The 70,313-nt window shown below is 40.9% G+C and overlaps 6 protein-coding genes across 10 annotated transcripts; 3 read left to right on the forward strand and 3 right to left on the reverse strand.

Annotated features, from left to right (window-relative positions):
* Positions 1-7,757: 7,757 nt before the first annotated feature.
* Positions 7,758-8,810, forward strand: LOC104449043 (protein MIZU-KUSSEI 1). Its single transcript, XM_010063040.3, has one exon. It carries the CDS (start codon positions 7,858-7,860, stop codon positions 8,608-8,610), a length of 753 nt encoding a protein of 250 aa, XP_010061342.2. The 5' UTR covers positions 7,758-7,857; the 3' UTR covers positions 8,611-8,810.
* Positions 8,811-16,879: 8,069 nt separating this feature from the next.
* On the forward strand, positions 16,880-21,765 carry LOC104449044 (hypothetical protein). 3 transcript variants are annotated; one of them, XM_018876666.2, is made up of 13 exons: positions 16,880-16,979; positions 17,129-17,215; positions 17,813-17,917; positions 18,018-18,109; positions 18,201-18,270; positions 19,043-19,159; positions 19,334-19,645; positions 19,744-20,123; positions 20,288-20,387; positions 20,565-20,618; positions 20,700-20,786; positions 20,951-21,079; positions 21,158-21,765. In XM_018876666.2, the coding sequence occupies exons 4-13, from the start codon at positions 18,039-18,041 to the stop codon at positions 21,473-21,475; spliced, it is 1,638 nt and encodes a 545-aa protein (XP_018732211.2). In that variant the 5' UTR covers positions 16,880-16,979; positions 17,129-17,215; positions 17,813-17,917; positions 18,018-18,038; the 3' UTR covers positions 21,476-21,765. The 3 variants fall into 3 exon arrangements, with proteins under 3 accessions (XP_018732211.2, XP_010061343.2, XP_039172012.1); XM_010063041.3 differs by lacking the exons at positions 16,880-16,979; positions 17,129-17,215 and adding an exon at positions 17,406-17,684; XM_039316078.1 differs by lacking the exons at positions 16,880-16,979; positions 17,129-17,215 and having other exon boundaries at positions 17,693-17,917.
* A 3,535-nt stretch (positions 21,766-25,300) lies between these two features.
* Positions 25,301-27,506, reverse strand: LOC104449045 (pentatricopeptide repeat-containing protein At1g06270). 2 transcript variants are annotated; one of them, XM_018875265.2, is made up of 3 exons: positions 27,332-27,506; positions 27,166-27,223; positions 25,301-26,678 (listed from the first exon to the last, which is right to left on the reverse strand). In XM_018875265.2, the coding sequence occupies exon 3, from the start codon at positions 26,613-26,615 to the stop codon at positions 25,590-25,592; it is 1,026 nt and encodes a 341-aa protein (XP_018730810.1). In that variant the 5' UTR covers positions 26,616-26,678; positions 27,166-27,223; positions 27,332-27,506; the 3' UTR covers positions 25,301-25,589. The 2 variants fall into 2 exon arrangements, with proteins under 2 accessions (XP_018730810.1, XP_010061344.1); XM_010063042.3 differs by lacking the exon at positions 27,166-27,223.
* Positions 27,507-28,246: 740 nt separating this feature from the next.
* Positions 28,247-31,461, forward strand: LOC104449047 (UPF0047 protein YjbQ). The gene is made up of 7 exons (XM_010063045.3): positions 28,247-28,642; positions 29,786-29,846; positions 29,953-30,047; positions 30,135-30,168; positions 30,790-30,844; positions 30,927-30,969; positions 31,064-31,461. The coding sequence occupies exons 1-7, from the start codon at positions 28,262-28,264 to the stop codon at positions 31,133-31,135; spliced, it is 741 nt and encodes a 246-aa protein (XP_010061347.2). The 5' UTR covers positions 28,247-28,261; the 3' UTR covers positions 31,136-31,461.
* A 1,850-nt stretch (positions 31,462-33,311) lies between these two features.
* On the reverse strand, positions 33,312-37,732 carry LOC104449048 (uncharacterized protein At1g76660). Its single transcript, XM_010063046.3, has 3 exons — positions 37,339-37,732; positions 34,358-35,489; positions 33,312-33,779 (listed from the first exon to the last, which is right to left on the reverse strand). Exons 1-3 carry the CDS (start codon positions 37,384-37,386, stop codon positions 33,577-33,579), a joined length of 1,383 nt encoding a protein of 460 aa, XP_010061348.1. The 5' UTR covers positions 37,387-37,732; the 3' UTR covers positions 33,312-33,576.
* A 5,259-nt stretch (positions 37,733-42,991) lies between these two features.
* On the reverse strand, positions 42,992-56,505 carry LOC104449049 (histone-lysine N-methyltransferase ATXR7). Of its 2 annotated transcripts, XM_039315159.1 has the most exons (24): positions 56,359-56,505; positions 56,023-56,291; positions 55,649-55,781; positions 55,486-55,572; positions 55,206-55,285; positions 52,407-52,592; positions 51,725-52,319; positions 51,452-51,568; positions 50,003-50,323; positions 49,519-49,923; positions 49,146-49,436; positions 48,517-48,987; positions 47,879-48,284; positions 47,613-47,762; positions 47,112-47,530; positions 46,911-47,033; positions 46,687-46,767; positions 46,265-46,318; positions 46,038-46,189; positions 45,711-45,757; positions 45,541-45,638; positions 44,913-44,956; positions 43,808-43,930; positions 42,992-43,682 (listed from the first exon to the last, which is right to left on the reverse strand). In XM_039315159.1, the coding sequence occupies exons 1-20, from the start codon at positions 56,497-56,499 to the stop codon at positions 45,736-45,738; spliced, it is 4,503 nt and encodes a 1,500-aa protein (XP_039171093.1). In that variant the 5' UTR covers positions 56,500-56,505; the 3' UTR covers positions 42,992-43,682; positions 43,808-43,930; positions 44,913-44,956; positions 45,541-45,638; positions 45,711-45,735. The 2 variants fall into 2 exon arrangements, with proteins under 2 accessions (XP_039171093.1, XP_010061351.2); XM_010063049.3 differs by lacking the exons at positions 55,206-55,285; positions 55,486-55,572; positions 55,649-55,781; positions 56,023-56,291; positions 56,359-56,505 and adding an exon at positions 52,947-53,050 and having other exon boundaries at positions 52,407-52,621.
* Positions 56,506-70,313: the final 13,808 nt, after the last annotated feature.

Below are 70,313 nucleotides of genomic sequence, written 5' to 3' on the forward strand. Positions count from 1 at the left end.
TAACCGTGCCTAAAAAGTAGATGATGCAAGGGCCTTATGAACATCCATTCAATTGAGAGATTGCCCAAGATTGAAATTGCCAATTGGGATATTTTTCCAAGATTGAAATTGCTACGTCTAATCAATGTTGTGGCACTGTGCATGGTGCGTAAGCACCTAGTGTAGAAATGGACCCTTAGACTCGAAGGGACATGGCTGGATTCACATCGAACCCATTTAATATGAGGGTAACGCATTATTAACGGGCATGTACCTTTTGCATGCATCTTGGCAAAGGTACCCCATTACTCCGTTGATCAACCAATTGCAATGTATATATGGCCATTCATGCATCTCACTAAATCAAATTGGAGAGAGATTATTGATAAGAACACTTCAAAATTTTGTTTAATAAACAGTGTGATGATGCTTGATTCAAGTTTTTATGTGAAAACATGCATCTCAAGTGACGCGTACACTTACCGACCAAAAAAAAAAAAAGTGACGCGGACACAATTCGTACTGACTTTCTAGAGCAAGCGGACAGAATGAAATCCAACATGCGGACCAAGAAGATAATTTGGCAACGTGTGAGAAAAAGGACTTCACTTTTGATCTATTAAAAGTTACGAGGCCCGCCATACTAATTCGAAAAGCTCATCCAAGCACTATTGTTATGATCAATTTGCGAAACCTGTTTGCATGCATTTCAAACATCGACATCCATTGTTTAGGCGTGTTTTGAATCACTCCTCTTTTTAAGTCAATTTTTTCACAGTACTATAGGCTCTTGTTTATTCTTCCAAATTCTTGACCGTTTAAGGCAATACATGGGCTTTCCAATGGCACCTGGGGTTAGTAGGGTATTCATTCAATATTTCCTATTTATCATACAGTTTTCTTCGTAGTTTTACAGAAGACAAAAAAAAAAAAAAAAAAAAAAATCTTTACCGCAAGCATGCGCATCTACATTCGCGTTTGTGGATTGATGAATACATGTTCCGTTATCGCTCGTTGTGTGCCCAAGACATTAGTGCTCGTGCCAAACTTTACCCAAGTATATTCCCTTTTCCATGAGAGGCATCAATTCATCGAGACTCTACCGACTTTCGCCAGGCATATGACTACGACTTACGAAACAAAGCAAACCAACAATGTGAATCCAATCAATTTCTCAGAAACCCTGGACAAAAATCTTCCCCGACCTATCCGTATCTACACCATTATATGTCTGGATGTATATACATCGAGACGCATCGAAATGCCCACTCGCGACACGTGTTGGGCCAGACATCGCCCTGGGCCCACTAACGAAGAGGTCAAAGAACGGTAGCTGACTGCTGACTAGACCGGGGCCGATTCTTGCGTTGCATGGCGTGGCGTGGTCGCCCCAACACTTCTACCAAATACGTTCTTCCATCAAGCCGCAGACAACCGCATGTGAAAGTTGCTCAAAACGAGTCGTCGTTTCATATTTTTGGGCGTCCATGCGGTGCACATTTTGCGCATGCCATCTCTGAGATTTCCGCGTACTACTCGGTCGCCAAGAAACTAGGTTTACAATCCAAGTCATAGCGAACATGAGCTTTAAGTCGTTCCTTCGTGTTTAAAAACTGTTTATCTCAGTGATGACGATAGAAGATCGTGAAGTGTTCTACCTACGCGTGCGCTTCCGGATGAGACCAGCTGAAAAAGTTTATGTATGCACAATGACCACGCGTTGATTTACAGCGAGAAAGGAAATGTATAACCGATTAGTCAAGTTTGATCATTTTTTCCTGGAGTTGACGTTGAACGCTCTGAAATATTTCGCGGTAGATGTAGAGGTTGGCCTTAGTTTAGTGGGTGAATGGTATCTCACGTGACAGCAACATATATAGTAATCACCAGCTATCATCTTGAGGTTTTTCATTATGAGGGAGGAAGTCCGCATAAATTAGTTGACAAGATTAACGCATGTGATGGAAATAGAAAGTTGATACTTACCACTCGTTGAAGTCAATAATCAAGACTAAACTGAAATGCGATGAACAGCAGTTGAAAAAGATACATAGGTCAAATTCAACCTTTTCATAAATGCCTTGGTGATCATTGGGATCCTATTGATGTAGATGATGAATTAGATACATGCTATCCTTGCCTCATGCCATATGGCCCAAAAAGCAAATGGGTCATAGAGATGCCTGAATTTTATGTTAGAAACACACTCAGAGGGAACTTCCATGTTATAATGAACAGTAAAATAGTACATGGTTGGCACGGTTACTAAGGTTCTTTTTATTTCGCGAAAAATGAATGATTTGCAAAATAATTTTCCTAAAAACGATTGCTCATATTAATCGGAACATTATATCTAATAAAAAAAATTCATTAACAACAACTTATATCTAAATATTTTCGTGGACAACGAAAACATTTTTTGTTGAATCAAATTTTTGTAAGTGATACAAACAATCATTTTTAGGAAAATGCTTTTCATATCATTCATTTTCCCCCATTTACCCCCTAACACTAAATATAAAAGTGAGAGAACCTGTTTTCTAAAGGGTTATGTTTGTCAACCGAATCTTCGTCCAGTCAAAATTAGTTGCACTCATATTTGATTTTGTAATTCGAATAAATATGTAGTTCGGATTTATTTGGTTAAATATTTATTTGTAATCTTTTGTATCTGTATTGCATTTTACTTTTTTGACAAACTAACCATAACTTGCCTATATATACGGGTACTTCATTCATGAAGCGCAAGTGAGAGCACTTCAAGATTGGTGTTTGACTTATAACATGGTATCGGGATTTCAGCAATCATTACAATCGAAATTGACCCCTTCCTTATAGAACACATTACCTAAGGTCACCATTCAACTACACGAGGACGACTTTGTTGTTACTTCGAAGGCACGGGTCCGACCTCTACTTGTTGCCATTGGGTTATGGAGATCTGTTGAGGGATCTGCACCCATTCCAGTGCCGACAGTTTCAGAGCTTTCTGATGATGACAAGCACTACTAATATCACTTCAGACACGGTTAAACAACACTTGCATGGTTTGTCAATAGTACCTTGGATGCCATGGCGACTAATATCATCGGTCTCGCCCGTGCACGTGACGTTTGGAAGGCGCTTGAGCGTCTGTTTGCTGCCCAAAGTGAAGCTCGGTGCAGTGTTCTCACATGACTGAGTTTCATGGTGTTGGATTCTTGTTCGATCATCTTGATAATGACCAAACCACATATCGTACTACTTGCATAGTTGTTACAAGGAGATAATAAATGTAAGTGTTGCAAATGTGGGTCATAGCACCACATCATATTTACATCTTAACGGCATATGATATTGTGACTCAAAATTATTATTTCTGAGAAGTCAAAATATATGAAAGTTACATGTGGAAAAAAAGACTTGATGCTAGGGAACTTCTTGATCAAGTGCAAGAATTTTGTTTAACCCTAAAATCAAGAAAGAATTATGAAGCTGCACAGCTTGATAGCTCAGAACCGGCAACCACATAAAGAACCAGCTCAACATGGAAATTTATCTATTGGCAATCAATCATGTGAAGATCATCACTATATTTGGTCTATCCACGAAGGGGAACTCAAAGATTAGCAGCGACTAATTGAGCAAAGCCACATTTGAAAGGGATCGAGCTGATTGGTACCGAGAAGCAAAGTAAATCTATTGATTTCGAGTGATTTCTGCCAAATGAAGAACTGTTTGGGAATGTCTGAAGAAGTCATGACTAGTTGAGGGCTACTCCAAAGTTCGTGATAATTATCGAGATAAAAGCTCAAGAAGCCGAAATGAGAAGAAAAGAAACATTTGACAAGAATAGGGAAAAACCGAGAGCTTATTGCTAGAAGGTTTATGTTTCTTGTACTTAAGACTTGCCAATGTCTGAAAGAGCTTCTGGGTTGTATTGTATATAGGGAGGTTTTATACTCTTGTGAACACAAAACGGGGGTGTTTTAGGAGAGGGAGGTCGTATGCACCTGCTTGCTGCTGCTGCTGTCAAGAATTTATAAGTAGGAATCTACTTTGGCTTAGCAGTGGAAGTCAGCCTTTAGAGATTATGAGGCCACTTAGTGCTGGAAGACAGGACTAGCCATGGGCGACTCCTCGTCTCCTCCTATCTCTCAAATTTTCATGTCTCTGTAATTTACTGCGTAACATCCTTGTGCATATTTCACAGCATCATCGATTCCCTTTCATGAGATTTCACAAGGTCTTGAATTATTTACGAGAAACGAAAGATGTTGCAGATAGTCTTGCCGCATCGCAGCTCGTGATGTTTGGCATTGCGTGTACTTGGGCCACGCTATGAGCATATTGTGTCCACCTTAATGTCTACGGGCATGGCAATCTCTAGTATGCAGATTCTGGTGCATCGCTTCGTTTGACTCCGGTGAACTCTGTTGGGGGTATTCCATCAGATAATCATGGTCCTAACCAAGTCATTATTGGAGTTGGTTGAGGTTTATCACCCACATATGATTTTAGTTAAGTCTTTATATTTTTTTTGTTGGTGATGCAATAATTTGTAACCTATCAATCAAATATTATGATTGGAGGAAATCTCCTCCAAACATGTCTTTGATTGGTACATAGAGTATGTGCATAATTTTTTTTAGGCCCTTAACTAAAATAAAGGATCACGTTTTCCTCCAACCATCATTCTGATTGGTTGATTGGTGGGTTACAAGTTGTGGATATCATCTAATCTAATAACTAAAATGATGATTAGAGAAATATTTTTAATCAATGTAGCCCAAAATTAAATGTGACTGATGTACATATATATGTAGTCCGCCAATCAGAAGCGTGGTTAGAGAAAAAACCTAGAACTGGAGAAAATTCATTGTTCTTTTTCAAGAATGTTTTATGCATAATTACAGACCACCTTTACATTAAATGTTCAAGCCCTAGACATTGGGCCTAAAATGGGGAGAAAAAAAGGAGTTGGGGGCCTCTTAGCTCTCAAGTCAAAGAAAAACTCTAACTCGGAATTTCAGGCTTGATTTTGAAGCCCTCGTTACAAAGACCCTGATCCTCTGGGGGCTTCCAGTTGATCCCTTGAAAGAGCAACCCCTGCTGGAACATATGATCAAAGCACTAACAAAGAGCAGAATATCTTTAATTATCAACACTAATCTCCTTTCTTAAAGGTAGATTGAGGAATAATGACACCACTTATTTGGCAAACCTTTCTTTCCATGATGGCATCCATCATTCAAAAAAACAATGCCCCATGTCTCTAAAACCTACCAATCTATGGCCCCAATGCGATGTGACCCCCTCCACACTCCCATTACTTAAAACGACACATAAACAACAAAAGAAATTGTACTTAATCATGCGGATATCAGGAAGGAATCATTGATCCAAAATTAAAGTATTCTGTAGTGGACTGGAAAGCCATCGTATGCAGATGTAAATGGCATGACCGTTCTCATAAATCCAAGAATAATGGCTTTATGCAATTGATTCTCTCTCTCTCTCTCTCTTCCCCCCCGCCCCCAAACTTTTATTATTTAAAGAACCTTGAAACCCACAGAACGCATTACTGAACAACGTACGCATGAGAACTTTCAACCTGCACATATGCATCTTCCAAGGACTATGATATATCCATGTACAGCATGATGACTTCTTTTGCTACTCCCATCAATGTGCACATTCCCATGCGCTTGTGAGGCACAGGCATCAAAAGCGGGGCACCACATGATTGCTATTCAGAGAGAGAGAGAGAAAGAGACGACTGCTTTTTTAGTGTTTTGGATCTAATTAGCTGAGCTTTATTTTTGCATTCTGAGAAATTCATGGATGTGTAAAGAAAGATTAGTTGGACCAGAAAAGGCTCGCGGTTTGACCCAAATACAGCTTTTTTCTCAAGAATTGTGGTGGAAGTGGGTGTTAGTGTTGGCAATAATTAATTCAATCATGAGGGGGATGGAAAAGGCAGCAGAACGCGTGCATCAATCCAAGTTCTGTTCGATCAAAAGGGGGTGGCCCAACATGATTTTGAGGGATGTGGAAACCCTTGTAGCACCTAATCCTCTCAGATTATCTTTTATATATACAGCTATGTGGAACATCTGTTGGTTACTCTCTCACTTTGCTAGGACTCTCTTCCTGTGCCTTGTAGTTTATAATTTCCATATATGTAATTGTCACGGAACGCATCTAACGAGGTAGTGTATCCCATCTCTGAACAATGTTAAACTCTTTTAAATAATTGGTTACCTAATGGCCATGGATATTTCCAATATACCCTAGGTGCATGACTTCAAATCCACTATGCCCGAAAGAGAGGGGGGGTTGGGGGGGGAGTGGGGTGATGGAGATAGGGTGCAGACAATGGTTAGAGAGTGAGCAAAAGTGGAGGCATGGTGCGATAAATCGCATATTTAGATCTTATAATTTTCTGTCTCATTTCTTGATATGAATTTTTCCATCTTTTGATTGTTTGATGCTATACAAAGATGCTGAGAATTTTGTCGCATGGACACTGTTCACCCCAATTTACTACAACAACATGCCTATAAGTTATAACCCACCATGCCTCGGCCTCAAGGGTTTTGCTATGATCAAAGTGAACAAGGCTGTGATTAACTAAGCCTCAGATCATATAGCCTTTCGAAATGATTGGGATCCTTATCCTTCCTATTTCGAACGAGGTGACCTCGTAGGTTGCTGTTCTTTTCCTCTTCTCAATGTTCATCGCGTGAGCCCGTGTAGCCTTCGGCGCGTATGGAACCAAAGACCGAAGCGTAGGATTCTCTTCTGCAATGTGCCTAGGAATGTGCGAGCGTCAACATCATTGGTGAACCAAAAGTGCGAGACAGAAAGGACCGCGGGGGTCTCATCATTGCCCCTCCTCCCTCTCGTGCACTGCTGCCCTTCGGCTCTTTGCTAGCTTCCCTCGCATGGACATCCCATCCAGTTCTCACTCTGTCACCCACTGCCGCTGAAACCGAACACTCTTTTTCAAAAGGTTTCAAAAGCTCTTTTTTCCTTTTTGTTGCGCTTGTGTCTTCCTCGTTTCTGCTGCGATTTCTTCCTGGTTTTCGTGTTTGTTCTCCCATTGTTGACGAATTCGATTCGTCCGCCAAAAGATAAATTGGACTTTTTCTGCTCCCATACCGCGTGTCGATCCATGAGTCGCTATGCAATCACGTCGACCAGTAGGGATCCAACCTAACTTGGAACCCTTCGTGTAATTTTGGAATGATTCAGAAATGTTTTACCCATCCATGAAACTGATTCAAAAACTTTTTATAAGACATGGTCTCAAAGTAATCGATTTCTTTATATGTTTCTTTAAATAGATACCACTATTGAAAAGTCATTTAAATTGTTCAAGTCGATATAAACTTAAAATGAAAATTTGTGTCCACTAACTTGGACACAACAAAGTTAATGACTTCGATATATGATTCCTAAGCATCAATTTCAGGGTAGTGTCAGGTTAATCTTCTCAACCCTAAAACCAACCCACCCAAAATCGAAAAAGTTACAAGATTCTCAAGTGCCCATCGATTCAAGCCTTGCCCTCGTGTTACAACCTTGAAGCCAAGCCATCCGAAAACCGAACCGCCCTTCCCATGCTCGCCCCGGCTCCCGACCGCCGGTACCGCCCCTCCCAACCGAGCGTTTCCGAAAATTGGGCCCACACAAAGGCCCCCTCGTGGGCAGAATTATTGCCCGCGATTCCTCGGCCCACTTTAGCACTCTTTTTCCCTTATTGATAGGCTTTACACCTCTCATTCCCTCTCCCCCCCTCTCCCGCTTATTTATAATCCTAGCCCTGTCCTCCCTCGTCTTCACAACTCCAAAGCGCAGAATCAACGAGCACGAGCTCGCATTCCCGTCGACACCATGAGAATGATCGACCTGAGCCGCCAGACCGGCCCCCTCCACATGATCGACACCGCCACCGCCGTCGACTGCGGCCGCGAGGTCCGCCTCCGCCGCTCCCTCCGCTCCCTCGTGGAGTGCGTCGTCCCCTGCTGCTGCGGCTTCCAGGCCTCCCCGTCCTCCGACTCCGACTCCTTCAGCGTCTCCGCCGAGTCCTCCGCCAACTGCTCCTCCGTCGTCACCGGCACCTTCTTCGGGTACCGCCGCGGCCGCGTCAGCTTCTGCCTCCAGGACGACACCCGCGCCGCGCCCCTCCTCCTCCTCGAGTTCGCCGTCCCGACCTCCTACCTCGCCCGCGAGATGCGCCACGGGCTCCTCCGCATCGCGCTCGAGTGCGGCCGGAGGAAGGCCGGGGAGGCGGCCGCGGCGGCCGAGGACGAGGAGCGGCGGGGGCGGCGCGGCGGGGACGCGCTGTTCAGCGAGCCGGTCTGGTCCATGTACTGCAACGGGAGGAAGGTCGGGTTCGCCGTGAGGCGGCGGATGACGGCGGGCGACGCGGCGGTGCTGAGGCTGATGAGGTCGGTCTCCGTCGGCGCGGGCGTGTTGCCGGTGGCGGCGGCGAAGAGCGAGAAGGGCGACGGGGACGGGGACCTCTTGTATCTGCGGGCCAGCTTCGAGCGGGTGATCGGATCGGCGGACTCGGAGAGTTTTCACATGATCGATCCGGTGGGGAGTTATGGGCAGGAGCTCAGTATTTTCCTTCTCAGGACGTGAGGCGTGCGATGTAATTTGTAATTATCAAATTAGCTTAAATTCGAATGCTGTTCGAGCTTATGTTAATTTCTAGAATTCAATGAATTTGGGATGTACGAGGGGGAAGAAGTAGAGCAATGAGAGAAGAAACTGTCCAATTGTTTAAAATTCTTTTCCTTTTTTTGGCTTTAGATTCCAATTTAGCTTTGATTATATTTTTATACTTATGTGCTAACCAATGACCATTTTAAGTTAGTTTTAACAAATTGCGAATAAATAGTAATTGTCGGCCGTTCCCATTACATGTAAGCTGTTGAAATGTGTACAGTTAAATTATGTAAGCGTTACATAAGACATACGTCATCCAACAATGGATGTGAATTGAACTCACATTAATCGAGATTATGAAAGGCTCTCGGCCCCAAAGAAGAAATTACCTTCTCAAGCTAGACCCTATCAAGGGCTAAGAATTTCATTTTGGAGGCCACCCGCTCCAATTTTGACTTACAATTCGCCTAGGCCATGAAATTAATGAGATATTTCACAAGTTCCAAATTAATCTACAGAGGTGGTCCTCCTTATCATTGAAAGAAAGAAAATCAATTCCCATGCATATTAAAATTTTGAGATAGGTAGAGAAAATTATTAGGCTTAATCCCCCACCGAGCCTGATTGTAACTTGTTGGTTAGAGTCACCCATTGAACAAAAACATAGCATTTTTTAAAGTTGGGCAAGCCTATGTGGGGCCCAATAGATGAGCGGAAATATTACTAAATGCCCTTGTTTAAGCTAGCTCAAGTTGAATTTCGAAATCCTTTGGCTTGATCAGCTCGTGAACACTTAGCTAACATTTTGGAAACTTAGCCAGTTATCTCCGGGCGAGTTGTAGTGAAAGCCAAAGTTCATAGGACAATTGTCATTGTTTATGGACCCAAATTTAGAGGTTAGATCTAGACGGTGGAGGTTAGATCTAGACGGCCGTTCCAAAAATTAAGAGTGAGAAGGTTAAGAAGGGTGGGAATGATAGATCAGGCGGCATGAGTCGAACGCCACGAAGATGTTAAAAATCATATTTTGAGATGGTTCAAAGGTCTTCTGAAATCTATCTCGTGTCTTGATAACTTAAAAAAAAAAAAAAAAACGCAGATGAACATACTACAATGGTAATGCTGAGGGTTCGATAAATGCAACGCCATAAGGAAAAAGGAAGATGGCCCCCATCTTGGGCTCGTCCCACCAAGCGGATAGAGATGCATCGGAGCCCTTGTTGTTGAGCTCTCCTTGACTCCTATTTTTGCTGCATCTGCAGTGGAAGGCCGCGGCACGAAGATATTCCATCTCCCTCGCCATCCTCAAAAAATTAAAAACCCGTAATTCCTCAAGAATCGATCGTTTCCCATGACAAAATCGAAAGGTGACAACATATAAATGACAAAACAATCGAAAGGTCTCGTCCTGGGTTCGCTCAGCTCAGCTGTCTGGGGCAAATGCCTGTATCCCCCACCACACGAGGGGCAAAAATCTTGCGAAAGATTCAATGAAGTTAACATTTGTCGATTCTTTCTGTCCCCCCCTTCCTGCTTTGATGTGCCTAAAGAGAGAGGATTGAGTTGGGGAGGGGAGTCACTTTAAACGGGTCTTGCTTTTATTTCTAGTCTGGCCCCATCTTCGATTATTTACCTACAGTAACCAAACAAGAGATAGGAAGCAAAAGAAAAAGGGATAATTGTATTGAAAATCTTAAAACTTATTACGAATGCGCAATCAAGTCTTAAAACTAATCATGAAAGTGCAATTGAGTTTTAAAATTTTCAAAAATACAATTAAGTCTTAAAACTTGTTACAAAAGTGCAATCGAATCCTAAGAATTTTAAAAAATGCAATCAACAAAATGGCTCAATTGAATCAATTTAAAAGTTTTTGATTGCACATTTTGAAAATTGTAAGACTCAATTGCACTTTTATGATAAGTTTTAAAACTTCCAATGTACTTATCCAAAATAAATAAAAAATAAAAAAAGAGAGAAAGGAAGGAGAAAACTCTAGATTGAGTAAACAAAACAATTCTCTAGTCTTTGCAAACTGACAAATGAATTGCTAATGTTCAAGTCATGGAAATTAAGGGTGCTTTTGGTAATATTTTTATTTCCAGAAATAATTTCTGTTTGGAAATAATTTTTTCATTTATGTTCCTGAGAATAAATAAGTAGATTTCTTTCACTTCGATTCCGTTCCAAATCTGGTTACCTTTTTATTCTGGAAATAGAAAAAATAGCTGATGTTTCCAAATGGGTTTTTATTCTTTTGATGATATGATAAATGAAAGAATAGGAAAATAGAAAAATAAGATGGTTATCAAATAGTAAGCATCCAACATTCATGTGCTAATCCCTAAAAAGATCGTACCATTCAAAATGACCAGATTTTTTTGTTGAATCGTATGCACACTCCATTGGATCATTGCAAGGTAATACGCGACCACCTCTCCAATTCTTTATATTTATTTTTATTTTGTGAACTCAGGCCCATCAAAAAAGCTCAGAGGTCATGCTCATGGGGCTCAATGGTTTGACTGGTCCATGAAACAATAATGGTGCAAAAAAGATGCAGCTTGAAGTTGAACTTTGATGCACGGTGACCATGACATCCAACAACATCCAACTTGTGGTTGCCTCCTCTTTTTGGTTTTTTGTCTCGACTTCCCTACAATAGAGGGACCTATGTTTCCTTGTCATTGTCCCCTATAAAATCGCAGCGATAATTATAACTTTATTGAAAAGAATCATGAATTATTTCTTAAGTAATCAGATAAAATAATAATATGACTTTCGATGCACTGACGATCGTCATCAAATGCATTATTAATGATTTGAAAATTGAATATTTATTCGCCAAATGCGTTTAACGAGCGCTCTCGTTAACAAGACCCTAATAACAATTTAAGAATTGGCACTTGGGATGATAAGAGCATGCTCATGACAGGACATGCACACGAGCCAATTAGCCCTAATTCTTCCCACCCACATGTTTGGCTCCACCACCCACGCCCCCTTTGCTTTTCTTTCTTCCTTTTTGCATTTGTCCCGTTCTTTGATTCACCCGTGCACAACTAGACAAGGAAAAAGGAATGCTCCCTCTCTCTTTTTCTTATCGATTGGAAACCTCCCCAATTGGATCGATGTGTTCTATTCACGATCAGGACGTGAACACATGTCTCGGGTAATATCTTATTTCGTCTGATTCTTGACTACTACTGATTACCTAAATCCAATAAGAATGAGCATGCTAACCTATCTTAGATTCTTTTTTCCCCCACGAATGAGATTTTGAATATACAATCTAGCTTCACCTGTCTGAGCTACACAAGCACGTCGTGATCGAAAGGACCTTCTTTTTATTTCATTTCACTTTTCATTTTCTGACCAATACACCTTGCTTGACTTCAATCATAGCTTCGTTTAAAAAAAAAGTAGGTGTAGAGTATACAATTAAAGCATTAGAGAACGATGCGACAAGTACTTTATGTCTTGAAATTACTTGGTTACGGGCAAGTTAGCATTAGGGGCTCTTCGGACTTTGTTGAGAAGCCTGGCCCGAGGCGACGGACCGGAGAAATCCGGGGCGAGAGGCCATGCAATTCAAAAAAGGGTTTCACCAAGTTTTTGGGCTTTTAATTCAGTGGACCACTCATCGATCCATTGACTCAATTGGGCTGCTTTTCTTATTTTGAAAAGATAAGTCCTTAATCATACCGACCCAGAAAATTAGAACCCAAAAGAGAAAAAAACGAAAGAAGGAAAGAAAGAAGGAAGGAAGGAAGGAAGGAAGGAAGGAAGGAAAGACAAGTGCATTTTGGATCTAATTAGGGAATTGCATAGTCGGGGGAAGCTCATAAATATGTATATTAGCTTTTTCGACTTTGGCATTGTGTTAAGCGAGATCCTAATGGAACCAACTTATTGCTATAAGGTAAGCATCCAAGGAAAATTTTTGCACTTATAAATGGTGGTGCGAGACATATCGAGATGCATTGATAGTCCTCTTCGTGCAGAAATCGACTACATAAATGGAAGGCGAGAAGTTTGCAATAGGATGAGAGGCTATATCCGCTTCATCTTTGATTTAGGAGCGGTGAGTGTGTGCATGGCTTGAGATGTAATTTGAGATTGGAATTTTCAGTGCTCCATCATAGCTCTAGCTCATAGATGCTTGTTGGTGCCTAGACATGTACAGCCTCGGTTCAACTTTACTTATGTAGGACTCATGTAATGTGTTCTTTTTCTTTATGCGACGTGATATTTCTAAATCTAATGTACAATTTATTCTTGCTCTCTGCATCAGCTATATGCTGCAGTTTGGGAGTTTAGTGCCCATGGTCCATAGCATTAACCTATCATAAAGCTCGTTGTAGGGTTTGGATCTTCGGAGCATGGCAACTCGTGTATTATGTGCACACAAGTCTCACGGACAAAAGGTTTTCAAGGCCCAATTAACCGAGGAGATAGCCTAGACGACAGGGCAAGCTTTGGAGCACCTTAAGGTCTAGGGTTTCGTGTGTAGATATTCTCGACGGTGTTATGGGAAATGGATAACTGTATTCTAGAGGATTCTTGTATTAAATCGAGTTAGTTGGTAAATACGGAGATCGGATCTTCACAAGTAAATCAAAGAGAAATCCACGACTGTAATTAGAGGAACTTAAGTAAATATGGAGGCCTTATTTCCTCCATTTGGATTATCCCAAAATTCCAACAAAAGGAGAGCAAGAGAAGCATTCTCTCCCAGTACACTCCTCTTTCCCTCTACGATCCGAGGAAGGCCAAGTAAGCGAGCAAGTGATATAGTTCGAGAGGATGGCTAAGCTCAGCTGCTCAGCTGATTCTACGAAGGGGCGAATGAGTTCGAATGGAGCCTAACTGTTGCACGGTTGCGATATCAAGAGTTGGCCCGCGACGACAGCATCTTTCTTTTTGTTTCTTCTATCATGAGGTGAGTTGAAGCCTATACTTTATTTTTGTATATAAAACGAAACCAAACCCTTTTTTTAGAGTTTAGAATCATTACAAGAGCCCAGGCTCGGGTCATATGTACTCAATACAAGGTCCACTTTGGCCATTACAAAAAGAAAGATATAAGGTACACTTCGTTTCCAAATACAAAAAGAAAACCAGAGAGAGAGGGAAAATGTTCAATTGGTCCATGAGCTAAATGAAGTAGGTGAGGTACCACGAAATCAATTCAGCTAATTCAATTTTCCTTTTTACCATATTTATTGCCTGAACGTAAGCCGTCAACTGTCCTGGAATCCATTTCATTACTCAAGCATGTGAAAATGACATAAATTAATGAGCCGTGGAGATTGCAAAAAACCCTAGCTACTCCGCTTTGGCTTCCACATCTGACAGCTCGCAAACTTCTCTTTCATTTGCCATGCGTGCACGAAAATGGCGGGACGTAAATTTTAAGATTAAGGAGGCGATTAAAAAAGAGGGTTCCTTAAGCTTATTTTTGGGGATATAATATATATAGAGAGAGAAGAAGAGAGAGAATCATCAAAAGTTCTTTTTAGCAAAATTAACAGGGATTTTATTAACAAGTGTCCTGTCAATTAAAATTAAGTAATTTATTGATAAAACTTAACAATATTCCAGATTATTCTCATGCTGGGTGAAATCAATGCTTTAAAATTTGAATTATTACAAACTGAACATACTTAACGAGGTACTTCTTCATAGAATCAAATCAATAAATTAGGTTTTGTTCTTTAGTACCGGCACAAATGTGTATCTTGTACTAGAAGCAATTACCTCCACCAATGCAAAATCACGAGTCACGGAACTTATATTGGTCCCCATAGATGAAGTTTCCTATCACATGAAAAATGAATAATGCAAATAAAAAAATTGACTATGGTCCCAAGTTTTGAGGTCAAGGAATCCCCTATTTTGATGACAAGCGTGGGTGTCCCCTAAATAAATAAGGCCCAGTTTTGGTCCCTTGTACCAAAATCATTCATAAATGCCATTCACAATAAAATGGGTTGCTGGTGGACCTAAATTAACCACACCCATGCCCTCTCAATTTGACCTTGTCTTTTCTACCAAAATAGGAAAACAAAAATTTAACCTTGCTTTATTCGAATTTACTATAACGAGCTACCCTCAAGAACAATTAGCCCATTATCATGCGGTTAATGTGAAGATGAAGGCACCGAACAGTACGTTCTCGAAACTTTCGCAACACTCGAGTGTTGAAATATGGATTCATATGAAAAATTGCAAATAAGCATGCTCTTAACTTCTATATGTAGTTAGCTAATTATCTCTTTTCTCTACATATAGAAATGTGAATAACTTCTCTAATCATTGTAACCAACATATTTTGAGTTGAAAATTCCATGTTATCCCTTCCTTTGGAATAGCTATCTCAACCACCATAAAGCATTTGATGGTGATTTTTTAGTATAACTCCACCATGCCAAAAAAAAGAAAATCTCATACTGGGCCTAGGCCCAGATCTGGTGGGCCTCAGACCGGGCCATCGAGCGGGGCGAATCTATTCCCGCGCTAACCTTTTACCGCCCATTAAATGCCGTTATGCCCTTATGAGCGCCCGCCCCCCTACACTTTCTAGTACAATAATAGAATTAATAGTAATAATAATAATAATAATTTTATTATATAAGCAGGTGAATTGACTATATTGACCCTCTCTGTTCCTTCTCATTTACAAATGGAGTCAGAGCATCTATTGGCCCCATTATCATTACGTGCAGTCTGACCACCCCTCGCGAAAGCCAAGACACACTTATTTTTTTCACTTTTCTTCATGCGGCTTTAATATATATATATATATATATATATATAAATTCTTTATTTCCCATCAAGCGTGTTTTGTCGGCAGTTCTTACGTTATCTGTTGATTAGTCGTAAGTTCGGTTAACATGTCATTTTTCTTGTCCCGCGAATCGCACCTTTTTATTAGACCCCAAAAAAAAAAAAAAAAAAAATATATATATATATATATATATATATATATATATATATATCTCACCTTTTTGACGGAATTACGGCTGGTGACCTTTGGAAAACCTCCCTCCATCACCTCAAAGTCCAAGTGGTCAACGCTTTGACCTCCATCCCCATTTGCATAAAGCAGAATTCCCCAATGACTACTCAGCTTCTGCATTGATGGCCGTGGAGATTTCCCAAATTCTATCAAGAGAATGGAATTGAGGAGATGATTTGTTTCACGTGGAGAAAAATGAGACTCGGGATAATTATCGTCATATTTTCTCTTTTCCGTTTTACATCTAATTAGTATCTTAAAGAACTAACTCCTTCATTTAATTATAGATATTCGCGGAAACTTGTTACTCATATTAAATATATAACACTTTTATTTGTAACGCATTGATTACACATAAGTACGGGAGGTTGTCCATTGAGAATTACAAACTTCTCTTAATTGGATATTTGACGGGTCTTCCGCGGACTCGCTCACAACAACCCATCCCGATTCGACCCTATTGAGGAGGCCGCTGGCCATGCTTTAGGGTATTAATTCGGGGACCATTAATAAAGGGGGCTAGAACAAATTATTCAGGAACCGAGGACTTCAATGTTGGACATTGCCGCCTTTTTCCATTTTCCATACCTGTCGGGGTCCTTTCGCCAGTGAAAAGGATGAAAAGATTTTGAGTGCCGCGGAAGCTAGGAAGTGGACATGGAATCCCATCTTCTTTTCTGCGTCACTCGGTCAGACCCAGTCGGTGGAAGGCAAAAGTCAGAAAGTGTATTTTAGAATCCAAGTCCTAACACTTCCGGTTTGAGATAATAAGGATACACTTAGTAACTTCTCTGTATTCATGAATATTTTAATTTAGAGATAATTTCTTTTTTCATTTTTATTCCCGGGAATGAAGAACTTATTTTTATTTCAAATCTATTCTCTCATTATTTTTCAATTTTATTGATACTATTAGATAAATTTTTGTTCTTTTTTTATATTTCGAATAATAAAAGATCAAGAAAAGTAAGAGTTAAAGGTTTTGGGCTTTTTACCATGATCCGATGTGGACTCATGCTTAGCGTAGGGCAAGCTTGTGAGGATACTTCAGCCGGAGGGAATTGCGTTGAGGAATTCAAGGCCACCCTGGATCTACTCAATGAGCCCCCAAGCATTTAATGCACAAGAGACAGATGTGAAGAAAAAAACAATGTACTTGGTGCTGCAGATCTTTTTTTTTGTTATTCCCTCCCTCTCTTCCTACCTTTATACCCAACAACCACTTTTCAAGAATTGGTTGCTGGTAAGTTGATGAAAGATTAGCATCTGGTCAATTCTTCTCCCAAGTTTCAGCACCCTTTTCTTCACTCATGCATCTGCAGTAAGTTCATCGTCCATTGAATTTTGAAGTCTTTTCTCTGTTCTCATTCCAGTGGTGTAAATTTCATGGGCTTGCATTTGGATTGGGCCACCGTAGCTGATTGATGTTTGTTTGTTCGTTTGTTTGTTTGTTCTTGCTGTGGAAGAAAGAAAGGAGCAGTTCTCTCTGCACATCGTCTCTGTTCTTGTACATGAAGTGAGGAAAATTTGCATGAGGGGGTTTTGTAAGTGGAGAAGGTAGGCGGAACCAAAAAGTACTTGCCTTTTTGGCCCTCCCTCTCTCTCTCTCTCTCTCTCTGCTAGTCGTAATCATGAACTGCTTACTTTCCACCACCTAATCTAATGAGTATTTGGGGCTTTGTTTAATTATTGGTCTTTTCTCAGACAGTCACAGTTGCTCTCCTCGATGACTCATCATTATAGTTTTTCTTAATGCCCCATCCAACAGCACCTCTCTCTCTCTTTCTGTTTTCCTTGTCCCTACTTGCAGAGATTGTGCAGGATTGTGATCTTGAGACGTTTTCTTAAACAAACCCATTTTCTTCCCCTATTTTTTTTTTTCCCTTCTCTCTCTTTCCGGAGGAAACAGAGCACACCCACTTCATATCTTGAAGTGGGCCGTTCATCTGCTCGATCAAAATATTCTCTTGGGAATTCTATTTTAAGTCCTTGGAGGGTTTGTTTGTTGAATAGCATTCTGCATTTGGTGAGTGTTTGTCTGATTGCTACTTGCGGACACCCATATCTTGCTGCGAAGCAGGGCAATGTCAGCTTATTTGACTTCGCATTGTTTTCATAATCTTCTTCTTCCACCTCTTGCTTATGCTCGAGCAGGTGATATTATATATTCAGGACCTGAAGAAGTGTTTCTGTGAGGTCTCGAGTTGTTGACAATGAGTGGACTCGAGCTTCAAGTCTTCGCTTTTAGCAGCTAACGAGGTAACGACATTAATAGTTGAAGCCGTGATCCCGCTTTCCTGTCTTTGTTGGCCTTTTCAGCTCCACAACTGTGGCTCAACATTTCCTCTGATTTTGACAGGACAATCACGAGCGAAATAGAATGATGTTGGGCGTGAATTGCAGGACTTCCTCTTCTGCTTTCCTCTCTCCTTCACATCTAAGTTCTCCAAGGTTAGATTATTCAATAAGGATTTACAGGGTCAGATGCATATGTTTTCGTTTATGACCTTCGCTTGAGACGCTGACTGATGGCGCTTTGCAGTGCCGGAGAAAACGGGCTTTACAAGAATATACTGAATGCATCGCCGAGGCTCACTTCCACTTCTAATTTTGTGAGTAATCTGCACATTTTTTTAAGAACTTGCATGCAAGAACGTGTGCTCTGAGTTTTACTCTTCTTGATTTGTCCATCAGAGTATTTAGTTCGCTAGCTCCAGTCGACAGTCAGACGTGCATATTCTGGCAATAGGTCGTGCCCATAGTCGTCGGAATAGATTAATATGTCACACTTCTGAAAGAATTGTGCAGTCAACTATGCAAGTCCGAACGGTAGTTGATTTCTCATGAGGGATTGCTCAACCTTAGTGGTCTATCCTAATCAGATTTTTAAGATCAGACGATGCAAATTGAGTTCGGATTTCAAACTGGTCTTTGCCGGCCAAAACTGCTCCTGTTATCATCCCTCACATGCGGATTGAGCAATCTTGGGTTTGTTTTACCTTGAATGACCTGAGGGCGATTCCACCATGGATTTTGAAACTTAAAATTATATTGCTTTGGCTTGCTACTAAAGCTAACCCTTTGAGCTGAAGCCTTGCCACTTGAATTTTCGCACTCTCTGCTTTACCACTGAAAGGAGTCCCTAGCATAAGTACTGACTATGGATACCTACCTTTATTTAACATTATCAGCAATGTATTTTTCATATCAATTCTTTCACCTGCTAGTCGAGAACCCTGCCGTTTGCTTTGGTTGCTACACCTCACTTCTGTTTATTGATCTAGCATGCGAGACCCAATAACATCTGCGAGAGAGACTTTACATAGGGCATGACTACTACAGAACCTCTATTTGTAAATCACTTTGCTGTGTCTTTTGACCCAGATTGTGCAATTGGAGAGGACTTCACCTGAACAAACGTCCACATCTTGGGATGCTGAAAAGATAGTCAACTGTGATTCTGTACAATATATTCCTTCTAATGGCACTCCATCGCATAAGGTTCTCATTCTATCCTTCTTTAGCTATATAAATTTATTTGTCAACAGGGATACTATATAAGTTGTGAACAGCGTTGATAAACTGTCTTTAGAATGTAAAAGGAATTTACTCTGTTGATTGTCTTAGGCTGTTTACACGATTTTTTACCAACCCACATCTGGATTTGTACTGCAGTCCACTGTGGAACTACAGAAGGAGATTGCCACACTTGAGGTTGAAATTATGCACTTGGAGCGTTATCTTCTTTCACTCTATAGGACAGCTTTTCAAGAGCACACGTCCACTCTAGCAAAAGTCTCAGAAACAAAGTTGCAGAGCAAGACTAGGTCACCATCGCGGAAAATGCCTAGTGAACTCAAGCAGAGATCCGAGCCACACATTAGACAAAATGGCGTCCTGCATACTTTCCAATCTTCCCCTGCGCATTGCTGGGCTTCTTTAGATAATCAGAGCAGCACTTCAAGTGTCAAAGCAATATCTGCTCGGGTGAGCATTCAAGTTGCTCTTTTGCATTGAACTTTTACTACTACTCATATATTTTTTCCTTATCTGCAATATTTATATACGGGAGAATGATTTTGCAGGACTGTAAAAATGCCGATTTCGATCATAGGAGCCTCGCAGATCACCTCGGAGCCAGAGACATCTCTCTCAGAACTCCGGAGAGACTCTCTGAGGATATAGTGAGATGCATATCTTCAATATACTGCAAGTTTGCAGATCCCACTCACATTCAAGTTGGCTCATCTGCTTCACCAACCTCTTCCTTGTCCTCCTCGAGCATATTTTCTTCTCATAACCCCAGAGATAGCTGGAGCCCATCTCGGAATGATGAAATTTCAGTGCATCAACTTCAGGGACTGAGAGAGGAGAGTGGGAGATATGGCGATATGGTAGAAGTTTTCAAGATCTGTTTGGATGATAACAGTTTCAAGTTCGCCGCTACAATGCTGCAAAAGTTCAGGTGGTTCATGGCTAATAAAATTATAATGACATAATAGCATGGCTTTGACTTCGCACACCAAGCATGTCCTTATTCTTTTAATCCAGTTATACAGTATCTCTGCACATGATATGTTGTGAAAATTGTTTTTTTTAACTGATTTTTCTATGTTCTAACCAACTCAGGTCATTGGTTCGTTGTCTTGAGGACATTGACCCAAGAAAGATGAAGCGCGAAGAGAAACTTGCTTTCTGGATCAACATTCACAATGCCCTGGTGATGCATGTATTGCTCTTCCTTGTACTTGTTTGCTTCACAGTGCAGTAGAGATACAATTTGAAATGACACTAATTTTTTACTCATAACTTAGCAATTAGATTCATTTCCTTCATCTTATTTCCTGCTCAACTAACCAGGTTGATCTTGAACACGTCGCTGCGTGTCTTGGTATCTCTGTTGTAGGCTTATTTAGCTTATGGAACGGTCGGGCGTGTGAAGAGCACCGCTATAATGAAGGTGAGATTGTGCTCCAGAGATTTGTCAGGTGGAATGGTGCCTTCAGTTTATGTTATGTCATCATGCAATTTCATTTTTCAGGCGGCTTATAATGTGGGTGGAAATTGCATTAATGCCTATATCATACAAAGCGCAATTTTAGGAATCCGATCAAGTCACTCGGCACCGGTACGATTTCCTTACATGTGGTGCAATCTTTATATTAGGTGTTATCCATGCATTTACATCAGCCTATCCATGCATTTGCATTGGATACAGAGATGTGTAGTTATTTAAGAACTCATTTCAAGCACAGTAACATCAAAATTCCTAACTTTTATTTGTGAATTCAGTGGCTACAAACGCTGTTTACTCCAGGAAGAAAGTACAAGCCAGGCAGTACCAGACATCTCTATGCTTTAGAATATCCTGAGCCGCTTGTTCATTTTGCACTTTGCTCAGCATCATACTCCGACCCACCGGTATCATTATTTGCTCTCTTACAAAGTAGTGTGATTCAGTCCTTTAGTAGATCTTAACTCTGGTCACTATGACGGCAGGTTCGAGTTTATACAGCAAAGAATATATTCTTGGATTTAAAACTTGCTAAAGAGGATTTTATTCAAGCAAATGTCTACATCCACAAGGAATCGAAGATCTTCCTCCCGAGAATCCTCTATTACTTTGCGAAAGATATGTCGCTTACCATGCCTGGGCTGTTAGAGGTGGTGAACGAGTGCCTCTCGGAAGTCCAGCAGAAAACTATTCAAAAGTGCATGAAGGGAAGGATCGACAAGTCCGTCAACTGGATGCCTCATAATTCGACATTTCGGTATGTGATTGACCGAGAATTAGCCAGAGGGAGAGTGCCGATTTGATGAATACCGTGACTGTATGTAACCCTTCAAAAGATTGATGTATTTGTTCTTAGTTTTTTGCCAAAATAAGCCATGAGCAGCGATTTGTACAGAGGTGTGAGGGTGCAAGATTCTTTAGGGAATTGAATTGGATTTGCTTTGAGCTAAGACTATCATCAAGGGCACACTTCAATTGTTGTCTTACTAGAAATGTGTAAATCCTATGTAAATTTTGCGCAGTGTGATCTCAGATTGATGTACACAGACGATCTTTGAACCAGAATGTCGACTCTTTCCCATCAGATACTCAATTTCTAATCAGTGTTCCAAATAGTATTAGCTCCATCAGTTATGTTGAGCTTGGTTATACAAAAAAGAGGGCTGAGTTTACTATGGCATTTATTGTCTACATCATGAAGATTTGATTCCTAGGAACTAGGAAACTCTTTATAGAAAATCTGTCAATCTAACCCAAAGTACTTAAAACCTACAAATAACTTCCGAGTCCATGGAAGTGGCTGTGCCATACTCACAAAATTGAACCTTCGGCTAATTCCCTTCCATACTTATCTGTCTTCTAGTCTTGATGATGTGTCTCCTGTTATGCTTCTGCAAAACTACTGCACCTGAAATCCGACTGCTGTTCAAATAATATCCCTCGAGAAACTGTTTAGCCAGGTTTTAATCCTTATAGAACCATTCCTAGTGCAATCTCATGGCGCAGATTGTTAGCCGGTTAAGCACCAACATGGGCAACAAGGTGAGAGTAGCAGAGTTGCGAATTTTTCGTTCGATGTGCGGGCAATCGAGGAAATGTTGGATCGGAAATGAATTATACAAGGAAAGGTGGGTGCTCTGCCAATCGAAAATCAGATGATGGAAACTCATTGGAGGTGGTCTGAACATGGAAGACAAAGTCTTCTGGTTACTCCAGCGAGGAGATTGGATTATAAGGTCGGGAACCGGATTAAAGTAGAGGAAGACTAGAAAAGACATCGGAGAAGACGCTATGAAAAGACTTGAGTTTCCAGATCTTTTTGATGATTTGATACAGAGTCGACCGCAATGATGTAAAAGGATTCGGAGAGTTGACACCATCTAAATTCATCACTGTCTCTTTGCTCTTGGAGTTCTTATTTTGTAGGCCTACCATTGGAGACGTGAGCTCAGGATCGACTCAGATGTTCTGAAAGCATATTCACTGCTGTCCGTCCTAGCAACCTCACAATGTCACACATCTTCTTCAACTGCTGGACCAGCAATCCTGGACCATACGCATGAACCATCTACAAAAGGGGAATGTCGCGTAACCAGGTCACTCTAGGATAAGGCCTTCTTAAATTGCTCTCCGACAGACCTGCACTTTCTCAAAATGCTCCTAAAAAATGGTACATTTGATCTTCGTCAGCTTGTGTCTAAGCATAAATGCTTGTTTCTGCAGCTTTATGCTTTCATTTCTTTCCGAGTCCCATTGACATTTTCGCATTTTTGACATGGCATTGGGCTTTAACAGAATTATTCGATGCTTATCAATTGAATTTCATGGCCAAGCCATGTTGAATTTTAATCTTAGAAGCCTCAAAATTAATTTCTTAAGACAACAATCATAAAATCAGTCATTGGCATGCATGATAAATTTGGAACATGTACAAATCCGTGCCGCACATTGTAGTGAGCACTGAACATAGTACTTTCTGCGCCTCCATTCCAGATTGACTTCGCGCTTAAATATCATAAACATGCAAGGCAAAGCGAGGCTGATAAAATGGTGAAGGGAATAAGGTGAGTATACCCGCCGGTATCTGATTCTCTTCAAAACTAGCCAAAATTCTGGTTTTTGCAGGAGACCTCGAATGTACGGCACATGTGTAATCAAATCCCGAGAAAGTCAATCATTGTTCCGAAGGATGGACTTCAAGCGCCTGAAATGTACAATTGACATTCATTTCGTGAAAATTCTCTTGATGTTAGTTGGCCTGTTGGCACTGCTACAGGTGAGAGCACTAGTCAAGTTTCTCGCATTTGATGCATTTCAAGAGGAGTTTCCTAGAGAGCTTAGCAAACTCTGAGAATGCCGATGGTTTGTCATTTGGGCCAACAGAGAAACATGAGTGGATTTCGCTTAAAACAATGCTTAGGATTATCACTATGTCAATACTAATGTTAGTTTCATTACAATTTGAAGCTGTTGAAGTTGTACTACGTGCTGCTACTCCTGCATTTCTGAGTTACCGCTACTTCCAAGTCCTCAACATGATTTATGGTAATGTTTTATGAAGTCACACTGAGCTATGCTTGACTACCACTGTTGTCATCATACTGCTGGTAAACATCAAGCAAAGTATTTTCCGCTGAGATTGGCGTTAATTCTTGAATTTATACTTTATAAACTCAGGTTGCAATAGAGCTCAGCCCTGAAATACGCAAAAAGAGGACCCGAACTACCTAAAGATTTGCAACTTTCTTGATGGGAGAGGATCTGAAGTTGTTTTTAGAGATCAAGCCAGATGGTCTTTTGTTGATATTCATTCTAGCTGCATTATTTCAACATAGACAGTCCTCATATCCAATGGATATGTGGGTCTGATATGCATCAATCTAGACAACAATGAGCTGGAGGTTCCAGACATCATCTTGGTATCAGACAGATACTTCAGAAATGGAAGCCTTTTCTTATCTCGAGCAAATCCAGAGCATGGTGCTGATTTATTTTCATTAGGTGTGATGGGTTTTTTATTTGATGGACCAAGTCAAGTCTATCCGCCCATATTGGGCCAAACCCAGCCCATAAGAGAAGGGCCTATAAGAGGAATGGGCAGTTATTTTCTAAGTGAAAATAACTGCAATGTATATAATAAAAAAAAAAGGGAAGAGCGTAAATAGCGTTCTTTTCCTTCTCTTTGAAACAGTTTACTCCGAACAGAATAGGGCTTGAAACAATTCCTCTAAAACTGCAACAGTACTTAATCTGTGGCAAATAAGATATGTCCGTCTCCGTGATATATCTTTCGATCAATGTTACATGTTTCTTGGCACGTTTCCGCGTTCATTTTCGATATTCAATTATTAGAGTATCGGTTCGTTTTTCAAGAATCTGTTTCCGACGAGGTGAAACTAGTTCTCACCTATTCAATTCTAGTTCCTCTCTTTTGCCAAACAGGAGCTCTATCTGGCTTCAAAACATGTGGCTTTGTAACCTCGGCTGGATAACAGATGTTGCTCATCCATGAGTAAAGAAATGAATTGTCCTACAAATCGATGGCCTTATCAAAAGCTCTCCACGGTCGCTTTAACTATACAATGCCCAATTCAGCTTCTTTTTCTTCAGCCGAATATTATTCTGGTATTGAACGTACATCGGCCGGCAAACTTAGGAGACAAGCAGGGGAACTGTCGAGAGTCGTCTAGCTGAGTAGGTGCATTCCCGATCGTTTCCTGCACTTTAGTAGCGGTACTGTTTAGTTGTGACCCGTGTCTCTTTGAAAATTCACTTCTTTTTAATGGCAAGACACCAAATAAACAGTTAATCCCCGGACAATACTTCAAGTTTGTGACTTACTTGCCCTTGCCTAAGTCATCTAAATTTAGCCTCCAGAGAACCAAGAAAGCATGGAAGAATGCTTCAATTTATTACTTAGAGGAGGATGCAATGCAAACGAGGGACATCCAAAAAAAAAGCTCCCCCTGATTCATTGATCCGCCTCGACCTAACTATGGAAAATCCTAACTCCCGCCCTCATACCCAGATTGAATCAATCGCATATATGAAGATGGTACACGTCATATTATCACAACTAATGTACAGAGAGAGAGAGAGAGAGAGAGAGAGAGAGAGAGAGAGAGAGAGAGAGACTTTACTTTCTCTAAAATTTCAGCCACAATCTTACACAATAGTTTCCTGTGTAATTTTGAAGTTACAAATTGGCATGTTATCAAGAAACTACAGATTTGCTAGCATTTGATACACTGCAAATTGATACAGCTGAAAGAGGGTGCCTACCTTCCGTTGTTGACTATCTAAAAAGAATATAACAGCAATTGCCTTAATATCGGATCTATGCAACTAAAAAGGAAGACAGACACTGCCAATGTCAAAATGGCAAATCAAATATGCATGCGCTTCCAGCAGAAGGCACTACGATCTCAATTCTACAAATCTTTGTCTCACAGCACGAACAAGGTCCATCTCCCCATGAGCAGCTAAACCTTCAACTACCTTTTGCCTTATGTCAATGTAAGGAATAAACCCTCTGGCTGTCATTGCCATGACCATTTTTCCTGCTAAAACATGCTCGCAGCACTTCAAGCATCCTTCTACCAGCCTTTCATATGATTGAAATCTGAGAGGGTAATTTTCCCTCTCCAAGTACTCTATAGTCTCCACTGCCTTCCGAATCTCTTTAGTTGCAAGCAGTGTCGCTAGCATTTTTGCCACCATATCTTGCCTAGGTGTCAACCCAAGTTTCCCCACCATCTGTGTCAACATCTCTATAGCATCAGAAGTCCTTCTGGCAGAGCACATTGCGCCAATTACTGCACCATAGCTATCCAAATCAGGAACACAACCAGCCCGAGTCATTCCCTTCAGGACTTCATTTGCTTCTTCTAATTGATCAACAGCACAAAGAGATGACATAACGTAATTGCAAGTGCCTGAATCAGGACTGTACCCAATCAGCCTCATACCTAACAAAATGTCAGCTACAGAACGAGATTGGGATAGCTGTTCCAACCATGCGGATGAGAGGAACAAACGGGCTTGGGGAACAGGAACACAGCCAGAGCGAAGGGTCCGTTGAAGGATGCTAAGAGCAATAGGAAAGGGATCAGGACTTTGAAGGGTATAACAAAGGAGGCAGGAGTATGCGGCCCGCAGCCTAGAACGAGGTCTGAGAGGGACAAAAGACTGTAAAATTTCATCTATTATTTGGGTTCTGTTGTTCCGGGGGAAATCTGATAGAAAAGATAAGAGTTTTGGATTTTCGTCTTGGGAAGAATTGAGAAGGTCTGGTATATGCTGGTAGTTTTTGGCTTGAATGGCAGCTTTCAAGCTTTCCTCGAGACTTTGCAGGGAAGAGACTGACCGTACCGGAGAAAAGTTGAAGACGAGGCTGCTAAGATGACGAGAAGACCTGTACAGTTGCTTTGCTCCCACAATCATATTCACTTCATAAGAACCAATGAATTATATTGGTGGCGTGTTACACATGCCACGGTGTATAACCTGCAGAGGATTATCATCTTAGATGTCTGAAAAGGCGCATATGCCGCACATAGAAACAAGCCCACACCCACATGCTCGACCATAGAACGACAGCTTGAGAATTATTCGATACAGACAAGTGCAAGCATTAGCAATGACAATGCAAAAGAGAGAAAAAAAGAGAACAACAGCATTGCAGCCTCGATCACGAAGGTCCATAGGCGCGCACTCACATGCACACTCTGGAGCTACAGAAAGACAATGGGACAATATTACGTGCACATAGCGAGTCAAAGATACTATATGCAAATTCAATCTCTTGATGGGTTTCTCCTCCCTCCGTCTCCAGAAACTATCGTCCATGTTAGAAGATTGACAATAAGACCAAAAGCCCAGGACCATACAATTCATGCACCCCTTACGAGATTAAAAGAAAAGAAAGAAAGAAAGAAAGAAAGAATGCCCATCAAATCGGGAGCGGGGATGGGCTGGGCACGAAGATGATTACTGTTCGCGTTTCGCATGGGCATTTCGTCGAGCAGGTGATGCTCAAGCAGCCGGCAAAACTGGAAGACAGACATTTGACCACGCCATGGCGAGAGAAAAGGAAGTGAGATGACAAGAGGGATCGGGAGTTCACGCTCGATTGGTTAGCGAATGAGATGGGTGGGTACCTCCTTTACGGGGGATCGAGGATCGAGCGTTTGACTCCCGCCATGTTCTTCACTTCACCTCCATTCTCTCCATTTGCGCGGTGAGTCATGTTGCCATCTCATTCATCTGGCTTTTTACACGGCGATGATGCCCACGTGACAGCGTCCAAGGTCTCGCACACATTCACTTGCCTAGAACTACACTTTAACGGAGATTCCACCTGAAAAACATGGCTATATCTAAACATATATTTAAAAAAAAAAAAAACTTTTTAGAAGATGATTTTTCCAAAAAAAATTAATCAGTAAAAAATATTTTCATCATTAATAAAAATATACACCTAAATACTTTATGATCTCACTTATTAACTAATTTTCTTCAGCAATATGACCGATCACTTTTTAAAAAGTTATTTTTTATCTAGGTGATTTTTCTCCAAAAAAAAATAATAATTGTCCTTTCTAACATTACATTTGATTGAAATTTCTCTTATCTATGCATTGCATGGCAAAATAGTGAAGTCCCAGTTTTGCTTCGAATAACTCGCTCCACACATTTGTCATTTATATAAATATCTTGGCTACTTCATAACAAGTATTCTCTTATTATTCTTTGAAAACATAGAATTGAACCGATGTTTGGTTTCGTTCAATTACAAATAAATATTAGAATAAAAGAATTGATGATTGAACTGAAAATACCCTCGAATGGAAGATTTGATTGGTTCGATCGCCCTCAAGTGCATGCCTATGAGGTTCGACCCATTTTTTCTTTGCCTTTGAACCGACAAGAAGCAAATCAATACTTGTAAATATTGAATTAATCGGTGTTATCTCATATTCGAGTCTGTTTTCGCATGTCGTTGTAGAAGTCGTTAGCCCTCGACACGTCCAAGGACGCTGGACCGGACCCCAGTCGGCCGCATTGCAGCCACTCGTTTGCAACTGGCCATGGACGCCAGCGGAACGAGCGGCTCGGGCTCGTCGCGAAGCCCGTCCAACCCAAATTTCCCCAAAAATCTGGTCCGAGCCCTCCTCCTGATACTCCCGACCCTGTTCCTCGTACCTTGGCTGTCCACAATTACCAAAACGCCATCGCCTCTCCCTTCTTCGCCGGGCCCCATCATGCAGTCCCCCTCCCTCTTCTTCTCCGCCAAGCCCATCTCCCCTTCTCCGGCCCCTCGCGTCCGCGCCCTGTACACCGCGAATCCGCCGCCGTCCACCGCCGTCGGCAGCGACCCCGGCTCCATGGCCGCGTCAGGCCCCAAGTGGGCCCAGAAGACCATCACCCTCCCTCCCCAGCGGCGCGGCTGCCACCTCGTCACTCCCAAGGTAACCCCCCCCCATCGACCCTGATCGAGCCTTGGCCTGGGCTCTGCTTTGCTTGCCGTTCGCGATTCTCGGGTGGTCTGAGATCGCGGACTGATTCGGAAATGCCCGATTCCCGCGGGGGTTGTTGCTCTGCGGATTCGTTTTGAACTGTCTTGTCGTCGTGTTTGATTTCCGATGGGTGTTGTCGTGATTGGAAGTTGAGCGTGTGGATTTGCTTTTGCCTTGTCGATGGAGTCGTGAATGAGGGAAGCGTTGCTTTGCTCTGTTCAGTGCAATTATGTTTTTTTTTTTTTCCACTGGGAGGCGCTTAGCGTGGGTGTGTAATGGAGCAATTCGATGTGATTATTAATGTTTAAGAAGTGCTGTAGAGATCCTCCCATGGCAACTTGGGGCTTGACCGGGACTGACTAGTGAAAGGCCTGGAGTCGGAAGCCATCTTAGAAACCAATCGTGCTATGCAGAAAGAAAAAACTCAATATCGTCTTCATTTAGAAATACAGAAATTGTGTTTTCATCGGGCTCTTACAGAACGAAAATTACTTAAATATGTTTGTATTGCTGGAAAAGCAAAAGGGTATTAGGTCAGGTGTTAGTTTTACTAAAATTACTCGAAATGCATTTGGACAACATCTTTATCCAATTGGGTATGACAAAGATCCTTGCCTGAGGGCGGCATTTTCTGCCTACATGATAATTTGTTGGCGACTGGAAAAAATTGTAGCACGTGAAGGTGTAGCAGCAAAGAGCAGTTTTGACATGCTCATCTATATCTCTCTCTTATATTATAAAAAGTTAAGTAAAAGGTTTCGTTACTGCAGCCCATGGAGCTGTATTTCCTTCAATTTTGGTTTACTACCTACCGGCGCAGTGGGCACATTATTTCACAGATTCAATTAGCAGGAATGTTATGTTGAAGACATTTCATATTTCATAATAATTCTTCCTGTGTGGACAGATATTCATTCTGCTAGATTAATTGTTAATGTGTTCTAGTTGTAGCTTTGATCGCTTGGACTATTTTTCTTGCTTGTGGATTATTGTAAAGGTTATTTTCTTGCTGAAACGTTGTTTCGCCATATTGTATGTGTTTTTATTGTCGCCACCATCATTGACTCTTGCTCTGGTCATGCAATTGCATATCAGATTGTGAAGGAAATTGGACAAGACTTGTCAGAATTCAAGTGTGGCCTTGCACATCTTTTCCGTAAGTTGCTTTAAGCCTCATCTTCATCTTTTTGTTTCCTTATTCCACAGCAACTCAACTTAGCTGTCAACCGGGCAAAAGTAATCTTGTGATCCGCATCCTGCAGTGCAGCACACAAGTGCATCTCTTACCATCAATGAGAATTACGACTCAGATGTTAGGGATGATACAGAGACATTTCTCAACAAGATAGTTCCTGAGGTTTGCTTATGCTTGACCACGCTGCTTCTCTTATTTCCTTTGAAAATACTAAGTGATTCATTCCTTGGCCGTGGGTTTAATTTTCAGGGTAGATCTGCACCTTGGAAGCATACAATTGAGGGTAAGTCTGAAATATGCATCATTCAGAATGTCACTTATCATTCCATTCATGTTAGTACCTTTCTTTCTCTTCATCGCTGGGCAGTAATTTAATTTGGGTCTAAAATCACCATAAAAGGTTAGAACAAGACATATATGGCTTATTTACTTGCTGCATGGCTTCTTCACTGGTCATTTGACATAATAAAAGGCATGTATCTGCTATAGCAGTTGGTATTTTGAGTAGTTGCACTTTTTCTGAGACAGGAGAAAGTATCATCATGTGGCGCATCTGGCTCTCTTATCATGTAGGGGCTGAGTCTTGTTGTGGTGTATTGTTGTTGTCATTTAGTGCCTACAAAAGGCACTCTCAACTCTTTAGCACTTCGTGGACTTATGATTGAATATGTTTTTCATTCTAATGAAGTGAGGAAGTTACTGTATTGGATTCAGCCTGTTTCTTACCATTTTCACCCTTGATGGTTTCCAGTCCTCATCATTTTGTCTTTCCACGCGGCTCCTTGTATATCATCTTATTCCATGAGTTTATATGGCCGACTACTAGTTTCAAAATCTTCCCACTTGGTTCTTTCTGTGGTTGGATAGGAGAATATATTGACATTGGACTTTGGACTTTGTGCAGGTCCTGATGACATGCCAGCTCATATAAAATCTTCCATATTTGGCTGTACCCTCACGTAAGATGACTTGATTCCGTAGCTTTAATGGGGCTGCTATGTTTATGTTATTGTTGCATTAACCATGTTCATTCTTGAACAGGATACCAATTACAAATGGGAAGCTTAACATGGGAACCTGGCAGGTTCTATACAGTAGTTTTGCCCCCAAAATCATGCCTTTTTATTTCATCTTCAAGTGTATGAAATTGCTTAATCATTTCTCCTCTTGTGCTTCAGGGAATATGGCTTTGTGAGCATAGAGACCATGCCACTGCCCGGTCTGTGGTAGTAACCCTTAATGGAATATGAGGTGGCTTGATTTAGCAATTGGTTTTTGCCCTGGTGTAAAGTAAACTGAAAGAGGGATGGAGTTCTTGCTTGATGTTTATGTCAATTGCTAAATGTAATGATCACTTTGCAACTTGTTCTGCAATGACTATTGTGGCATGTGTCATGATCATAAGTGTGTGCGGGAAGTGAGCATTTTGACATGGGTGAATGATGATGCATTCGCTTGGATGATCATGCTTCAATGAGCGACAATGTAGCATAGCTATGTGCTGTTATTATCGAGTTAAGATTCCATTGAAATGACCTCCCGAAGGCTATATAGCAGATGTCGGAAAAGTTTCCCATCATGCATCTTTACTGTCATGCTTTTCTGATTTGCCTGCTTTTGAAGGATGATCTATCGTTTGAAGTCAATTCTGAAGTCTGATCCTGGAAATTGAAATGGCGGTATTTGTATTACATGACTTTGGACCGTTTAGTATGGAATTTCTGGATCTGTCCACCCTGTATCATGCAGGACTTAAGAATCAAATATGCATCATCACATCGGGACCAATGTTCAACGGTTCAGGTTGAGTCGGTTATCTTCCCAGAAATGAAGAATGAAAGTTTCTTGTGACCCTTCCGACCCAAAAGATTGTGACCTGAATCAACCTGATACCCGAATATAATCCAAATTGATATAACGGTTCAGTTCGTGTTGGTTTGTGTCTTTCTCGGCCCATTCTTTGCCGCACGGGAGGATTGATTTTTCAGAAACTAGGGGGTATCAAGCAGTATACCTCTCTCCCTCCAGACCTCGTTAATAGACCACAAAAATTCCAAGGCTTTCAACAAATTGGCGGAGGATTTCCAATTCGCCATCGACCTCTGAAGTCAAAGCGAAGCCTGGTTGTTCTGTCCCAAAACCAACTCTGTAGAGCCAAAGCCGCAGCCCACGGAAGATGGTGGAGATTCGGACTTCCGATTTGCTTGCTTTAATTCAACCCAGGTGAATCGCCAGTCTCAATATAATGACATATCGACAACGGCCAGTTCCGCCCGGTTTTCCCTCTCTTCAGCAGCGACCTCATCTTTGCCGACTCCGAGCCGAACCCTTCGCCATTGCCATTGATTCTCCGGCTGCCTATGAAGAAGCTGCTTGTGGAAGCAGGCGTTGGTGGCAGGCCAGGGACCTACGGGAAGAGTGACTCGACCAGATCCTTGAAGCTCACAAAACCTAGAGGAAATCCTTCAAAACCCAACCCAGCCTTCATCCCTCTTTATTTCAAAAACAAAATCATGCCGCTGGCTCACAGATAATAAAGAAAACGACACAGCACAGTGAAAGCGCACTGACACATTGCGCGCAAAGCTTAGCTTCCACTTGAGTTTGCCCCAAATATGGTGAACTTCAGGATGGCCATAGACTCGGCCTTTTGGGACCTCAACATCATTGCCTCTCCTCAAGCCCTTGACGGCGCCGCAAAGCTGGTTCCGAGCGACCCTGTCCCTCTTGGCGGCACTGTCGAGCCCTTTGCTTCCAGCAGCTCTTGCTTATCCAGAATGGCTTCCCTCTGGGCATCATCCCTTCATATCATCCCAACCTCGAAGGAACTGGGCTCTTTCTCTTTTTGCACATTAGTGTTTAGTTTATTGTGTTTTCGCTTTCGCTTCAGTTCGGTTCAATTCCGTTCCATTTGGGTTGGATTTTCGACCCAAACCGTAAAGGTACTCGTACGTTTTCAGTTGGCCGAACTGAAGGATTCCTGATCCGAAAAGACCTGAAATCTTCACGGTAAGTCGGATACAACCGATGTTAAGAATCAATCTCTTGGCCAAGATACGTTGATGTTATATCTAATCACTTCAGAATATCAGGGACAGACGAATGAAATTCCTGGCTGATATCCCATCGTTTCTGCCCTCTAATTTCCATGAAGACTGATTGCTTCCAAAAATCCACTTTTAGTGTCCTCAAACTAGCTTAGGTTGAAATATAAAATAAGTGGAAAAATTGAAGAGAATGATGGATAGGGAAGAATTTGTGACGCATTAGCTTGACTATGAAGCAAACATATGCATTTCTCAAGCTCGTGCTGCTTGGACTACAGCATCAATTTACAAGCAAAACTAGCAGACCAAGAAAAGCTCGGTACCAAGCTGCTCTACGGTGGTTCGGCCATGAAATACGTTATCTAACAAATAACTGGTATATGCTCGCAACATCGGTCACTTCCCTCAAACAAATTTTACTAAAGCTTACGCGTAAAATGCCTCCCATATAACTTGTCCAGAAGAAGCAAGAAAGAAATATGGAGAATTACACTCCCCAATCAGAAAGACCAAGCCAGGAACCACCAGACAGATTTTTAGCTACACTTACAACATTGCGCCTATTAACAGCATCCGCAGACAGAAGAAATTTTAACAAACCTGCATATAAATACAAAAGGACAAACTACTTGTTTGACGGCCGCTCAACCATGCCACCTGTAACCTACTTTGCCTTCTCTCAAGCTTCTTCCTCTTCTATAGTCAATCTCTGCATCAGACACAGAAGAGCCTAATTCATATTTTCGACCATTCTTGGGTAAGTGAATCCTTGCAAATATGTCTTCATCATCAGTCAGAACATGGGTACCGGGTGTGCTTGATCCAGAGACATTGCATGAGTTACGATCTGCATAGTACAAGGAAGAAAGTAAGCACCTCCAGGAAAAGAGAGCAGGAGGAACACTACACAAACACTACTTTTCAGAAGGGTGCTGGTTCAGAAATATAGTATCTGCTTCCAAACAGGAGTAATCTAAAAGTATGGTATTGCACAAAGGACATTTCTGGCACATTCCATGTAAAGACCATCCTCAGATCCAGGCTCATTGTCCCCAATTATCTGGATGATACTTCTGATGGATGAATGTGTCCTTCAAACAAATATGCTTTGAGTGCAGACGTCCCAGCCTTTTAACTCATAGTTTCCCCAAATTTAAGCATATTAATATATCAATCTACAGAAATAGATCAAGCAAGTTTGATGGAAGCACCTTGGCCCTCTAGAGACTGACTCAAATCATAGTATCATGTGACTGCAAAGCAAAGTGCTGACAAAACTATAATCACCAAGATCAAATCCTATGAATATCTATAATGAAAATAATGGTTAATTATACAATATTTTGAGATTTCTTTCCCAATTCCATCATTTTCAGCAATATGAGGAGTAACACAATACCTACTAAACCAACTTAGGAAGCTCACCTTTCCAAGTATCATGCGAAGTTAGTAGATCACGTTGCACATCCTGGTCAGCTTTAACGCTTTTGAAGGGCAGAAAGTCTGTGCCGAGTTTCTCCACCTTTTGACCTTCACTATGCAGTCCAGCATGTGTAGATTCTTCAGTGGGTGGATTATTGGAGGGAAAAAGTGACATAGTAAATGAGTCGTCTGTAACATCAGCAATTTCCACATAATGGGTCGTAGTAATTATTTCATCTGCGCTGAACCCAAAGGAAGCTCTGTAGGCTTCGATTTCCTCTGCATCTTGTTTTGGGCTTCTGCTACTCTGCCAATTCTGATTCCCATTTCCAGCTGTAGTGTAGGCATCAGAATCCTTGGAAACACTCAACCTCCCACCAGTAGGGGGAAATGGTGGATTACGATCCAAATAGAATTCAGCAAATGTAGCTGGGCAGAAGAAATTCGTATCACTTCTAGAAGCACCAGTGGGGCTATGTCCAGATTCTCTTCCAGAACCACCCCGATCGCTTCGGGGTGACACTGATGAATCCCACTGTGAAGGAAATTCACGTTCTGGGAATGATGATGGTAAACGCTCACCACTGGGAGGACTTCCAGGGTAAAGCGCGTATGTGGCCTGGAGATCATGTGAAGCAACATAACTGGTCTTGTCAGGACATTTGATGTCTTTTACAGATGAAAAGTAAGCATAAGGAACATCAGGGGAAGAGGGAGTAGTCAAATGAGCCAACTCTGGTGGGGGAGTGAGAGGAGCAGTAGATGGCTCGGTTGTGAAAGTCGAGAAAACAGGAGGGGAAACCAGCTGTGTTTCACCAGCATATGGTCCTGTAGCGAACATTGCGGATGAAGGGCCACCCGGGGAGTTGGCAGACAACGACAGGAAACAGTTATTAGGTGACTGGGCTGTCGAAGGGAGAGCAGAAGTTGTAAAGGATGCTGGAGAAGAAGGCGGAGCTAAAAGAGATGGAGATATGGTAGTAGCATGGTTGGCCAAGCCAGCAGCCTGGGGTCCATTTGGCTGCGCTGCTGAGGCATTGCCCTCGGGAATACGAGACGCAGGAACTATACGCTTCCCACCTTTCTGAGAACCAAAACAAGAGAAAGCACCCCAACAGCCACCCCATCTTTTTCGCTGTCAATCCAAAATATTAGCATTTTAAGATTGAATTCAGCAGATGGAGCAAATTTAGAAACAAAATAGGATGAGATACTGGAAACAGATAAGCCATAATCTCAGTTTCCTTTTTCATTATCAAATTCAATATTGCATGGCAAGCGCTTTAACCATGGATGTGGCCATCCTTCAAGGTAAAAAGTTTGCAAGGCACACTCCATGGATGGCTAAAAGAAAATTAAGGCGCAGTGCTGAATTCAAACAAGATGAAATGAAAGCATAAATATTGTGAACGAGATAGAAGATAAGTCTAAAAAGCATTTCAGATCTAGCTGCACGATGTCTCACATTTGAAGTTCATCTAATTTTACTATTCTCCAAGACAACTGTTACCATGCACATGGATTAAATATGGATCTTGACCCAACCTAGATGGAACCAGATTTTAAGCTCCACCTTTAAAATAAGAGCATGGGGAAATGATTATGCTACCGAATTCAGATGGAGAAGTTCCCATTCTTGATCGAGAAATCTAACAAAATAAGTCAGAGGACAATGGCATGAACATGGTGAAGACGCTTTGTTGTGCACATAGCAGATGTACTTCGGGATCCCTGAAACGTCTATATCTTAAATTTTGGAACCAACCAGCCAAACAGACAAACACTCTTGGAATTCCCTCATTTTTATCCAGTACTTCAATCTGGTATGGCAAACTTACCGCAATTTGACTTAAGGTCACTAGCATCCAGCACCTACATCTCCAAGTGGAAAATCAATGGACTAGCACAAATATTGCATACCTATGACTAGATGACTTGTGCAAATTATGTGATTTTTGGGTCAAATTGAGCATTGTTAATGCTATCTATGCTGATACGAGACGAGATAAAATAATTGGGTAAAAGGACACCGGAATCAAAAGACATGGATGCAAAAGGATGAGCATATGGTGAAAGAACACAAGTAAGCTTGTAATGTTGACTCACTGCTTAATGCATCCTTCAGACACTCTAATTGAAGAACTACAAGTATCATTTGACCGAGCATATCCTGTCTTAGTCTATCCTTAAAAGAAGTAGACCGCCACTTTTCACTAAACAAATACATCATTCTCTAGTTACTTCACTCTGCACTGCACATGCTCAAAGATTGTTTGGTGGGCTTGACATTATACAGTAGACCACAGGTATAGCTAGGTTCTTAGTGGTCCACCCATGCAATGGCTCCTAGACACCATAGGGTGGGCCTACCTGAGAACCGAAAGCCATGTCCTATTTTCCTCCCCACCGTCCAAAATCACTCGGCAACGTGTCGCTAGGCTCAAAAAGACAACTGTCGGCTGTTAGATCAAGATCATCTCTACTCCTCAACCACGACAACGCAAGCAATGACTCGAAAGCGAAATGTAGACAAACACCGATCTCCCACCCTTATTTCCGCCGAATTTCTAGCACGAGCTCATCGATAACAAAAGACAGCCCCAGATGAGTACACCAAATTGAGAATCGGATTCAAGGTCGCGGTCACAATCAGTACCCCACGTGCTCGGCACGTGAACGACTCCATCGAGCCATCAGAGCTCGATCGGTTCCGATCCTTCCTATTTTTAGACGACATCCAACTCCATCACGAACTCAATCCCATCAGACATCAGATCCAAACCACAGTCTCCGAGACCAAAAAGGGACCGAAGATCAACCTACTCAAAAAGCGTACTCCCTCAGATCAGATCCGAAAACGAAAGCAACCGCGAATGCGACCGCGGAACAACCGCAGGCGAAATAAAAGAACAGCACAACCAACCGAACAATTCGGAGCTCATATCCACGACACGAGAGAGAAAAGGAGGGGCAGGCTCACTCACCGGCTCCGGCCGCTGCTGGAGAGGGAACCGATTCTGCTCCGATCCCATGCAACTCGCTCCGCTCGCTCAGCTGAGCTCGGCAAAACTCACTCGGTCCGAGCGAAAGGTCCTTTTTCTCGGAGGGGGAAAGCGACGGCGCGCGATTCGGGAGGCGGCTTTCGGTCATGGCGTCATCTCCGGCGAGCGTGACAGCCGCTGCTGCTGCTGCTGCCGCCGCGAGAAGCAGGCGATCGCCATTTTCGCTCAGTAGAGAGAGAAAGAAGAGAGAGAGAGAGAGAGAGGGTTTTAACGTAGAGATTTCGACGTCGGAGAGGGATATACCTGAGGGGAAGAAGGAGGAGGAGAAGAAGAAGCTGGCACAGTGAAGATTTTGCGTCTGAGGGGGAGGGGGGAGAGAGAGAGATATTATATAAAGGGGGGGAATTATTAAAATAAAGTGGCGTTTTCAGGTATTCAATGGGAATTTAAATAATGAATTAATGAAGAATAATAACAGTAAGAGAGAGAGACAGAGAGAGACAAAAGTGAGGAAAGGATTGAAGTGAGTGTGACTTGGGGAAAAGGAAAAGATAGAGATAGAGAGAGAAATGCTTTTCCTAGGCTTCCTTTTTTTCTTTTTCCCTTTAATTTTTTTATTGTTTTGTTTTTGTCTTTTGCCTTTTGCTTTTTTGGTGATTTTATGGAGATCGAGAAAAGTGTTGTGTGCGCTGAAATATAATATAATATCTCACATAAGAAATATTTTGAAAAGGTTTTATACCATAAAAAAAAAATCCAGATTAATATATCCGTATCTTATTTACTCAATTAATTTTCTGTGTTATAAAAACTCTTAAGGTGATTTTGCAACATATTTATTCGAAACTAGTATATTTGTGTTATATCTACATCAAATCGCGTTAAATTTGACATTTTCTAAGTAAATATGACTTGATATAAATATAGTGTAAATGTACTAATTTTAAGATTTTTTGCATGATGTAAAAATTATTTGAGATAATTGTGGCACGGTTGCACCCATTTATGGTAAATAAGGCATAAATGATCAATCTAGGAATTTTTATAATACAAAAATTAGTTTAAGCCAATATGACATGTATATACTGCTTTGGAATTTTTAGTAATATTAACACCTTTATTATTAATAATGCCTGATAAGCACAGGACAAATCTGCTGATATAATCCTCTCTTTTTTTTCTTCTTTTTTTCAGACAGCGGTGGGACCAGAACATGGGATCAGCCAGGGGGGCCTCTCAAGATCATGTGCAAAGCTAAAATCCTGAGTTCATCTCTACGTTATTTGAGGAGGTTTTTCATTCCACACAACAAAGCTCACATGTACATGTGCATCGCTACATGTGTAATGTACAAAATAAGGCATCCCAACAGTGTAATCTGTCCTCTCGAGTAGGGAAAAGCGGCACAAATATGTCAAAAAGAAAGACAGCCCACTCAGTAAAGCGGGATCCTTTTTCCATGTATAAACGGATAGAAAGCTCATTAGGAACAAAGAAAAGCAAAAAAAGAAAGAAAAAAAAGCCTAAAAAGAAGGGGATTCGTGCATTCCGAGTTCATGTTATCGCGTGTGCCGCCTCTCTCCCTGCTTCCTCAGCTTTCTTTTCTCCCCTTTTTTTGTCGAGGTGGGGGTGGGGAGATGCCCCGCGACAATCGCGAGCATGTGAGATGGATCGAGTGATCCGGAACTGATGCATCCGATGAGTCCCACGATGTGGTGCGCGTAGTTTATGACTAGGATCACTCGATCTATGGTGGGCGGGATGTGTAGATGAGACATATTGCAAAGTGAATTATTGGAGTGGGGGATGTATTGTCTACAATCTCTTTCATTGCTTTTAGGGGATCACAAGCCAGACGGGTCAAAGATGGGAAAAGGCAGAGAGAGGGAGGCGATAGGATATTCATGGAATCCTCTCCAGGAAAATTTGTGTGGGAGACAAATCCATCCAAGTGGGCAGAGACATGTGCATTCATGGCTCCAAGCACTTAGCATGCTCATGGAAGGGGGACACTCAGACATGATCAATTTTAGCCCCCGAAAAACACAACCAAAAAAAGAAAAGAAAAGGAATTTCCAAGAAAGATTTCAGTTGCTACAATGATATGACCAATATATCATATCTTGCCTGCTTTTTTCTATTCAGATAATATGAAACAATGAGTTCTTTATTAATCCTATAGTTATTAGTTCATAGTGTAGATCTGTCCAATTTTGGAATTCTATCCTAGTCTATGCAAACATGAACAAAATTCTTAGGAGAACTCGCGAGCTCCCGTAGGCGATTTCTTTCGTGTATGTACAATTAGCATCGTGGAAATCAAATCACTCCCTTTTAAGCATGCTTAAAAAGTATTTCGAGGCATTCGATAACAACATCCATAAGAAAGGAGGGCTTGCACAGTAAAAAAGATAAAAGGAAAACGACGGCTGGGCTTACGCCAATCATGTGAGGTTCTTCTTTTCCTTGCCGACTTTGGAGAGATAATATCAAAGACTTGGTAGTATTGCACATCACCAACAAAAGGCAAGTACTATTGTATAGCATGCGTTTGTGATGTTTGTTGGCTACATTCGTTCGACTTTCTCTGCAGATAAAAAGATCGCTTGATATTGAAAACATATGATGGTTATGCATAGTGACTTTGTCACGATGATTAGATTATGTTCTCCAGTTGGGTAAATGGCACAAATGGCTCATAAACTTTGACTCAATATATGATGTGGTCCATAAACTTTAAATTTGTTTAATGTAGTTCCTAGACTTTTGTCTAATATACGATGTGATTTATAAACATTTGATTTATTCAATGTGGTCCATGAACTTTTGATAAAGATTTAATTAAGTACTTGAGTTGTATAAAAATGTTCAATATTGTGATTTTATTAATTCAAGTCTATAGACTATATTGAACAAAGTAAAAATTCAGAAATATTATTGCATATTAGACTAAAATTCATAAACCACGTTAAATAAAAATTAGATTCAGAAATCACAATACACATTGCGTCAAAATTCATATAATTATTTGTGTCATTATACCCTTTCCAGTATTGTGCACCAAGAAATGGAATATGCTCCCAAGGAAGAGAAGAATGACCATATCACAATGCAGAGGAGGTACTCTCGTTCGTTTTAGAGAGTCACTTCCAACATTAGTGCTGCCTAACATAACCCGGTAATTTGTGGACAACATTTAACTCATTTCAAGCTTTTGAACTCATCAGAGCTATACAAATTTCGGTGAAGTCTTTACATCGTCACGACTTCTAGATATCAACAATACAACATAAGAACTACTGGGTCGAGGTAAATATAAGCTCGCGTACGCAAAACTACATCAACCCCCCTCATTTCCAATTCCTAATTTTCCTTTCGTTTCGGCAGTCTTTGGTCGAATCAACAGTTTAATTGATCATCATTTTGAGGCATTCTCTGGCATTAAAAAGGCAAGCAACTCGCAAAATCTGAAAGTACTCACAAACCGAAGGTCCGATACATGCAAACGAATCAAGCACGAACCACGCTATTGCAGCTTGGGGCACTGCGGTACAGCATTGAGAATCCGCCGTCGACATCGTCCCGGCAAACCAAAACAAGTTCTGGTTTTTTGAGTCTCATAGGCGTGACAAACTAAGCACAGATGAAAACTTGAGAATGAACAAACCATAGGCATGACGTCAGCACAATGCTTGTGACAATTACAAAATCGTGAAGCATCTTCTAGAAGCCATACTTGGTCAGCTAAAGCCAGCACAATGCTTGTGACAATTACAAAATTGTGAAGCATCTTCTAGAAGCCATACTTGGTCAGCTAAAGCTAGATTGACCTAAGGAAGGAGAAGAAAAACAAAAGTCCGCGGACGAACCTCGTGGAAGCTAAGAATTGGAGACACTATTTGGTCTATTGGTACAACATGCATGCTCGAAGCACCTAAATAACCATAGGAATAGGATCACATGCATCTCCCCTTGGGACCTACTTGACCTGAGGACTAGTATGCATTAAATAACCCAACCATAGAATTTGGAGTTGACCCACACCGATCCTTGGAAGTCAATACTATAGACTAAACCAAAGAAAGTTGCTCCCTTTAGTAGATGAGGCCACTACACTGAATTTCTGGTGTCAAATGTCATCCCTAATCATCGACTAAATTCTCCCAATTCTCAACTGGCACCCGAGTCTCGTCCTATTAATTTTGTGATTTGGAGACCCGAGTAGTTGAAATTCTAATTTGAAGGGCTAGGAGGGCGGAAGATCAAAACCTATTGGACTTTTCTCATCTAGCATTCCACAATTGATTCGAGGTAACACATGCAAGTGTACGTACAAAAAGATGTCCAACAGAAGGTAAGTAGATACCAGAACAGAATGTACGTCCTCAGAGGTTTGAAACACACGAAATTTGTAATTTGGGTTGGGACGGTTCCGTTAAACTATCGTGCACATGCAATGACTAGTTTGTATGCTAATGAATGATAATGTGGTCATGAGAGAGACTTGATGAATGAATGAAAATCATGGTGTGTAGGCCCATGAACGGAAAAAATCTAAGGTCACTCTCTCTCCCTTCTATCTCATTTTTATCTTCTTTTTTCGCCATAAGCTGTAATTATCTAGGGGAAACCGTGTGACAAATTCAAAATTTCCTATGGCCATTTAAGTATAATTTATATCATATTGGCAGGGCACTACCAAAATGTAAATCCTATAACACACCCTCCTCCTTTGTCCGGGCTTGGGACCGGCTGTGTAACATCGAACAACACAGGCGGAGTTACTCAAACTGAAAGCACAGCAACAAAAAAACCTACCTGCTCGGCCGAAAATCATGAACTTGACCCTTTTTTAGACATCCTAAATCATTGTTCCTCGCTCATACACCCATGCTACGATCTTTCTCTAGATAACTTACACATCTAGAGCACCCAACTAATCCTCACAAGTCGCTGCAGTTTCCCACGCCTCATAAGCGGATAATTATCAAGATAGTAAGCCCCCCTCAAGGCAGCCCCAAAGGAAAAATCTCGTGGGATGGATGTATTAAACAACGACCCCAGCACAACCAGTAAGCAAAATCCTCACCATTTCACAAAGGTAGAAAGAGACCATATCACACATTATCTTTAGGAAATTTAAGACTTGTACTGGATACAAGCGACCAAGCTATGTCAACTAAGCTTTGAGTCCCTAGAAACCCATCAGACTACCTTCAAATGGCTCATCAAATTCTCAAGTACGGACAGGAAGCAAGTCTGCACGAGAAAAGGAAGAACGACAACTCCTAAACCAAGACAACAAGACCAATCCTAGGGATTTTTTTATTTTATTTTATGTCACAACTTGTTTTTTAAGCCCCAGTATGTTTCTGTTTTGAAAATTGGAAATTTATAGTTGAAATCGCTCCCAAACCCAAGGTTCCAATATGAAGAAAACAGTCCAGGAGTAAACAATATCTTCTCAATAAAGTCTTTCCAGGGAACAGTAGTGAACATCTTTTCTTGTATTAGTGGCCAGGGAGCGAAGCAAAGAATGGAACTTGAGTCCAATTGATGATAGAAGGTCAGCACTAGACGCCACACGAATGGATCTTACAAGCATCTCTTGATCGATTGTGGTCGATCAACATTATTATCTAAATGCATTCTACTGATTCAAGCCAGTCAAATATCAAGAGCTTTGGATCCAAAGACCACTAGTTCACACAAAGCAATGCCATCGGCTCGGTCCATTGCACCACTTGTCAATCGAGTATAATGCCAAATATTTGTTCCTCTGGATACAAATTCACCTCCAGCTTAGGAAAGCAGTTGCCGGGAAAATTACAGTGACTCTGGCAGATAGGATACTGCCAAAAGCTACAAACCCACTGAACCCCATTAACTTACACCTGGACATCCATAGTAAAAGATGACCTCTTCCATTAAATTTTTCAGGAGGGGAGAATTTCATTTTGATTTTTAGAACGTACTCTCCCTTCTCCCGTGCTCAAGCAATTTGATGAAAACCCATTTGCATTTATCTTCAATGGTTTGATAGCGAAAGAAGAGTGGGATTTCGGGATTTTGACCATACGTGCCTTTACCCTTTCCCTTATGCGACTTCCATGGAGTCCCATGGATAGTGCCAATTTAGCCTATCATCATGCCGACAGCACCATTACTAAGTTTTATCCCTGAGAATGGAGTCAGTCCGTTCAAGTATTTTTCTCTTATAAAACGAACCCAAAGTCTCTGATGTTGCGCCATCTGGACCGTCTCCGTGCCACTAAGCAACATCGTACATTTGTTTCCGCCTCCTTCCTTATTTCCTCTCCAAGGCTCTGAACCGAGAGGCTGAGTTAGATCAATCACACAACCTTTTCCTTTCACGATTTTTTTTTTTATGGGGAACTATGTTTTACCATTAAGACAACCCAACAGAGCATGGCACTGAAAGGAAACACACCTGCGTTTATGTCAAAGGATGTGGATGCGGAGGTGGAGGTGGAGGTGGAGCAGACAGTATACATACCCAGAAGACATCAATAGAACTCTGACCTCTGGCACTTAATCCTAAATGGACTTACACCTGCAGCCATACAAAATTAAAAATAAAGAAGGAAGATAATTAACAACTCACAAAACATTTAGTTTGAATTAAACATCACAAGTCCAAAGTGAAACATGATTAGAGGAAGGAAAATAAACATCACCCTGACCCGCAGAGCCATGGCTTGAAAACCTTCTACTACTAATAATACTATTAAGCTTGACTTAAACGCACAAATCTCACAGAAACACTAACATAAGCTACCAGATATCTAAAATTTGGTCGCCAAAATCAAACATATTCTCAACTGAACTCGCACAAGTATCTTAGCCAGAAGGCATGACAAGTGGAAAAGTTGGTCTATGTTCACCTAATCATTAACACTACCACGGCCATGACCCTAACATGTTGGTTTCAGTTTGCCTGAAATTTTCATCTGTCAAACTGACCAGCCATCCCTCTCAAATCAAAGCCTCCTGATATGTGCCCATGTATATGTATGTAGCATGTCCTTCGAGGATTCATGGAAGTAACAACCAACCAAAAAGTAACTAATCACAACAGATTCAGTAGTTTCTTCCCCACATTGCATTATTACGACACCGTTAGAAAATTCATGATTGACAAGAGTGGATCCATCTCTCCGAATTGCAAGTAAATGCAATAATATAACTGATTGCATCTCTTCGATACACCACTGATCAATAATGATTCAGAAACTAATAGCATCACGCAATGTTGTCATTTATTGTCACACAGAAGATCAAAGAGGAGCACTATAATTGCTTCAAGTTAGAAGTTACCAGTGTATTTCAATCATTCCTCACATTCACCTTTCTTATAGCAATAAATAAAAGCGTGTTCGTACAAAAAAATAGAGATCCATCTATATGAGTATATACCAATTTACAGTGTCTACAAGGTGAAACTCATCTGCCGCACAAAAATATCTACAAGGACAGATATGAATTAGATAATTATTTTCAAATCTAAGCAAGAATGTCACTGTAAGAAGAATCACCATGATCACGTCATTCGCCCTTCATCAGCAATTGCGTCTGTGACCTGGGTCAAAAGCTTGGATCAGTAACGCCATAGAAAAATACAAAGATACACCGATTAATACTTTCAGGATATAAAATGCAGGTTTATTTTATTTTACAATAAAAATGATAGTCGAGTCCCCTTAAAAACAAGCATAGTACATGAGATAATCTTAAAAAATTGTTTGATCACATACTGCGAGGTGGCTGCTACTTTATACACAGATCCTTTTGACCATCTCCATTAAAGCTTCAATAGCTTAGAAATGAATATTTTTAGTGAAATCCCCAATTCTATTTTTTCAGGATAAGCTCAGCCGTTTCTTTTCATTGGCCTAAGTTCCCTAAGCTTAGAAAATATATAAAAGAACAGTAACAAATAGAAACATCATGGCTCCCCCAACCCAATGCAGAAATGTTATTTAAAAAATGGATAATTGCAACATAACGAAACGGATATGAAAGATCACGAAACACAAGAGTAAAAACGAAGAATATTTTTCCAACCAATGAAGCATCCCCTAATAGAACAATACAAGATGTTAAGGATCATGAAACACAAGCCAGAGAAAAGACAGAAGCATGAAAAAGATGGCATCCACACACCTTTGGTATAAATCAATATCTGACTGTACAATATGAAGAAAGCAAGCCATGTCCATGTGTACTTGAAAGGGAGCCGATGGGACAGACCTGACACAATTCTGGACCAGGTAAGGCAATTAAAATGCTTGTTGCATATGAACAACATCATCAAGAAAATATGTGAGACATACCACAGAGAGCAACTCCGAACGGATCTCAATTTAATGATCCACGACACCTGGACAGAGGAGATAAAGTCACAAAGTCTAACACCACCATAGTAGTTCCAAAGTTCAGGACTCTAGGGAGCATGAGCTTTCTAATTCATATCTCTGCTGCGTTTCAACTAAAGAATTGATTATACGCATGTGAGTTCACTAAAACAGCAGCCCCGCGAGTCCTCTAAAGCTAAAGCCAACAAATAAATGAAATCAACAAATTCTAAGAGAGAAGTACCGTGCTTAAAGAAAAACAAAGTTATTAGCAAAAGAAAGACATGTAGAACTAAGAAGTGTTACCTTCTAGAACCACAGTTGCAGGGGATCTTTTTCTCTTCCAAAGGAAACTTGTAATTGTAAGTAAGTTCTTCACCGGCAGCTATATGCCGCTTTGCATATATAAAAATCCTCTTCTGACCATCTACACTAATGATTTTGGTGTAGCAATTAGGCTGAAAAATAAATTTATCAGTCTTGGAACCCATTCGTGCATATAATACTTAACTAACACAAATAAATGAAGATACCTCGCAAGAATGATTTATGAATCTGGCAATCCCACCACGCTTTGTAGCATCAACCTGCAGTTGATGAAACAGCATTAACCTACCTCCTTCCACAGAGAAGGGAACATATCGCAGATTCTAAAATTGCAAATTTTGGCTCTGGAAGAAGTCATCCATCAAACCAACACACTGATGGAAAGATGGAGGAACATAAATAGAATAGCATAATCTGAAATATACCTGACCTATATTACAAACTAAATAATTCCAAAAAAAAAAAAACATGCATAGAATGAAGATCAGATGGGCTGGAAAGGTGAAAAGTTGTTTTCTATTAGAAACTAAAATGTAGACAACAGCCTCAGCAGCAAAAATAGAAGATAAAAAAAGAACGAAATATCATATTTAGCTATCTTAAGATCAGATAATTTGGCCTCACTGACCACATAACCATCATCCAGCCTGAAAAGATAGCTGCTGCCAATGCCCATCTTCTCATAATGCCGTTCACGTATATCAGATACCTATGAGATACAAAAGCATGATGTAAGATACGGATGCAACTGCCCAGCCGGGGGGAGTTCACATAAAAATTAGCAACCAACAATTTAATAAGAAAAAAGGTGATTATACTGCAACAGATACCAAGAACGGTCTTAAAAATTACCTGAGGACGAATTAATTCACCAACATATTCAATAACAAAATCCTCTGCCTCGATTGGTTCCTGGGCAATAAGACCCCAGTCATGTATCCTGCTTCGTTGAAAACTCAGACGTTTCTTTCTTGCCTGAAAAATACCAGCATGCACATAGTAAATAATAAAGAACATAATATGATACAGCAAGTGATAATTCTCTCTTTGCACCTTTAGTTGAGAGGCTTTAAGAAGATCAGCACCCTCCGCAGCAGCAAGAAGATTCCGCATCTTCACCCTGTTTGTTCTTGCAGAAATACCCTTACCATTTGACCACTGAAATGTGTTAATTTGGGAGCCTGTTTTCTTTGATTGAATATGTTGAACTCCCCTGCTTCGAGCTTTTTCAGTAGGGCTTGCTTTCATTGACCATTTATGCCATTCCCACCCATTAATTGAAGATCGTGCACATCCATCAGAAATAGGGCAAGGCTTACATGTCTTGGACTTACTGGACTTGGACTTCTGCGACCCATCCTGTCTCCGCTGAGCTTTCTTTGAGACACCATTTGGCACCAAGACCTCTTCAGGATGGGGCAAGCAATGATCAATCACCTGCTTCTTTTTAATTTTTGATGATACCTTTACCACTAATTCAGGAAGAAATTATCAATGTGAGGGCAGAAAACAAATGTGGAAGAAGAAAAGGACAGTTGCTATAAAGATACCAACATTTCTGCACGTTCTTTGAATAATTTGCCGAGGCCACTCTTTTGGTCCTCAACCCATTGATGTTCTTGTCTGCTCTATCTTCAAGTTCCTGCGGCTGATTTACAACTTCTGTTTTCTTAGGTTTTATAGCACACTCCGAAGCCTCGCCCTCTACATAACAAAAACATAAAGGACATATTAAAGAGTGATCATGAGATAATTTACATATCATATGTATACGTAAGCATGCTTTTGTATAAATATATTAACACATTAAGAGCTGAAACCTTTAAAGGTCACAGAAGCCTTGACTTTTTTAAATCTCGAAGTCTTCTCTGGTGTGCTCTTACTTGGCAAGCCTCTCTTCAAAGTGGCTTGAAACGACCTTGAACAAGCAGATGATTCAGTCTGCCCTTTAGTAAGCCTTCTCTTCTTGGGAACCACAGCTGTAGTTTTAACATGCGCAGTATCCTTGGAGAACTCCTCTTCCCTCAACTTTTCTGCTTGTAGATTCATTGAACCAGCACCAGAAATGGTAACAGATTGAGAAGATAAACTGACTCTTTTCCTTACTTGATTCTTTTTCCGGAAATATGTATATTGGCCGTGCTGTAAAGACTTTGAACCATCTTCTGATTTGACTACAGCAGATTCATCTTTAGCACGTTCCCTATGTACATTAGAAGATTTGTTCTGCAAAAGATTCGAGCAACATACGTGAAGAGAAAGAATTTCAAACCCTCACCCCTCTCAAGAAGGATAGTAGAAAACCTTAATATATGTTCATGAAAGAATTTTAAGCAATCGCCACCCTTAATATATGTTCATGAAAGAATTTTAAGCAATCGCCACCAAAACATGAAAGAGAAATTTAGCAAATCAGTCAAACAATTTAAGATATGACACCTGATACATTCGTATTTACCTTATCAAATCTACGGTTTTTTGAATCATGCCAGGATATAACAAATTGCTGAAGAGAACCACGGAATAACAATTTCCATTCACCCAGCACCTCATCATACAACTTCTGCCTGCACATTGCCATGGAAGTATATTCTGCCCTCGGAGGCATACACTCCTTGGACTGTACAGGCTGGAATTTACGTAAACCAGATGGAAAGGAACTTTTAATACTGCCATCAAGTCCCGGGGGTGGAGGCTCATCTGTTTCTTGGCCAACAATCACATTACCCAATCCTGTGCACAGTTCTGTGAAAATACAACCCAAGATGCGAGAAACATTGTCCATTGAGGTTTCAGGAAAGCTTGTAACTGCTTCCACCGGAGTTTGAGAACTTTCAGCAGTCATCAACACATTATCAGACCTTGAATCAGTAGGCAAGTCGGATGAACTGGATTCATGATGCAACTGAGATAAAGTCTCAAAATTTTCCTGCAATGAAGTCAATCTAGAATCAGTTGCAGAAGATAAGATCAAGAAAAATCACAAATTGGCTAAGTTTTAACAAGCTTTGCACCAACAATGCAACACACACAACTTGATAAAAGAGAGGAACTTGACTCTGAAGACGGCCTAATGATTATACCAACCTCATAAAATGGGTCATTTTCTGACAACCTAACTAGTTTGCTGACCTCCTCCTCTATAAAATATCTGGCATATTCAACCAAAGAATTCTTTGCATCCACATGCAGTTCTCTCTCAACCCTTTCTCGGATGCAATTGATTGTTTCAACAGAGCTCCTATGTTCAGATGAACTCTCTCCTCGTAAAGCAGAAAGTACAAGAAAAGCCCGTCCATCTGTGTCTATATTCACAGACTCAAAACCAGGAGGGCAATCAGCATCTCGTTCCATAGCTGGCGATTCAGAAAGGGACTGCTGAAAAAAAACAAAACAAGAATTTAACACAAGAACAATGATAAGACTAATTAAACCCTAAGAAAGATTCTGGCGGAAGTACATTTACAGTCATAAGTTCCTCGCCCTCGCTGCTGGGGAAGGTTAACCTTGGTTGACCGAACCAGAGCTTTTGCCTCCTCCAAGCAGTGGCATAATCTGCTATGGTATCATAAAAGATACCATTCCAGGCCACTTCCATGCAATACTTGAAAAGCATTCCACATACAACTGAGCATGAAGCATTAAAATTCTCAATGCCTCCAACAGATTTGTATACCCTAGGAGAATGTGCAGGAACTTCAGCAATGCAACTTCGATCAGATATAATGCCAAAGGCATGTAACTCACAATCACGAGCAGGAGATTGTGCAGGATCTTCAGTGCATTTCCGATGAGAAATATTTCCAGAGACTCCTAGCCCACAAACGGGTTCCATGGAGCATATGCTCTGATTAACAATTTCAGGCTGCCAATAGAATGAATAAAATATCAGAATACGGTTTGGTGAAAAACATTGAACATAATTCATTATTTGTATGCTTTACCTCTTCAACGTCAAGGAGGTGAGTCCCTTTGGCTTGATTTGAAGACTCAAGCTTAAGATTTCTTTGCATTTTCTTCATATTTGCAGTGTCAGCAATAATATTACTGATGATCTCATCCAGCAGCACTCTTCGAACAGATTTCATGACACCGCCATGCAATTGCAAAGAAAATGCTCCGGAAATATCTGATGTGAAGCTTAGAGCAGAGTTACTCTCGTCAACTTGAGCATTAGATGAGTTATCACCACCGTGTCCCTCTGCTTTCCATGCATCAATGATGGATAGCAAAGAGCATTTAAACTTATTGTTGATATGATATACCTGGCATGAAAAGCAAAAAGGCTACTTTGAATGACAACATGACATGAAAATTAAATTAAGATACTGCAAAGAGAGGGGGAAGAATTGAGAAATCATGAAAGCACGCTCCAAAATCAGAATGCACCCAGAATAAACAAAGAATTTTGATCCCCATGTGCTGATTCTAGTGAGAATGTTAATCACAAAATCAAAATACAGACAACATACTTCAATCTCTGCTCACACACTAAACAGCTGAGCATCGTTGATGCCTGGACCTGTTAAATGATATAATTTAGTATGTGCATGAGGGACAGCATGAACTGCCAAAAGCCCACAGTAAGTGGTTTCTCCTATGAAGGGGGAAATTTGTGCCTGACTCAACAGTTAAAGAAAAAAAAGTGCTCCAAGAACACTTTGTGCATGCATCTACTGAAATTGTCACTAACTAGAGAAATCCCCCAGAAATTGAAATATGCAATTCTTCCCTTTCTCCATCCATGCGTGTGATACCAGCAATAGGCTAGCAACAACAAACATATTTCAAACTTATATGCTCAGACCTCTCTATCCAGAGTATCATATCACATGGACATTATTTAAGCACTTAATTAATGATCCAAAGCCGCTTGGATCCCCAAAAAAAAAATTAATTGCATCTACAGGCTCATTAGTTTTCCCAAACATTCCACCAAAATCGCCCCATGTGATTTGCTTTTTTTTTTTTTTTTTTTTTTTTTTTTTTGGGGGGAGGGAGGAAGATGGGGATCTGGTAGATGGCTGTTTTCTTTCCACATTTCATCAGATGCATCAATCACCATTTTTCATATTTTTCTATAGCACTGTCCAGGCCCAAATTACAAGAATATTACCAAGCCCACCCAGAATTTCATTCATTCCATGCTTATGTGTCCTGCTTTGAAGCCAACTGTGCCTATCAATCGGGGAACCAGATCCAGGCATATAAAATGTTATGCAAGAAAACTATAATACGTGCGGGAAGTAGATCACAACAGACAGCGACTTGTTCATGGCAATGCATCAAACATGCTTCAGCAATACACAACTCATCATGACAATCCTAATGGTCTTCCTGAGATTAGATTCATGACATGAAACCATTTGATAAATTTCAGAGGAATGGTTTACCATTGAAGAACCCTGCAGGTATCCATGAAAATACCAAGCATATAATTCTGAGAGACGGTGTGGCCCATGCTTCCTCCCTCCATCATCTTCCAACAACCAACAAGGAGCCTCCCTATCCTAGAAAGGAAAAAGCAAGCACATCTCAAAACCATAGCAAATTATTTGTCTGCATGAAAGTCAAGTGCCCTAAAAAATTCACATCAACATGACTTTTGTCTAGAGAAACACAGGCAAAGAATAAAGAAAAAGGATAGGATGAAAGGAAATCAATACCATCTCCAAGAACGATGCAGCTGGAGTAGCTATTCCGGAATTTGCTACCACCTGGCTAGAAGAACTACCATGGCCAATAGAAATTTGGGATTGAACCTGAAAACTTAAGTTACCATAACCAGAAAAACCTTCTTGTTCATGTATAAGGGAACCTTTGGTTGAAGAGGTTACCGAATTTGGCAACATAGTTGTGCAAGGATTAGTGGATAAGTAAACAAATCCAGTAGCAATGTGGACAGGAAACTGCTTGAAATATTTCAAGGGTACAGGGCTTATCAATGATCCATTCAACACCGGGTACACAGGTAGTTCTTCGGGTAAGAAACCAGTAGATAAACCCTCAAACAACTGCTGTTGGATATAAGGACCACACATCTGCCCCTGTTCGTTCATGTACATCCACCCACTAACAAAAGCATTTTGCGCATGCACCACGTGACTCTTATTCGTGTACGATGCAACCCCAGTGTTACACGAAGCAAGGGTCTCATCACTCTTGCTATTTGACTGTAAGGTGGACTCTGTCGCAGAGTTTGCGCCAATTTCTTCCTCCATGTCGCAGCAAGATGACGTACCATGAATGCCGCTCGAGCACCTAACGCGTCAAAAAAACACACCATAAGAGCCACGCCAAGCAAATAAAACAATAAGCACGTTAACGGAAAGCGAAGAAACCAAGTACCCGCGAAACGAGTGGCGCCCCTCCGTCGCGTGCTCGCCCGGAGAAACGGGACCGCCATAACCGCCCATACACACGTGCGAATCCACATATCCACGCTCAGAATTCAATACCCTCAGCCGCTTCCTATGAGGGAGAGAGAAGCCGCCGGACTCGCCGTCCGACAGCGCGCGCAAGGAAACCATAGGCCCGACGACCCGACCCGACCCGAGACCAACCTGAAACGAACCGAGCCGCATCAACCACGATTGCCCGAAACCGAATCGACCCAATAATCAACTGTTCAACAAAACACGGCGGGGCATCGCCGTTCATCGCACGTAACGCACGCTCCCATACAAAGAAACGAAAACCACCCACGACCACGAGCGGACGCGAGGATCGGGGACACGCATTGCACCCCCCCGGGGGAACCAGAATTGACCGGCTCCTTCCTACAATCGAAACGGCTCCGGCAGCAAGGAGCTTCCTTTTTTGGGATCCCGATCCGATTAGGAAACGACAATCGAGAATTTGCGGAGGTGGAATTCCGGAGAGCCTTACCTGGTTCCCGCAGGTTGGTGTTCCTAGGGCAACGACCGCGGATGCCTTTCTTCGTCTCGGTCGCTGTCTCTCGAACTCTCTCTCTCTCTCTCGCGGAAGAAGCCCGGAACGTGAGGAGTGCGAGGGACGGCTGCTCGTGCTTTGTTTATATAGAAAGGAGCTTTTTTATGCCAAAAAAACAAAAACAAAAAATCTGTACTAATATGATTTCTAGTCCCCCCTTATTTCCATGAATATCGCGATTTAGCCACGAGATTTTTTATTATTATTATTTTCGCATGGGCCCGGGCGTGTTGGAGACGTCTTCTCTTAGGTACTAAGTATCTTCATATGGGCATGAGCAGATTTGTCGAATGGCTGGGTTGGATAGAAGATGATCATATTCCAATTGACTCGATTTGTACTCAACATATACCCAACCCCGATCTATGTTGTTAAAATACGTGGTTCTAAGGGAGTAACCGCTTGTAGATAAAATTATGGCATCTTGAGAGCACAAACATGAGATTTACAAAGATGAGAGAACATGGTTACAACTGTAGGAGATCTACTCGAAGAAGGCTATGTCACAGCCATTATAAAATACCATCATTTGTTTTATGGAAACTGAGTGTATAATAATTACGTTGGAATCTAATTGATGATAAATTTTGAGAATATAAAGATGCTACACTGGAATTTAATAATTGAAGCAAATATGAAACTTTAGCTAAAAACTCATTCAAATTTAATCAACGATGTGAATTGACACAAGAAAGTTAATATAATTGAAAAATAGTATATTTGTTTGTTTTATTAAGGTGGTTGTATTTTTCAAGTTCATTAAATTTTGGCATAGTTTGTATTTGTGCAGTTCTATTTAAAGTAGGGTAATCATTATTTTTTGCCTATGATATTTCGTGTCCGAAAAAACTGAAAAATGACTTTTGGTCAAGACTATTTTGTCGGGGGATCCAATTCTTGCGCAACAGTAATATTCTGATTCTTTTCTTTTTTTTAACGAAAGCAATCGATAAAGCAATAACTTCCCCTAATGCTTTCCCAAAATTGTCCAAATCTGGAGTGAGAAAGTTTCTTAGGCCGATTGCGCCCGAGTCTAGCAAGATTGAATATGGAGTAAAGAAAAAAGAATTAATGTCAAAGGTAGTCAGGCTCGTAAAATGGAAATGAACGCTGTCCTGGGTTGCTCTATATTCGGAGAAATTATTCCATCGATCCCGCGCGCATGCATGCACAACCTTTAGATCGAGTGGATTTCGTGGTGGATGACTTGCCCAATGGCTCGCAAGGATCTAGCGCATACGTCGACTCGAGTCCTATTAAAGATTTCGAATATTCAGGCCTCTTTCACGTCATCCTCTTCCAAAGCGAGGCTGCCAAGAGCTCATAAATTCACCAGCCCCGGCTTGCTGGATTATCATTGCAACCACCGGCAAGAGATTATGAGCACAAGACTTGCAACGGAGCTGTTCATGAAGCTCATTTCCACCCAAAGAAAACAAAGATTCCGCACGTCTTGTTCTCATTCAAGTGGCTTTTTAGTGCCTCGCAACTTCACCTGCTGTCGAATTTAATGGAACTTACGGAAGAGAAAGGACTGAATCCCAATTTCCTAGAGAAGAAGAGGATTAACATCCTGTTTTGTTGGAGAACTTTTGAGGAAAGTTTGCGTTTGGTGTGTCCTGGATTTGCAATGCTTGCAGAAGAAAAAGTAGGACTGAATCCCAATTTCCTAGAGGAGAAGAAGATTAACATTCTCTTTTGCTGGAGAATTTTGAGGAAAGTTGAGTTTGGTGTGTCCTAGATTTGCAATGCTTGTTCTTACAGAAAAAAGTAGGACTGAATCCCAATTTCCTAGAGAAGAAGAAATTAACATTCTTTTTTGCTGACGATATTTGAGGAAAGTTGAGTTTGGTTTGTCCTGGATTCGCACTGCTTGTTCTTGCAGAGGCTGCCAATGGCAAGATTAAGCGGATACAAAGTGTAAGCCTTCTCACTTATAATTGAATCGAAGTGCTTCCAAATTCATCACAAAGAAGTAGATGCCTTGGTCACTCAGGCCGTCATACATTCAAATTCAAAGCCTTCAATCTGGACACCCTTTGGGATCAATAAATTGATTCGTCACATTACATAGAAAAATAGCGGGAACGATTCGAGTCCAGAAGATAGCATGAGCCAGACTCAGGGATCGAATGTAGTTTACATGTTTATGTTTTAGATTTAAGCCGCCGGGGCAGAGGGCGTGCTCAAAGACCTTGCAGATCTTTGACCACAATGCTAATGGTGGGACGGAGACCGGGTTCACGTTGCACACATAGGGCAGCTACAGAAGGAATCTGTTACAACACAAATCGATCAAGAAAGCTCGTCACAAACTGTGAGAAAACACAGTTAATCCGTGTGTAGAGCTCTCGTTACAGACTCCATCCTTTTGCGAGTGCAATGACCATGCATTTGTTTGAATTGTATCATGTCTAACCAAGATCAGAAGGTCAAGCGAAAAGGATGTCTTATAGATCAAAGTCATGCTCATTACCTTTGCTACTGCCTTTGGAGGATATTCTCCATTTAGCCTCGGATCCACGCACTGGTCCACCTCCTTTTCACCGAGCTTGGGCAATGCCTGATTGAATCAAAGGTTTTGCGCCGGAATCAGGACAGTGAGATGGGAAAATATTCTTCGAAGGTGAAGGCCTTACCCATTCAAGAAGGCTTCGCTGCCTAGGCGGCATTGTATGATCGACAAGTTTACGTCCAGTCAAGAGTTCTAGGAGAACAATGCCGAAGCTGTACACATTACTGTTCGAGTTCAGACATCCCGTCATCACGCATCTGCCACATAAAAAGAGTTACAGCGGTTAGGCTGCTGTTGGAGGTGCACTTTCAGGAATGCCTGTAATAGTTTCACTTAGCCACAATGTGCATCTTGGCTTAGTTTTTAAGGCCTAGATAAATCACCGATTAAGAGTTCAAGTTCGGTTTTCTTTTCTGATTGGAAATCAGATTTGCAGATAAAAGGACCGAAGCCCAAGTTTGATCAGAAAAAAGAGTAATGATATGAGGAAGAGCTTACTCCGGAGCTTGATAACCAATGCTCCCTAGTACACTGGTGGAATGAACACTCGCGACCAGGAGAGGGGCTTTACTCGAAAAATCAATGTCTGTAATTTTAGCAACATAATGATCGAAAAGAAGAAAGTTTCTGGACTTAATATAACAATGAGCTATACAAGGCTGCGCAATCTCGTGCAAATATTCAAGTCCTCTCGCCACTCCAACGGCAATTTTAACTCTCTGCACCCAAGACAGGACCAGACCTTGCTGCGCACCCGTCCCATCCCCCTGCCCTGGAAATTTTACAACAGACTCAAGTCAAAAAAAAGAAAGCAACATAACAATAAACGAAAACACGACAATGATGATTCTCATCGTGAAGAATGTGGTGAAGCGATCCGTGAGGAGTGTACTCATATTGAAGAACTCGGAGAGGGCTGTCAACACAGTAACCGAGAAGCTCAACAAAATTCTCATGCTTCACTGTCGAAACCATGGCAACCTGCGTAGAAGTGCATGACCTCAGAACGAATTATAACAGAAAGCTGCGAAACCGAGCGTAAGTCATGTTGCAATACTATGTATCAGCAAAAACCTGAACCGAAAACTCAAGTTCTGGTAGCTCAGTGGAATCTAACTTCTTCAGTGCCGCTGGTTTTCCATTTCTAAGAATCCATGTGGTCCCTCCCTGGTGAATGATTTATTGCCTGCAGTTCATCCACAGTAAGAGCCGGGGCATCAATTGTATGGTTACTTGCACTTCCATCATCTATCGGCGGAGCCTCTTTGAGATAATATCCCCTACAGCTGCCTACACAGTAAAATCACATTAGTATAGTAGGAAAGGGTTCGCTGCCTCATGTTCATATTCGATCTGAGAAAACCGAGACCCGAATGTGATTTTCTGTACTCAATCTCTCTGTACTCCCGACAGAGGGCACAACACGGGCAACAGATATGAGTTACCGCCTTGCCGCAGACATCTTTTTCTAGATCGTATTTCCTCGTTATTCTCCATTGAGAGCGCAAGCAAGGCATCATCAGAATGTAACCGAAACAGCACACCACGCATCCCGCACCCACCAATACATTATCAAGTCAGCCACGGACAACGACCTAAAACAAACTAATAACGTTCACTAATAATTAAACTCATTTAGAAGATTACTTTTTCTTCACATGTTCATATTACTCTCCAGTAATCTTTTCTAGGGAAAAGTACCAAAAACGTCCTAAACCTATTGCATTGGTACCAATTCAGTCCTAAATCTTTTATTATTGGTACCAATTCAGTCCATCCGGCTAATTTTGGCCGGCTGACACTGACGTGGACGTCAGCTGGTGGCCGGATGCTGACATGACAATGTTTATGATTTTTTAATTATTTTTTCAAATTTTTATTAATTTTTTTCTTTTTCCTTTTTTTTTTTTTCTGTCTTCTTCCTTGCGTTGGCCGGCGAGCCTCCGGTGAAGCTTGCCCTCACGGCCCTGGGCGAGGCCGAGCGGCCCTCGCCAACCGCTGGGGAGGGCCGCTGGGCAAGGCCAGCCTCGCCCACGACCCTGGGTGAGGCCAAGCAAGGGCCGCGACCCTCGCCGGTGGCTAGCGAGGGCTGCGGGCGAGGCTGGCCTCGCCCAAATCCGGGCGAAGCCTCCTCACCAGTGGCCCTGGGAGAGGCCAAGCGAGGGCCACGACCCTCACCAGCGGCAGGCGAGGGCTTCACGGCCCTTGCCCAGATCCGAGCGAAGCCTCCTCATCGGCGGCCTTGGGAGAGGCCGGGCGAGGGCCATGACCCTCACCAGCGACAAGTGAGGGCTTCGCAGCCCTCGCCCAGTGGCCGGCGAGCCTCACCGAAGGCTTGCCAACCACCGCTAGGAAGAAGACAGAAAAAAAATTTAATAAAAATATTTTAAAAAATCAAAAAAATAATTAAAAAATCATAAAAATTTCCACATTAGCATCCGGCCACCGGCCGACGTCCATGTTAGAATCGGCCGGCCAAAATTGGCAGATGGACTGAATTAGTATCAATAGTAAAAGGTTTAGGACTGAATTGGTTCAATTGAAAAGTTTAGAACTGAATTGGTACCAATGCAATAGATTTATGACTTTTTTTGTACTTTTCCCATCTTTTTTGTCATGATGTGCTCGAAAAATTGAAGGGGAAATAAGGAAACGGCAGGTTGCTGTATTGTTATGAAATTGAAGATGATTTGAAAGTATGGAACTCAGAACTTAATCCTGAATGTGACACAATTTGCAAGCATAAGTATAATGAAGCCTTACTCATTCGACCTTGATCGAGCACTTCGGCGATCCTCCCAAAGGTTACGCGTGGAAAAACTGCTGTAAAAAAGGCTGTGAAAATGCGTCGGATAAATCAGTCTTTTCACAATGACCTCAAATATTCACTATCGGTCAATCTGGTGGGAAAAGCGGGAAGGATTGGTTCTGTACCACCTAAAAAACACATGTTGTCCGGTTGGACAATCGCAAATTAGACATGGGTGATGAAATCGCTGTGATTACAGAACGAGAGGATGAACACGTCCCATTAGAATCTTGCGAAATTACCAGACTTCGGGTGTCTGTGGCTGTCACAAATTCCAGTTCTCCAAGGACTTTTGGGGTGCGTTTGGTGACGTTTCTGTTCAAAAATTATTTCAGGAAATGAAACTCAAGATGGGTTGATCATGACTAATACAACATCGTAATGTTCAGGCAAGATCTTTTTCAAATGGAAATGGGTGATATTTATCATTGGACTCTCATATCATGTTGAGAATTATTTCCTCTGAACATTAAATTAACTCTTTAGCTATTGCTATTAATTCTGCAATCATAGATTAAAATTTGGAGAGAACTTAAAATTCAATTGATGGACAACGAGGTTATTCATGGGAGAAGTCAATTTTATTTTATTTTATTTTTTGACTGGGACTATAGGTAAAATGTTTTGGTTAATTCTTATACATTGAAGCTAGTATCCCATTTATGGAAATAGAAAAAACTATTTCTATTCCGAGGAATAATTTTTGAACAGAAGAACGCATTTAGTAACTGCACAAAATTTATATTCTTAGAATAGAAAAATAACAAAAACACGTTTGGTAAAACTTGCATAATTTTTTTGTTTTTTTAAAATATTTTTATTTTATTTTTCCTTTTTATTTTTCTTTTTCTCTTTGGCCGATCGCCGCCCATGGCGGTGGCCGGCCGACCAGCCTAGGCGACGTCCAGCGAGCTCGCCGGAGCCTCGCCGGGCCATAGCAAGCTTGCCTCGGTGAGCTCGCCGGTGGCCTGGCGAGATCACCACTGGTAGGTGAGCCTTGCTAGGCCATCGGCGAGGCTCGGCCTCACCTAGGTGGCGTGAGTCAGCCTTGCCCTGGCTTAGCAAGGCCTAGCCTCGCGTCAGCTGGGGAGGTCGAGCCTCGCCGTGGCTACATGAGGCTCGGCCTTGCCTGGGCTAGGCGAGGTCACCGGCCCTCAATGGCCGGTCGCGAGCCATGGCCGAGGCTTGCAACCGGCCAAAGAAAAAAGAAAACAAAAAAAAAAAAAAAAGAAGAAGAAAAAGGAGAAAAAAATAAGTTTTGTGTTTTTGTTCTTTTGTTTCTTCAAAAAGTGTTCCCGAGAATAAGAAACAAGTTTTTATTGTTTTTGTTCCAAATTTGTTCCCGAAACAAAAAAAAATAGATTTTTTGCAAAAGCGTAAACAAATATGTTTCTATTCTTTTTTTGCTTTCCGGAACAAAAGAATAGAAATTGTGTTCCGAGGAACAAGAAAAAAAGAACACAAACAAACTGGCCTTGGATTCTGGAAGATGTCCACAGCAGCAACAGAACTTGCACATATTTGGTTTACCAAGTTATTATCGTCCCACCACTCTCAAGTCTCAAGGGATATCTGCGACTATCTCAGTCTTCTCAAGTCAATGCACGGAGTTTCATCTCAGTTTCGCCCAGCAAAGTCATCTGGGAGAGTTAAGGCAGAGTCTTTGATTAATCAGATTTAAAAAGAAAAAGACACAAGCTACTTTAGTCGACAGTTCGACCAAAAAAAGAAACTTTGGTCCATGCACTATATTTCGAGATGGTCCAACCAGATGGGTGAGTTGGGACAAATAGAAAATGATTCAACCCAATTTTATCCATCTTTATTTCTACAATTTTGGCAACCTATATCCAATCCAAGCCGAATCCAACGTATATTCGACTCAACCCATATTATTAAAATACATCATGTTTAAGTCTACTTAGGAGAACTAGAACCAACTCATTTAGCTTTTAATGTGATTAGGCAGCTCACTGAATTGAGCCGGTTCAATGAGGGACTCGAGGGTCAAGTTATGGATGGGGACCGGCAACTTTTGTTAAAAAACATGATTATTTCATTTTCAGAATTACTTGAAAAATGCTATTTCTAATTCCGGCGAATTTTAAACAATATTTTAAGGATGCCGGTTAATAAAACTGATCTAAAAAAGAATATCGTTTTTAGTGAAAAAGTAAAGAAGATCATATAAGGGGCTGTTTGTTTAAATCTGTTTATGTTCCCGGAACACAAATTTTTGTTCTATTATTCCGAGAAACAAAAAAAGAACAAAAACGTATTTGTTTACACTTTTGTTCCCGGGAACAAAAAATCTATTTTTTTATTTCCGGGATTTTGTTCATGGGAACAGATTTGGAACGAAAAAAAAAACTTGTTTCTTGTTCCCGGGAGCACTTCTAAGAAACACTTCTTCTTTTTTCTTCTTCTTTTTTCTTTGGCAGGCCACCGCCTCGGCCATGGCCGACGATCAACCGTCGAGGGCTGACGACTTCGCCGAAGCGTCGCCGGCCCCCACGAGCCTCATCGGATCCGGGTGAGCTCAAGCTCACCCCGCCAAGGTGAGGCCGACCTCGCGTCGGCCAACGAGGCTGCCGGCCCTCATCGGTCGATCGCCGACCATGGCCAAGGCCGGCAACCGCCAAAAGGAAGAAAGCAAAATAATAATAAAATAATAATAATAATAATAATAATAATAATAATAATAATAATAATAATAATAATAATAATAATAAAATAATAATAATAATAATAATAAATATTAAAAAATTAAAAGAAACAAAAAAATTTATATAAGTTTACAAAACGTGTTTATGTTCTTTTTCTATTCTAAGAACTGAAATTTTTTGCGCTTACCAAACATGTTCTTCGTTTAAAAATTGTTCCCAGTAACATAAATAATTTTTTCTATTTCTGTTCCCAAAAATAATTTTTTAACAGAAAACGTTACCAAACACAGCTTAAGTGACCGGTCAAAAAAGGAAAAAAAATTGCAATTATATATATATATAATAAAATAATCAACCTAAACAAAATTGTCTCATCCTAGCCAGCTATCCTCGTACGGTTCAGAAAACATTAAGTGGTTTCCAAGCATCAGATCAGATGAGATCAACCCACACTAATGGATGACATGATATGCATACACTCCAAGCAAATATATAAATCTGACCCACATGCGTTCACGTGGAATTGATATAAACAAACAAAAGATTTGCCAGAACTACTAAGTTTATTTCCTTCTCCTCTTCCATCTGGAACCATCTATGGTTCCAACCTCTACACCTCCTTAGGTCGTCGCGACCGGCGGAGTCGCCTGCTTCACACCTAGGTCAACTTCGCTGTGCATCCAAGCCAAGCTAACCCTCTATCGTCGTTGCTAGTCCATGGTCAGCACCTCCACATCTGGGCTGGCCGAACTTCTAGATCGAGAGCCATCGTCGCTCACGGCCGAGCATTGAACCATCAGGTCCATCACCACCTTACACTTTCTCTTGGGGTTTTTCCCGAGCACCTTGTCGACATGAGCCCCCAAATACATATAAACTCCATTGCAAGCACCATTCGCCGACCATTTTGTCTCTGTCACACATTTTTTACTGGGTCTCTCTCTAGTGCTTCTCGCTGAAAAAGGTGAAAAAGTTGGTGAACCCAAGAAAACAAACGAAATGGCCATTAAACTTTGAACCAATGTACAACATTTTAAATTTATTCAATGCAATCCCTAATTATTAGCTCAATGCAAAATGTATTCTAGAACTTTTAATTTATTTAATTTAATCCCTAAATTTTTAATACAAGTTCCATTTAGTCATTAGACTTTATAAAATATTCAATATTATCCTTCCTTTAATTCAAATTAATGGTTTTTGCTTATTTAACTTCTAATTCAATACATCTAACTGGTGGATCAAGAAAAAAAATGTAATACGTGAATTATCTATGTAAGATATTCAACTCAAATTATTATATAATAATCCTTTAAATTTGTTTAATTTATTCAATTTGGGGAAATGATTATCCATGTTATTTGATGACACGTATTTTTATATCCTGATTTGAATTGAATGGCTTACATGGATAATTCCACATGTAACGTTATGTCTTGGTCCATCATTTAAACTTACTAAATTCGAAACCAAATAAGCAATTATGTTTACTTGAATTAATAGAAAAATGATATTGAATATTTTCATATTGTCTAGGAACTAGACTAAGTACTTATCAAATGTTCGGGAATTACATTTAAAGAATTAAAAGTTTAAAGACAACATTACACATTTAGCTAAAATTCAAAATTCACATTGAACATATTAAAAGTTCAGAAAAGACGTTACATATTGGATCAAATTTAAGGAACCATTTGTGTAATTATTCTTTTTCAACATAAGAAATAAATCAAAATGTAGAAATTTTAAATTTTTTTATATCTCTGTAAAGACTACACGAGCCTATTTAAAAGTTGTATTATATGACGACCTAAGGGGGAAAAGTGCCAAAAAAGTCCTAAGCCTTTTGTGTTTGTGCCAATTTAGTTCTAAACCTTTTTTTGGTGCTAATTTAGTCATAAACATTTTTACTTAGTGTCGATTCAGTCATTTTCGGCCAATTTTGACTAGATTTTGCTGACTAGACGCCGACCGGCCGACGTGGCCTAATCGGTGCTAACGTTGACAACTTTTAATAATATTTTAATATTTTAGAATTTTGTTATTCTTTTTTTATTCTTTTCTTTTTTCTTTTTTTTTTCTTCTCTCCTCCTCCCCCGGCCGCCGGCTAGACCACGACGACCGGCTAGAGGAGACGTCGCTGGCCACCTCACCAATGGCTGCAAGGGTGACCTCGTGCAGGGCGGCGAGGCTCGTCCTTCCCGGATCTAGCGAGGTCAAGCCTCGCAAGCTTGGCAAGAGGCCGCCTCACGTTGAATCTAGCGAGGGTCAAGCCTCGCCCATGACCGACAAGGCTCAACCTCGCCGAATCGCGGCCTACGCGGCGTCGGCGAGGCTCACCCTCGCTGGATTTGGCGAGGTCGAGCCTCGCCGCCCAACGCAAGGCTGCCCTCACGGCCACTGGCGAGGTGGCTGGCGAGCCTCGCCGGCCGTTGCCTCTAGCCAATCGCCATGGTCCGGCCGGTGGCCGGAGGGAGGAGGAGAGAAGAAAAAAAGAATAGAAGAATAAATAATAAAGAATAAAAATATTTAAAAATATTATTAAAAGTTGTCCACATCAGCACCGATTAGGCCACGTTAGCCGGCCGACGTCCAGTCAGCAAAATCTAGTCAAAATTAGCCGAAAAAGACTGAATCGACACTAAGTAAAAAGGTTTATGACTAAATTGGCACAAATGTAAAAGGTTTAGGACTTTTTGGCACTTTTCCCCTACCTAAGATAAAGAAATAAACATAATACCAACTATAATCAATCAAGAATGTGCACAACCAAAAGATATATGCATAATTATGAGAGAAATGGAGAATCAAAGTTAATATCCTAATATTAGTAACATCCACTCAAACTCAAGATAATGCACAAGACTTCAATTGGAGTTTGAATACATCAGTAATCCGATCAATTGATGGCAAAAAAAAAAAAAAATTAGTCGGACAGGCTACGCAATAACAAGTTGAGGTTGACGCGGTTGCGAATAGGGGCAACATAAGAGGCTGACATGACCATCTAGCACAAGGATGGCAAAAGCGGCTGACATGGCTGCGTCTCAAGTGATCCAACAGCAAGTTGATGAGACTGCATTGTAGCCTACCGATGTCACCATCAAATGAGATGGACAAGTTCGGTGATTGTAGTCAAAGAGAGATAATTGTTATTGAAAGAAAAAGACACCAGATAAGAGGTGAGCGCCAAGTACATATTTACCCGATACACCTCAAGATGATCTAGCTCAAATATTAATATTAGAAATAAAGCATAAAATAAAAATATGGAATTTCTATATATTTTTGTGCTTGCTATAGTGAAGAGTACACATATTTATCTATCGACTTTATTAGATGATTATCTAAGGTAATAAGATAAATATAATATCAATTATGATCAATCAAGAATATATACAATTAATGAAGATATATGTATAATTTTAAGAGATGTGAAGAATCGAAATAAATATCAAAATATCGCTAATAAAGCAAATGGCTCGACCGGCTATTTCAGTCGAACTTCCCTATGGTGAAAGGAAAAAAAAAAAATTCCTTTTTCAAGTGAATGGCTTGAGCAGCTTTTCTGTCGGAGGTAGAAGAGGACAGAAACGAAGATTGGTAGGAGGAGGAGGTGGTCGTCAGAGCTGCAACAAATAGGGAGAGAGGGAGAGAGGAGCGACGTGGGTTGAGCGAGAAGAGACTCTAGAAGAAAGATTTGAGGTGGTTTGAGTTTAAGTAAAAGTCTAAAACCATTGAAATCCACATTTAATTAGGCTTTACAGCTCTAACAATTCTTTTATTAAATTTTGGCGAATCTATATGTGATCCACCCTATTACATAGTGGTTAAAAAGTGGGACCCATTTTGACACTACTAATTCTGTTCACACTTGAATATGAGTTTCCTCTTTTGTCGCATTCTGATGAAGGAAACACTTGGATTCCAGATTCTTAGGCAATTATTGTTAACTAAGGTCCAAGCTTAATGATTGCTAGCTACAAGCAACACACAGAAGCTTACAAAACAGCTACAATATATAAAACAATTGGAGTAGTGCCTTGTCAATGTTAAAGGTGTTAACGACAGTGAAAAAGGAAAATACAGGATAAGTGTGGTTCGACTTGGTTAGTTTTGAGAAGTAGACCAAATTCAACAAGGTAGACTTGGATGCAATTAATATGAGTGAATTAGGCATATGACACAAGATCATGATACCCTTTATAATCGAGTGCCAGACATCCGAAGTGCCAAAACTTGGCACAGATGGACACTTAAGTGTCAAAAGTTAGGAAAGTGACATTTAAGTGCCAAAATCGGAGTAAAATGGATCACCTAAGTGCAAATCCAGCCAAAATACCGACGTGATGATTTTCCGGCGAAATAAGTGTAAAACAGCATCGTTTTGCACGCTGATATAACTAGAAAATGCAAAAACGACGTTATTTTGTCTTTAACATCACAAATAATTAATATAATAATTAATTAAATTAAAATTAAAATTTTAAATTTAAATTATTTAAAACATTTTTTTTTTTTTTTTTAAAAGAGAGGGGGGAAGGGAGGCTGCTGAGGGCTAAGCCCTCGTCTCCACCGCTAGGAAAAGCCGGTGACGGAGGGGGGAGGGTCGGCCGGGTCGCCGGCCCCTAGCCGATCGACGACGCCGAGAAGGGCTGGCAATGGTGGGGGAGTATTGACCGGGTCGTCGAGTCTGGCCGGGGGCCGGTGACCCCACCGACCAACAACAAGGGCCTGCGAGCCCTTGCTCAAACCTGGGGTGAGGGCCACCGACTCTCACCGAATCTGGGTGAGGGCTTGAGTGCGGGTCGCGGCCCTTGCCAGTCGGCAAAGGGTCGACCGACCCTCCCCACTCTGTCGCTAGCCCTTCCCACCGGTGGCGATGAGGGCTCAACCCTCGCAACCTCCCTTCCCCCCTCTTTTTTTTTTAATATTTGTATTTTTTTTTTTTAAATGTTTTAAATAAATTTAGTTGTTAATTTAATTTATTAATTTTTACTACGTCAACAATAAAACGACGTCATTTTTGCATTGTCTAGCCATGTCGGCGTGTAAAATGACACCGTTTTGTACTTATTTTGTCGGAAAGTCGCCACGTCAGCATTTGGCTAAATTGACACTTAAGTGATCCATTTTGTTCCGATTTTGGTACTTAAATATCATTTTCATAACTTTTGGCACTTAAAGCTCCGCATGAGAACGTTTATGTTCCTCCGGATTTTTGTTCTTCTGTTCGTTGAAGCAAAAAAAGAACGTAAATTCGTTTAGTAACGCCAAGTTGTTTTTTTATTTATTTCCCGGAATAAAAATTATCCCGGGAATGGTTTTGGAATAGAAACGAGAAGTAAAAAAAAAAGTTGTTTCTTGTTCCCAGGAACAAAAATAAGAAACAACTTTTGTAACCCTAACTTCATTTTTGCTCCCTTCTCATCAACTCACGCCCCTTCTCAGATCACCTCTTCCTTCGTTCGCTTGCTTCTCTCCGATCTCATCACCTCCGGTCGCCTCTCTCCGGTCCAGTCGCCGTCGGTTCTGTCGTCGTTGGTCCCGTCATCACCGGTCTTGTGGCCTCCAGTTCCGTAGCCTCCGGTCGACTCTCTCCGGTCCCGTGCCCATCGCCACTGTGCTCTTAGCCTTTGCTCCGTCGTCTTTGGTCATAGTTCTCTTTGATGGCGTTGCCTCCAGTTGGGTCGCCTCTCTCCAAGCTAGTTGCCTCCAGTCCCATCGCCTCTACCTCTCGTCGGTGCTGTCATCTCTAATCCCGTCGTCTTTGGTTGCTTCACTTTGGTCGCATCGCTCCGGTTGGGTCGCCTCTCTCCGATCTCGCCGCTTGCAATCCCGTCACCTCCGATCGCCTCTTTCCGATCCCGTCACCTCTAGTCCCATCGCCTCCGGTCACCTTTCTCCAGTCGCATCGCCTCTGGTCACGTAGCCTTGTGGTCATCTTGCCCTAAATCAGGTTTGTTGCTTTGATTCATTCTCATTATACATGTTCTAGTGGTGATTATCACTTTTTCTGAAGTTGAATCCGCTGCCTGCAGTGCCATTGCCTCCGATCACCTCTTTCCAATCCCGTTGCCTCTGGTCCTGTCGCCTCTGGTCACCTTTCTCTGATCGCATCGTCTCGTGGTCGTCTTGCCCTAAATTGGGTTTGTTGCTTTGATTCCTTCTCATTATACCTGTTCGAGTAGTGATTCTCACTTTTTCTAAAGTTGAATCATGTCACCTCCATTGCATTGCATCTGTTTGTGCTCGTCTCTCTCACGTTACTTCCCTCGTGCTTGTGTTGCCCTTGATTCTCACATGTATCAGCTAGGCTGACTAAAACAAACCAAAGCCAATATGATGAACAAAACCAAAATTTTGGTGCACTTTTCTCTATGCTTCTTTGTCTCTCAAAGCTAGTGGGAGTATGAAATGAAATGAGATAGTTGTGTATGCATGTGCGCGTGAGTAGTTGAAGTTGTCGATGCTCTGTTTTAACCATATGCTATGATAAATGCTCTGTTTTAGCCAATCCAAGTTACTATATTAGGAAGTTACTTAACCAAATAAAGGCTCTTGTATAAGGCAAGCGTAGTATGTTTGGATGTCAATGTACGACCTACACATAAGCTGCAATGACTGAAGGTATAGCGGCATTTACACATTGAAAGGAAAAAAGTAACTCAAAGTGAAAAGGGCATTCCTCCGAGTGCACTAAGGAACATTTCAGGATCTAGATTACGACACAAAAGGACAAAGATACTGACATTTTTAGGAACTTTTATGCATTGGGTAGCTATCCAAGGTTTAGAGTTGGATCCATTGATTCTGGTTTGATGCTTGTAGCTACTATAAAGACATTTTTATGCACTAAATAGCTATCCAAGGTTTAGAGATAATATCATCCTATAACTAGATTTGGTACTTGTGTCTTTCTTTAATCTAAAAAATGGTGATGAGAAAAGAATGAAGTAGCATGTTGCACTCTCTTTTCAATTGTCTTGAACTCATATGATGCTCAACTAGTGAAGGTTACATGGCATCCCAAAAAGAGGCATTCACCACAAAGTGGACTAAGCATTTAACCAACTTGTACGTCAGTTTGTTGGTAGAAGAGATCAAAAAGGGAAATCGCACCTCTTCTACTTTCAACAAAACAGGGTGGAATACCATATGAACATAATTCAATAAACAAGCAAAACTTCAATATACTCAAGTACAATTGAAGAACAAGGTGAACAAATTGAAAAAGCAATATGCTAGTTTCAAGAAGCTTCTTTCACAATCCAAATTTGGCTAGGATAATGTAAACAAAAAAGTTGTTGATGATCCAAGTATATGGGAATCTCACGTCAATGTATGATTTAACATTTGATCATTTTCAGATCACTATAGATGTACATGCAAGCTGTTTAATTGTATTGATGATATATGTCATCATTATGAAAATTGCAGGATAATATTGAGTGGGCAAAATTCAAGAAGAATGTGTTTCATCAATATCCCGACTTGTGTATTGTATTTGGTGATATATATGTTACCGGGGAGTATGCGGCAGGAAATGCCGAAGATTTGGTGATGTAGGATGAACTTGGCATTGGTGGTTATGATGCAAACGATGGACCATAGGACTTTGGTGAACACCATATTGATGAAAAAGTTTTTATGTCTGACAAAACTCCTACTCCAGTTCATGACAAACATAGTATGGATAAAACTCCAAATAGTAAGAGGAGAAGGAGGAGTCAATCATTTCGTGTTGCTAGCACCTGCAAAGCCTTACAAGATATGATCAAAAGTATGACTAATCAATCTGTGAGTGGTTCTGTCAACTCACAAGTCACATCACCACCTATAGACTCATTCTCCATATCTACTATAATTGATATCCTACTTGTCATGCCTACGTTGGAGCAAGATCTTTACAATAAAGCAGTAGAACGAGCCTGCGTTAATGCCACATGGAGGGAGGCTTTTATCAAAACCCCAACTGAAAGAAGATATGGACTTCTCTAATGTCTTTAGTGAATGTTAGGAAATGTATCGTGGATTGCATGGAGTTTTATTAGATTATGTTTTTTATGTTGTTGGTTGTTATTTTGTTGTTCAAGATATTGATGTTGAGACTTTTGCATTTGTGTTGTGGTTTGGATATGATGGATTGTGTTGAATTTTTATATTTGATTTGCTGTCACTCTATTGCTTACGTTATTGGTTTCTATTGTTTTTTATTTTTATTTTTACATATATGTATGTTGATTTTCTTGTATTTATGTGATGCATAGGTGCAATGGAAGATGAATCAAATAGTGTGTCTAATGGAGAGGTAGAAGTAGTTTAATGGTATTTGGATGAGTTTGATATTGAGATAATAATAGCATGGTTATCTTTTGTTACTTTGGACATGTCTTTGCATACAAAAGAGCCTATCAGGGACAATAAATTATCAGAAGCCGAATGGGTAAGAGAAATTGTTTACGAACATTCATATAGGATATATGAAGTATTTAAGTTAGAGAGACATGTTTTTCTTAACCTATGTGATCTGATGAAGGCAAGAGAGTGGCTGAAAGATACTCAATATGTAAGGGTAGATGAATAAGTTGGGCTTTTCTTATCTATGGTTGGTCACAAAAACACAAATAGAGATTTATGTGAGAGATTTTAACGTTCGGGACAAACAATCAATAAGTTTTTTACTCTAGTATTAAAAGCATTTCTCGAATTATCAAAAGAAATTATCAGACCGCCTTCTTTTGATATTGTTCCAGAGGAGATTCTTATCGATCCTAATCATGGACGTTACTTCAAGGTATGATTTTTATATCAATTTTACATTATTAAAATATATATAACTGATAATATTGTCTAACGCTATACTTTCACAAAATCACAGGGATGCATTGGTGCTATTGATGGCACCCACATTAATGCATCCGTCCCCATATCAAAACAAATCACATTTAGACGCAGGAAAGAGACTATCACTCAAAATGTGATGTGTGCTTGTTCGTTTAATATTAAATTTACTTTCGTATATGCTGGGTGGGAAGAGTCTACCAATGATTGTCGGGTTCTCTCGGTAGTACTCGAGACTCCTCAATTGCAATTTCCTCAACCACCACCAAGTATTTGCTTTGTCTATATCAAGTGATTTTCTTTATGATTGTATAGCTATTGCATATCATAACAAATTTATGTATATATTCTTGTAGGAAAATATTATGTAGTAGATTCCAGTTATGCAGCACTTACAGGATTTTTAACTCCATTTAAAGGTGAACGGTATCATTTGAATGAGTATAAGGGTAGAATGAGACGGCCCAGAA

This window comes from Eucalyptus grandis, chromosome 6 (assembly GCF_016545825.1).
Source record: "Eucalyptus grandis isolate ANBG69807.140 chromosome 6, ASM1654582v1, whole genome shotgun sequence".
Lineage (NCBI taxonomy): Eukaryota > Viridiplantae > Streptophyta > Magnoliopsida > Myrtales > Myrtaceae > Eucalyptus > Eucalyptus grandis.

Excerpts from the sequence above, each read along its gene's own strand:
- LOC104449047 (XM_010063045.3), top strand. The coding sequence starts at position 28,262 with ATGGACGCCAGCGGAACGAGCGGCTCGGGCTCGTCGCGAAGCCCGTCC. Across the intron at positions 30,048-30,134 it reads TCAACAAGATAGTTCCTGAG|GGTAGATCTGCACCTTGGAA; the intron begins GTTTGCTTATGC and ends TTTAATTTTCAG. Across the intron at positions 30,970-31,063 it reads TTAACATGGGAACCTGGCAG|GGAATATGGCTTTGTGAGCA; the intron begins GTTCTATACAGT and ends CTTGTGCTTCAG.
- LOC104449045 (XM_010063042.3), bottom strand. The coding sequence starts at position 26,615 with ATGATTGTGGGAGCAAAGCAACTGTACAGGTCTTCTCGTCATCTTAGC.
- LOC104449043 (XM_010063040.3), top strand. The coding sequence starts at position 7,858 with ATGAGAATGATCGACCTGAGCCGCCAGACCGGCCCCCTCCACATGATC.
- LOC104449048 (XM_010063046.3), bottom strand. The coding sequence starts at position 37,386 with ATGGGATCGGAGCAGAATCGGTTCCCTCTCCAGCAGCGGCCGGAGCCG. Across the intron at positions 35,490-37,338 it reads TCCAGCAGCGGCCGGAGCCG|CGAAAAAGATGGGGTGGCTG; the intron begins GTGAGTGAGCCT and ends TTGGATTGACAG. Across the intron at positions 33,780-34,357 it reads TTCGCATGATACTTGGAAAG|ATCGTAACTCATGCAATGTC; the intron begins GTGAGCTTCCTA and ends TGTACTATGCAG.
- LOC104449049 (XM_039315159.1), bottom strand. The coding sequence starts at position 56,499 with ATGGTTTCGACAGTGAAGCATGAGAATTTTGTTGAGCTTCTCGGTTAC. Across the intron at positions 47,034-47,111 it reads TTAAAGCCTCTCAACTAAAG|GCAAGAAAGAAACGTCTGAG; the intron begins GTGCAAAGAGAG and ends GGTATTTTTCAG. Across the intron at positions 45,758-46,037 it reads TGCAACTGTGGTTCTAGAAG|GTGTCGTGGATCATTAAATT; the intron begins GTAACACTTCTT and ends TCCTCTGTCCAG.
- LOC104449044 (XM_018876666.2), top strand. The coding sequence starts at position 18,039 with ATGATGTTGGGCGTGAATTGCAGGACTTCCTCTTCTGCTTTCCTCTCT. Across the intron at positions 20,388-20,564 it reads ACAATGCCCTGGTGATGCAT|GCTTATTTAGCTTATGGAAC; the intron begins GTATTGCTCTTC and ends TCTCTGTTGTAG. Across the intron at positions 21,080-21,157 it reads CATCATACTCCGACCCACCG|GTTCGAGTTTATACAGCAAA; the intron begins GTATCATTATTT and ends CTATGACGGCAG.